General features: G+C 35.4%; 1 protein-coding gene across 1 annotated transcript; it reads left to right on the top strand.

The window, feature by feature from the left end:
- The first annotated feature begins 15,621 nt into the window (after positions 1 to 15,621).
- YME1L1 (YME1 like 1 ATPase) lies at positions 15,622 to 59,456 on the top strand. Its single transcript, XM_001367125.5, has 19 exons — positions 15,622 to 15,867; positions 18,649 to 18,780; positions 22,001 to 22,163; positions 23,416 to 23,514; positions 27,235 to 27,344; positions 29,408 to 29,558; positions 30,228 to 30,311; positions 34,341 to 34,423; positions 40,381 to 40,471; positions 44,926 to 45,078; positions 45,666 to 45,798; positions 46,253 to 46,315; positions 47,020 to 47,132; positions 48,775 to 48,930; positions 51,886 to 52,037; positions 53,006 to 53,132; positions 53,224 to 53,297; positions 54,977 to 55,063; positions 57,585 to 59,456. Exons 1-19 carry the CDS (start codon positions 15,835 to 15,837, stop codon positions 57,726 to 57,728), a joined length of 2,148 nt encoding a protein of 715 aa, XP_001367162.1. The 5' UTR covers positions 15,622 to 15,834; the 3' UTR covers positions 57,729 to 59,456.
- Positions 59,457 to 72,089: the final 12,633 nt, after the last annotated feature.

Here is a 72,089-nt window from a genome sequence, read left to right as displayed (position 1 = left end):
CTGTGTCTTGGTTTTATATAAATATAAGATGGTCGCCAGGGAATATATTCCCAATTTATGAATATGCCCAAGCCAACTGGGTTTTATAGAGAAATTTAATTTATAATACACTGATTAATCAATAGAAAAAGATAGAAAGTAAGAAAGGAATAAGAATGAATAAATCAGTTGGTTTTATCACTCACCCAAGATCTCTCTAGGTAAGGCTTCTCATGCCAACCTCAGGCTCCACCTTCAAGAGAGCCTCCTTTCAAGAAATGTTCCAGAGAATTCTCCTCCTGACTCCTCCTGAGTTCTCCTTCCACAGCCTCCTTCAAGACCTCTCCAGGAGCTCTCCCTCCAGGACCTCTCTCCTCTCAGACTCCTCCAGAGCCAAACCTCTCAGAGCCAAACCTCTCAGAGCCAAACCTCTGGAACTCTCTCCTCTCTCCTCAGACCCTGCTATCTTTAAGCACACAATCTAAGTTCCCTCCCCTCAGTTCTCACCTCTACTAATCACTGTTGATGTCTCCCCTGTGCCAATGGTGGCTCTAGCTTAACCCAGGACCGCCCAGAGGTCTATGGCCTTTGCACATGTCTGTTGAAGGTCATATTCTCAAATAATTAAATCTTGATCTTTGCTGCAGTCCTTCCTAAATCCTGTTACTCTGAGTAGGGTGGAGATTGTAAGTTCCAAGACCTGGTTCTGTCATTCCAAGTATCTCTATTGTATCAATTCTAAAATCAATCATGACTCAAAGAACTTTCTGTTCTATGCTTAAGCATAGGTCAAAGCCCTTTCCATTGTTTAGCAAAAGGTTTCTGTCCTAAAGTAGTCTTAAGTAGGGAGGAGAAAGATCCTCCCATGCCAAGGAGTTTCATATTCCAATAGGGTTCTTACTATCAGTAGGAAATTTTTTCAAGTATGAAATTTCCCAATGCTGAAATTTCCAACATTCATAAGTCTAAGAAATTTTAAGGTTTACACCTAGTAACCTTAGTACTCACACTGCAGAGTTAATCGCTTTAAAGCAAACATTTCTTCTGGCAGCTGGTAAAAGTGCAAACATTTACACAGACTCTCATTGTGCTTTTTCTGTTTGTCATGCGACAGGAAAGATCTGGAAACAATGAGGTTTTATTACTGTATCGGGAAAACCAATTGCTCATGCAGAAATAATAACTGAGTTGTTGGATGCTTTCCAGAAGCCTAAACAGCTAGTGGTAATCCATTGTAGAAATCATACTAATAGAAGAGATTCTGTTTCTAAAGGAAATCATAGAGCTGACGTAACGGCAAAATTTGCAGCCAGAAATGCTCCAGTGTATATTATGAACTTATCAACTATAGAGTCTCATGATCTAGAAAAAGCTAATGTAGATTCAGAAATAGAAAAATGGAAAGAGAAGTTTGGAGCTAGAAAAGAACATGGTATATGGTTAACAGATACAGGAAAGCCGCTGTTACCAAAAGACCTGTATACCTATTTGTGTCAAGCCATTCACACAAAAGGTCATTTTGGTACTCAAGCTGTAACTGACACTGTAAAGAGACAATGGGTTGCTCCTGGAATAAGTACTATAGCAAATAAGATCTGCTCAAGCTGTTCTGTTTGCCAAAAATTCAATCAAGGGGCATTCAGACAGAAAGGTTTAGGTGCTAGACCTTTAGCATATTGTCCATTTTGAGAGTCTGCAGATTGATTACATCATCATACCAAAAGCTTGAAGATACAAGTTTTGCTTGGTAATTGATAGATTAACTAAATGGCCTGAAGCTTTTCCATCAAATACAAATGCAGTTAGCTTTGTGGTGAAAGTGTTGATTAAGGAAATTATACCTAGATTTGGGATACCACTAACAATAGACTCTGATAAAGGATCACATTTCACTCCTGACATCCTGAAAAGAGTCTATGAAAATCTAGGAATAACACCAAAATATCATTTGCTGTATCATCTCCAAAGTTTAGGCCAAGTTGAGTGCATGAATAAGGAAATAAAGACTATAGGTAGGGAAGCTCTGTGCTGAAACTCATTTCAAATGGCCAGAGATTCTTCCCATAGCTTTGTTTTACTTACTTATGAGAGGAAGAGCAAATTTGCATATATCATCCTATGAAATGCTCTACTACAAGTAAAAACTTGTAAGACAGTCTATACCTCTCTTAGGAGGAGATTGTCAACTTGCTTCTTACTTAAGTGCTTTACAACAAAGACTAAAAGAATTACATGAAATGGGAGTATTAATTCAAACTGGTCCTTTGGATTATTCTCTTCATAATTATGAACCAGGAGATATGGTATATGTAAAAATTTTTGCTAACAGCAACACAGGAAAGTTGGTTAGGTCCTTACACTATTGTGTTGGTTTCTCCATCTTCAGTAAATCTTGGGTAGAGATTCTTGGTATCATTGTTCACATATAGAATTAACACATGGTATAAATAATGAAAATGTACAGATCATTGAAGAAGGAAATGAAGAGATTGCAGAAACATAGAATCATCAGTCAAATTGAGTCTGTAATCAAAAAGGTCAGTAAGGAGAGGACCATTCCTGTGGAAGAGGATAGAAGAGGACAATGCAGATGAAGAGGAGAATTCAGGAATTAATGGATATTGATGAAAGACTGAGAACTTATAAATTTAAAAGACTTTGTGAAATTTGCAATGAAGAGGATAACAGGATAAATGGACTAATGATTTTATACTTTGGGTAATGTATTATAGTATATAATAACATAGCATTTATTTGCAAACAAACACAAATATATTTACTACTATGGAATTGCAGAAGGATATTCAAGAGGAAGGAAGTAGGGGTAAGTATGTTGCATACAACAGTAACATAACTATTATATAATAGTAACACTGATATTTAAATAGCAAAACAACATGACATAACAAAAGTAACAATATAATAAAACATAAACACAAAACATAAACATGGTTAGGTTACATTGAATCACTACTTAAATGAGTGAAACAATGTATAGTTAGGGTACTAACAGTGTTATGATTAGCTATAGATATGTTATTTACTAACAAAATGTAGTTACATACTTAGATTTAGTTTAGGTATAGAAATTTAGTTAGGAGAAGTATTTTGAAGTTAGGTAAAATTAAGTAAGATAAGGTAAGAAAATTAGATACTGACTTGCACTGCATCATACATTATACAACACAACATATGACATCACATATCAAACACAATTGTAAATAAATATGTAAATATATGTAAATAGAGTATATAAAAGGATTGTACATTAATTGGATTAGGTTAACTACGTGTAAATATGAAGTGTACAGAAGTGTATATATGTGCATATGTATAGCATACATGCATATATTATATGTGTGTACTATATGTATATATGTAAATTATGTACATAGTTCACTGTTACATGGATTTGCATAAGTGAGTTTATTGTTTGGTTTAATTTTCATTGTAAAACTTATGCAATGTTGTGTTTATTGTGATTTTCAAAATTTTTTTTCTAAGTTCAATGTTAATGTACTGCAATACTAGTACTTTGCTCTGTTTTAGCTGATAAGAGTATTTTAAGTTTGATATTTGCATGGAAGTTATGTTCATCTGTTTGATGTTATTTGCTGTTCTGATTTGGCTTCTGTTTGATTTTTGTACTTGTTCATTATTTACTTTGTTTTCCATTTCCTTTTCCTTTTTCCCTTGTTACAATTCCTTAGAATAGGTTAGTGTAAATTAGAGTAAGATAGTTGAGTGTAGGTTGTTTGTTATTTTGGGTAGATTTCTTAGTTTAGGTAACTGGTAAGTATTTTAGACTGCACAAATTCAAAAATTGTGTTTCCAACACAATTTTTGATTCATGTAATAGGAGGGAATTGTGATAAAGGGTGGAAAGGTTTGCAATTTGCAAAACTGTACAAAAACTGAAAAGTGCAAACCTAGGTATGATTGACAAATGACAAGGTTTTGCAGACAATGGATTCCTGGATATAGTCTTATAACCAAATATCTCACAGATTTGACCAAGAAGACAGTCTCAGAACATCTGAAACTCACTAAGGAATATAGACATGCCATAGAAAAACTAAAAGCTGCTATAATATCTGTCCCAGCCCTAGGAATTCCAGACTATTCAAAAGAATTCCATCTCTTTGTCCAGGAAGACAAAGGAGTAGCATCTGGAGTGTTAATGCAATCCCTAGGAGATAAATATAGTCTTGTGGTTTATTATGGAGAGGAATGGGGGGTGGGATGGGGCTGGGGCCAGGGCAGAGAGGAGATGGGTGGGGCTGGGGTGGGGTGGAAAGGAGTAGGATGGAAAGGAGTAGGATGGGTGAGGCATAGAGGAGGAGTCATAGTAAGGTGGGTGGAATCAGTCAGGGGAAGGAGTGTAGGGAAAAGGATAAGGCTTGGTATAGGTGGGTTGGTACAGGTTGGAATAGGGGAGATGGGTGGGCACTGGGTAGTGAGAAGAAGGAAACTCTCGAGGGTATGAGTAGTGGGATGGTAAGGGAGGGTAGAGAGATAGATTGGGAGGAAAGGGGATGGGAGGAGTAGGGGATGAGTGAGGTCTGACAGCGAGAGGAGCTGAAGGGTCCAAGTCCTGGTTTGGGTCAGTATGAGGAGAGACTTCCTCACAAACCAGGTGGGATGACAGGGTGTTTTTTGCTAGATCTAATCAAGGGTTCAGGAGGAGGAACTGAAGGAATTAAGCCAGCATGGTCTGGTTCCAAAGAAAGAATAGTTTTCTCACTGGAGCAAATGGTTGATTTATCAACATGATATCCCCACAAGAGCCAATATTTATAATCTTTGGAATTTTCATTTTTAATAGCTCACTTAAAATCCTTTAAGATCTTGCAATCAAGAGCCATATTTTGGCCATGTAAAGGATTTTTCCATCCAGGTTTTGCAAAATATTTGAGCTTCCTTTTTTGTCATTAGGATCACTCTAAGAATCTGGAGGAATATTACCTGATTTCCTTGATGTGTTGCAGTATTTCCCATAGTGTCTAGTCTGTTTGTCTTAATCTGCCTATTTATGGTAATCTGAGTATTGTTAAATGGTGAGTTTATACAATAAAAAGTTTCTAAAATATAAAAAATGGAGTCACATTTCTTCAATATTATTGTGGAAAGCAATGAGACTAGGTTAAAAAAACAAGCTAATATGAGGAGCTAAGTAATTGTTGCAAAGCAATACTGTATTTAGTATACTTATTATTGTTATTAATAATTAATAATAGTAAAAATAATAATGAAGTATCAATTATCAATAATAACTATTATTAATAAGTAATAATAGTTGGTAGTGAATAATAATAGTTTTTGTAAATTAATAATTATTTTTATTGAAAGTTTTATTAATACTATTGTTTTCTAAAATTATTCCTGAATATTGTATATAATTAATTTGATTTAATTTTGGCTCCATTCGGCTTTAGAAATTTGATTTCAATTTTAATTCAATATTATTAATATTTAACTATTAATAATCCTTGTATTTAAATGTATTCAATTTAATGTTATTATTTTGGATCACTAGATGTAGTAGGAGGAAAGGAATTTTCTTTTAAATTTCGTGCAGTTTTACTTCTTGCCACAGAGTGGCGCTACAACTGCATGTAGAAGGATAAGACACTTGAGGGTTAGGTCTCATCTAAAAAATCAAGGAGATAAAGGAAGAGAAAAAAAAAACCCTGTGGCTTTTGATAAGCTCAGCAGTCTGAAGGAATGTGCGAGAGGGGAAGGGAGAAAAGAATCCCAAAAAGCACTTCCTGTTAGCTCATTCCTGTAAGGATATTAGAAAATGAGTATTGTTTTATTAGTTTAGAGATTAGAAGTAAAGTGGCTGACTTGAGAAAAGAATTGGAGTTTGAAGCAGAGCTTAGAGAGCATGTTAATTTCAACTGCTAACAGTTATAACTGGTTTTCTATGTCAATTACTCTTTCTGGTAGTTGGGAGTTGCTCTCTGGCAGTTGGCAGAGACACTCTCAGAGACTCTCTTTCAAGGCTGGAGGAGGTAATATCTTTGCCTCTCTCTTTGTCTGAGGGAAAGATCTGAAGGAACTTAGTGTTTTCTTTTCCCACCTTGGGAAACACTATTGAATATCTATTGCAGTTTTTGTAGATTGATTTATATCTGAGAAGACCAAAGAAAAACCTGGTCTTTGGTTAGACCCTGAGTTTGTTAAAACTCTGAGTCCTACCTTGATTCTTGCTGAGACTCAACCAGCTAGCCTTTGCTATTTCATAATTTGAAGGCAAAGTTCAGATTTATAAGGATATTCTATTTATATAGTATAAATTTGGGTTAGTCAGATGAGGGTGGATTAGTGTAGCCTATGAAACACAGGAGAAGTAGTTCCTTGTGGCATTTGGGTGGATTTAGTTGGAATTAGAATTAATCTAAGGATTAATTCTTTCGAATTAGAAATCCTTTCTTTATCCTTATCTATTTCACTAAATATTCTATGTCTATAAGAGTCTCTTTAGTGTCCTTGCACCTGGCCCTGAAGGGAAGTTCACATATGAGCTTCACTTCATCACTGAGGATACTTTAGATTACCTCTATCAAAACTATCTGAAAGTATCCAAACAGTTTGAACCTGATTGGTGAGTTAAACAGTTTTGAAAAGTTTTGAACCTATATTGAACAGTTTTTTCATCTAAATATTTTATTTTATGTAGCTCATCATAATTTATTTTTACATTCCTAAGGAATGTTTGAGGGGGAAAAGGAGGAAAGAAAATTAAAAAGAGAACTTCCTTGTAAAAGTGCAGTCCTTTTCCCACCCCCAGAGGTGAAGCCACATGTTTTTATAGTTGCAGGAGCTGGGGAGGGAGCTCCTATCTGCCAGTGACTCACTTAATCAGTGCCAGATTTTTAACCCAGGATAGCCCATCTACAGGTCTGGCTCTCAATCCACTGAGTCACCTCACTGCCCCTATTTAAAAGCAGGATTTAAAATGCAGCACAGAGCAGAACCTGCCTGAATCAAAATGTGGCTTCCAACCAGATCACAGCACCATTGACATGGTCTTCACAGTGAGGCAAATGCAGGAAAAATGCTTTGAGCAGAACCTGAGTCTCTACATTGTCTTCATAGACCTGACAAAGGCCTTCAACACAGTGAATAGGGACGCATTGTGGGTGATCCTCAGCAAGCTTGGTTGCCCAGCAAAATTTGTCAAACTGATCCAGCTTTTTCATGTCGACATGACAGGGAAAGTCCTATCTGGTGGAGAGACTTCCGATCGCTTCAACATCTCCAATGGCGTGAAACAAGGCTGCGTTCTCGCTCCGGTGCTATTCAACCTATACTTCACCCAAGTATTACGACATGCTGTGATGGATCTAGACCTGGGCATCTACATCAAATACCGACTGGATGACTCACTCTTCAACCTTCGCCGCCTGACTGCAAAAACAAAGACAACAGAGAGACTCATTCTGGAAGCTCTCTTCGCAGATGACTGTGCTCTCATGGCCCACTAAGAAAATCATCTCCAAACCATTGTGGACAGGTTCTCCACCACAACAAAACTGTTTAGCCTGACCATCAGCCTCAGCAAAACAGAAGTGCTGTTTCAACCTGCACCAGGGAGGCCAACTAACCAGCCGTGCATTACAATCGATGGCACACAGCTTTCTAAAGTCAACACTTTCAAGTACCTGGGCAGCACCATCACCAACAACGGGTCCCTAGACCACGAGATTAATGCCAGGATCCAAAAGGCCAGCCAGGCACTCAGGCGGCTGCGCTCCAGAGTCCTCCAACACAGAGGTGTAAGCACTGCAACTAAGCTCACTCCTGTATGGGTGTGAGACATGGACACTGTACCGGAAGCACATGAAACAGCTGGAGCAATTCCACCAATGCTCCCTCCGGTCAATCATGAGGATCCGATGGCAGGACCGAATCACCAATCAGGAAATCCTCGACAGAGCCAACTCCACCAGCATCGTAGTCATGGTCCTCAAAACCCAGCTACGATGGTCTGGACACGTCATCCGCATGGACCCACAGCGAATACCAAGACAGGTATTCTATGATGAACTGTCAGCTGGACTCAGCAACTAGAACTTGCTGCCTCTGACAGAAGCAGCTGGCGAACCCACATTCACCATGCCGCCACCACCTTTGAAGATGAGCAACATCGACGTCTTGCTGCTGCACGTGAATGCTGACACCAGGCCACACCCGTACCTCCCGTAACAACTGGTGTCCCATGCCCCATGTGCCACAAACTCTGCGCCTCAGCCTTTGGACTTCAAAGCCACATGAGGGTACATCAATAGATGATAAGGCACAAAGACAATCGTCATTCATTCTCAGCTTCCGAGAGACTACTACTACTACTAACTACAGGCATCACCAACACCTCAGCCAGTGCTCTAGCCCCTCACTATCAAGTTCCAAGTGCCAGGGAGGTGGGGGCTGGGTCTTAGGGCCTCCCTACTCCAATCCACTTTCTGTGCTGTGCTGGCAGCTCCCCCCCCTCCCCCCCCCCCCCCCCCCCCCCCACTGTGCTCAATGGCAGCTAGAAGTCTGCGTTTTTGTGCCCGGGAATAGTCAGGCAGACACACCGGGCTGGGCTGGGTCCTGTCTGTGCAAAAGGCTTGGACTTCTTTCTCTACCACCCTGCCCGTATCTAAACCAAAAGAAATGGGTGGTGTTGGTGGGGGAAACAACATGTGAGAGGGAAGGTCTCACCGATCTGGAAAACAGGTGCGAAAAGGAAAACTGCTGTTTCTCTGTCTTGGGCAAGTGTGTCCAGCATAGGAGAGCAGATGAGCTAAAATTCCCTAAGCTATCCCAAGCACTAAGTCTCAGAAGGAAATTAAGGTTCCATTTTAATTCCTTTGTGGTCACCAACCATTATAATTAAAATTAATATATCTACCAGTTATTATTTTTCATAAATTTTATTAATAGAAAAGGTAGATATGCTCAAAGTTTCTGCCTTACTCTAAGTTCTCAGACCACGTGTCACCTATTCTCCATTAATCTTTCTTTCACCTTTCTGCCCTCTCCCAGAGTCCATGCCATCAGCAGCAGTGAGTTCCTTCCTCCTTTCTTTTATTGACATACAGGATGTTCATGGACTTTCACGGATGCAGACTCTGGCGCAACCGTAGCATGTAAAGAATGTTGACTGACTGGTTCAGCTATTTAGGAGGGGGAGGAGATAAGATTCCCTTGGCACATAGGAGAAGTAATCTAGTTGGATAAAACTTAAGAGTTGTACAAATATGGTTGGAATAATGTCATAGATCTCTGATTTTGTAAGACTAGATAGTCTAATCAGTACATGAACAGGATTCTCCTTTATAATATATTCAACAAGCAGCCATTCAATGAGGGAAGGTAGTCACTACCTTCCAAGACAAATGATTCCACTTTTGGACAGTTATAATTTTTATTTTCTTTTTTTGGCCATAAATATTTAATGTTTGGAGTTTGCATAAATTAAAATTAACACAAAAACATATTCAAAAGAATACAACACAGTGAAGACATTCAGGTTCATGGAATCTCATTGCCTATCAAAAATCTAAAGTTAAATTTAGAAATACCAAGATAAGAATCACTGTTGACTAGGAATCTGGCTCAGAACACTCGCATGGATTTAAAAGAAATTTTTATTGATTGATATCTTTTACATCACCTTCACTTCTTGGCATATCTATTGCTGCACTCCCAACTACCTAGAGAACTGTTCTGTATAATAAGGAATGAAAAAGAAAGATTGGGAGGGGGGGAGTTCATCCAGTAAAATCAACTGTAAGGTTTAAATTTAGGTTTTTTTAAAAATAAATATGAGTTATAAAATAATATTGTGGTCACCAATTTAGAATGTTATAGGTTAAGTCAAAATTACTTTTAGCAGCTTTTATTTACAAGGAGGTGGAAAGAGTGAAAGTGTAAAATGTAGATAAAGAGACAGATTCCTAACAAGACTACCAGCCCTTCTCTGGTAAAGTCTAGCTCAGCCCTGGGAGGCACTTCCCCAAATCCAATCTCCACGTGGATTTCCCAGTAATCCTCATCCAGAAATCTAGGTAGTATCCTCAGCCAGAGTTCCACCAATGCAGCCTCCTCCAAAGCCAAGGCAAGAATCCTTAGCCACTTACCCCAAATGCCAGGAAAGGAATGGTCCCCAGACCATGCTGGTCTCTTTTATGCTCCTTTTCCCACTTTACTTCCTGTTACTCCCCCTTCTTCACAAAACCCAATTGCATTCTTTCAATTTGTCTAGCACTGTGGGGGCGGTGGCAGCAGTGGTGATTGGGGCACTGGCCTTTGGAGGTGTGAGCTTACTCTAGTAAGTGACTTGTGAAATATCTTACTTAGGGTTAAGTAGGTTTACTTTAAGTTCTTGATTTAATTAGCTAAAAATAGTCAAGGAGAGAGTTAATCCTGTCTTTACACAAGCAGTACAACAATGAAGCATATGTTATGTTTCACCTCATGGTCCTCATCCTTTGCAAAGAAAAAAGGAGGTACATTCTTATAATGTATATTATTTTGCCATTTCTATTTACTTCACTTCATAGCAGTTTGTAGAAGTCTTTTTAGGTCTTCCATTATTCTTCCTAGCCATTATTTTTAGAGGTAATGGATATTCCATTATATCCATGTTCTAGTTTGTTTAGCCATTGCCCAATTCTTTGGCATCTTTCTGGTTCTTTGCTACTGCAAAATGTGCTGCTATCTTTGATCTCTTTGGTATATAGCCCTAACAGTGAAAATTTCTGGTTCCAAAGATATGGACATTAGCATAATTCCAAACTCCTTTCCAGAATAATTAGATCATTTCACTGTTCTACCAACATCATATTAGTGTGCTTGTCTTTTCACAGCCTAGCTGATATTTTATATTAACTGTTAGGAATGTTTCCTTATATCAAGCCTAAATCTGTCTCATTCTCTTCCATTCATTGGTACTATTTCAGCCCTCTGGGCAGAGTAGAACGAGGTCTCTTCTATGTGAAAAAGTTTCAAATATTTGAAGATACCTATCATATTTCCTTGAATATTCCCCCTTTTTACACTAAACGTTCCCAGGTTTTCCAGTATTCCACCTGGAATAATCTGAAGACCCTTCACTATCTTCATTGACTTCCTCCAGAAGGCAAATTCAAGGTATCTATGAGCTCTAGCATTATGGGAGAGTGCTGAGGGAGAACGTGCTTGCTTTGGGCTGCTGGACAGAGGGGTGGGAACAGGCAAAAAATGTTCTTATGTGCTGGGAAGAGGGGGAATTGAGCAGCTCTCTGAGTGCCAGTTCTGCAGGCTGGCCACCTCTTCACCAATGCTGCTCTAGATCAATCTCCCATTTGCCAATGCCATTTCAAAAACATGGTACCCAGAAATGAACACAATGTTCCAGAGGTGGTTTCATTAGAAGAGAATATAGTGGGATTGTAACTTCTCTAGACTTGGATATGATGCCTCTCCAAATTTTTAGCCTAAGACTAAGTTTTTTTATGGTATCATTATCACATGTTGATTCACATTAAACTAAATAATTCGTCTACTTCTTTCAACATTGCTGTCCACAGAACTTGCAAAATTGATTTTTAAAAATCTAAGCTTAAGTTTATCTTCATTAAATTCAATCTCAAATTCAGCCCAACATTCTAAGTTAGCATGTCAGGATTTTTTTAGAGCCTGACTCTGTCATTGAATGTGTAAGCTATCACTTCCAGCTTTTAATCATGCTAATTATGTCTTTATCCAAATCACTGATAAAAAATGTTAATTAGCACATGTTTAAGCCTAGATCTTTAGGTCACTCCTTCCAACTTGACATTCAGAGTAATAACTACTCTTTGGGCAGGACTCTTCAACCTGTTCTGAATTCAATCAATTATATATTGGGTCTGTCTCCCATCCTTTCCATGTTTTGTCTAAAAAAAATTAGCAAAATAGCACTAGATTTGGCTATTTTGGTTTTCCCAGGACAAAGGCCATAACCAGTCCTGTCCCTGAAGACTTACAGTTTGACAGAATTGGCCCACAGCTTGGGTTTCATTGGTATCAGTTACCTTTGAGATCCCAAGTCACCTCCACTCCAGAGGTCAAAAGTAGTACATTAATGAAGGTTTTGCTTGTTAGGGTTTTAACAAAAATTTTGTTGAATTAAATTAAGGACAGGAAATAAAAGTGGAAGCAGAAGAGAAAATAACTAGAATAGTAGATCCTGCTATTCAGGTTAGGAAATTCATATTATCCTTTGCTACCTTATACTTCTGTGACCTTTGTGCCTCATTGTCCTCATCTATAATTGAGAGATTAGACAAGATTGCCTCTAAATTCTCTTTCAGCTCTAAATCTACAAGGGACAGAGACTGGTACAGACAAGTCTTGGATGAAAGACTCCCTTTACCAGGGCAGGCACCTTCTCACTAATGTTCCTAGGAATTATCTAGGGTACTGAGAGAGTAATTGATTTGCTCTGGGTTCCAGAGCCAGTAGGTGTCAGTAGTGGTATGCAATCTGAGCTCCTTTATAAATGTATGTAATTTTCAGATTTGGACTAGAACTCCTTAAACTATTTAGCCTCAGGGCAGCTAGGAGATTCAGTGAATAGAAAACCAGGCCTGGAGACCTGGAAGTCATGGGTTCAAATTTAGTCTCAGATACTTCTAAACTGTGTTACCCTGGGCAAGTCACTTAACCTTAACTGTCTAACCCTTATTGCTCCTTTGCCTTTGAACTGATTTTAAGGCAGAAGGTAAGGATTTAAAACCCAAACACCCTCTTCTCCATTGGAGCTGGTTTGTCAGGGGCTAGCTGTGGAAGAACACAAAGATTGAGAACTATTATTTTTTAGTTTTTTTCCTTTCTTTTTCCTCTCCCTTTCAGTGATTAAAGACAGTTCTGATGTTTTGGTGGCTCTTTTACTTATTAATTTTTATTTTTGAAGATATTTTATTCTCCCAATTATTCCACATACATTTTCTTAAGTTATAAGATCCAAATTGTTTCCCTCCCTCCCTTCTCTCTCTCCTCTTGGAGATAGTAAGCAATATGATCTGTGTTAGTGATGTGTTATCATATTATGATACCTTTTTGGGGTACAAACCCAGCAGTGCTATGGCTGGATCAAAGGGCAGACATCTTTTATCACCCTTTGGGCATAGTTCCAAATTGCCCTCCAGAATGGTTGGATCAATTCACAACTCCACCAGCAATGAATTAGTGTCCCTACTTTGCCGCATCCCCTCCAGCATTCATTACTTTCCATAGCTGTCATGTTAGCCAATCTGCTAGGTGTGAGGTGATACCTCAGAGTTGCTTTGATTTGCATCTCTCTGATTATAAGAGATGTAGAGCACTTTTTCATGTGCCTATTAATAGTTTTGATTTCTTTGGCTGAGAACTGCCTGTTTATGTCCCTTGCCCGTGATTTTTTGTACAATTGATTTAGCTCTTTGTAAATTTGAGTAATTAAACCTTTGTCAGAGGTTTTTATGAAGATTGTTTCCCAATCTGTTGCTTTCCTTCTGATTTTAGTTACATTGGTTTTGTTTGTACAAAAACTTTTTAATTTGATGTATTCCAAATTATTTATTTTGCATTTTGTGACTCTTTCTAAGTCTTGCTTGGTTTAAAAATCTTTCCTTTCCCAAAGGTCTGACATGTATACTATTCTGTGTTCACCTAATTTTCTTATAGTTTCCTTCTTTATGTTCAAGTCATTCACCCATTTTGAATTTATCTTGGTGTAGGGTGTGAGGTGTTGATCTAAACCTAATCTTTCCCACACTGTCCTCCAATTTTCCCAGCAGTTTTTATGAAATAGTGTATTTTTATCCCAAAATCTGCGTTCTCTGGGTTTGTTGTATACTGTCCTGCTGAGGTCACTTACCCCGAGTCTATTCCACTGATCCTCCTTTCTGTCTCTTAGCCAGTACCAAATTGTTTTGATGACCGCTGCTTTATAATATAGTCTGAGATCTGGGACTGCAAGGCCCCCTTCCTTTGTATTTTTTTTTCATTGTTTCCCTGGATATCTTTGATCCTTTGTTCTTCCAAATGAACTTTGTTATGGTTTTTTCTAAATCAGTAAAAAAAATTTTTGGAAGTTCAATGGGTATGGCACTAAATAGATAAATGATTTTGGGTAGGATGGTCATTTTTATTATATTGGCTCATCATACCCATGAGCAGTTAATGTTCTTCCAATTGCTCAAGTCTACTTTTAGTTGTGTGGAGAGTGTTTTGTAGTTGTGTTCATATAGTTCTTGTGTTTATTTCGGGAGATAGATTCCTAAGTATTTTATTTTGTCTAAGGTGATTTTGAATGGGATTTCTCTTTCTAGTTCTTGCTGCTGAGCTGTGTTGGAGATATATAGAAATGCTGATGACTTATGTGGGTTTATTTTGTATCCTGCAACTTTGCTAAAGTTGTTGATTATTTCGATTAGCTTTTTGGTTGAATCTCTAGGATTCTTTAAGTAGACCATCATGTCATCCGCAAAGAGTGATAACTTGGTCTCCTCCTTGCCTATTTTAATGCCTTCAATTTCTTTTTCTTCTCTAATTGCTACTGTTAGTGTTTCTAGTACAATGTCAAATAATAGAGGTGATAATGGTCATCCTTGTTTTACTCCTGATCTTAATGGGAATGGATTTAGTTTATCCCCATTGCAGATGATATTAGTTGATGGTTTTAGATAAATACTGTTTATTATTTTTAGGAATGACCCTTCTATTCTTATGCTTTCTAGTGTTTTTAATAGGAATGGGTGTTGTATTTCATCAAGGGCTTTTTCTGCGTCTATTGAAATAATCATGTGATTTTTGTTGGTTTGCTTGTTGATGTGGTCAATTATGTGGATGGTTTTCCTAATATTGAACCAGCCCTGCATCCCTGGTATGAATCCTACTTGATCATGGTGAATGACTCTTCTGATCACTTGCTGGAGTCTTTTTGCTAGTATCCTATTTAAGATTTTTGCATCTATATTCATTAGGGAGATTGGTCTATAATTTTCTTTCTCTGTGTTTGACCTGCCTGGCTTTGGGATCAGAACCATGTTTGTGTCAAAAAAGGAATTTGGAAGAACTCCCTCTTTGCTTATTATGTCAAATAGTTTGTATAGTATTGGGGTTAGCTGTTCTTTGAATGTTTGATGGAATTAACTGGTGAATCTATCAGGCCCTGGGGGTTTTTTCTTAGGAAGTTCTTTGATGGCCTGTTGGATTTCTTTTTCTGATATGGGATTATTTAAGAAATCTATTTCTTCTTCTGTCAGTCTAGGCAAGTCACTTACTCTTACAAGGAGAGGGAGGGAGCTGAAAAAGAAGAGGAAGAAAAAGGGAGGGAGAAGAGCAAAGATAAGGGAAGGAAAAGAAAAGAAGGGGGAAAGGGAAAGAGAAAAATTAAAAAAGAAGAGAAATTATGAAGGAAAAGGAAAGAAGAGGTAGAGAGAAATGAGGGGAAGTGAGGAGGGAAATGGAAGGGGAAAATGAAGGACGGAGGGTAGAAGAAAGGATGGATGAGGGGAAGATTGAGAAAGAGAAAAGAAAGAAGAGCACAGGGTTGGAGAAATGGAGACGCGAGGTGGAGGGAAGTTCCACACCGAGCCCGAAGCCGGGGGGCGTGGCTTGGTCTTCTGCTCCGGAAGCGCTCTTCCGTCGGACCCTGACTTCCGGAGCAGTGCTGTCGTTGCGGAGGCCGCTGGGCGAGGAGGCCATTTTCCATCTCTGGAAGGAAGGAAGGGGCTGAGCGGGCGGGCGAGCGAGCGAACGAGACGGGGAGAGAAAGAGGAAAGCGAGCTCGGCGCCCCCCGGGCCGAGGGGATAGGGGCAGAGCCTGCGGCTGAGGTAGCTGCAGGCCCCGGAGAGATGTTCTCTCTGTCGAGCACGGTACAGCCCCAGGTGAGGCCTATGGCACCCTGTCCCCCCCTAGTGTCTGACCCTCTTCTAAACCTGGGCCCCCAGTCCCTGGCGCCGCTCAGGCTCCAGAAGGTGGCTGGGCTGTGGCGAGCGATTCCAGGAGCTCCAGGAGACCTCCAGACCTCTGACTCCGGGGTCTGCCTTTGCGACCGGAAGAGTGATTGGTCTAAGGATGTTGAAGCCCAGGGGACGCGGGGAGGGCGAAGCTTTCTTGGCCCTGGGAGGGTCCGTGTACCCTGGGGAGATAACCCCTGTTTTTGGAATTGGAGACAGCGTTCTCTGTCCAGGTTTTGGCAAAACAAACACTAATCAGGCCTCCCCATCCATCTTCCTGGGGAACGTGTTTAGAGCCTACAGTTAGAAAGCGCTTTTACGCTGACCTAGCGCTTTTCCCACCCGATGGGAGTTGGGGGTTTTACACGCATTATTTTTGGCTATTCAAAGGAAATCTGATACCCGGAGGTTAGAGGACTGGGCCAGGGAGGCTCCACAGTTCCGGGATTCCTCACCCAGGTGTCGAGAATTTATGTGGAGTCTGGCAGAAAACACTGGCCTCACCTCATTTTCAGATCAGAAATTGCTTCAATTTAATATAAATAACCTTTTAAGGCAGGAGTTCCTAATGTGTGGTTCAGGAACTTCCTTTAAAAATTATTTTAATAGCTATTTTATTTGGTGCTTTTTGATATAGTCATTTTATGTGTCTGAAAACATTTTGAGAAGGCATACATAGGCTTCACCAGATTGCCAAAGGGGCCCATTATACAAAAAGTTAATTAAGAACCTCTTTTCAGGTTTTAAAAAAATCTTTACCATCTGTCTTAGAATTAATACTTTGTATGGGTCCCAAGACAGAAGAGAAGTAAAGGAAAGGCAATGGGGGTTGTGACTTGTCCAGGTCTCACAGCTCGTAACTGTGAGTCTAAATTTGAACCTAGGACTTCCCTTATCTAGGCCTGGCTCTCATACTGAACCACCCAACTCCCCCCTTTTAAGGTATTTTGTAAAGTTAGCTTTTAACATTCTTGATGAGCACTCAAAAAGACTCATTTCTCATTTCTGTTCATTCAAAGCTTGAGATCTAACTTTTGATCTTTTTTTTTTTTAGGCATTACAATTTTTTGGTTAGTGGGCAAGAGAGTTGCAGAGATTTTAAATGTTGATGTACTACAGATTTTGAAGACTATATTAAACTTTTAGTTTTTTATTCATTTAAGTGCTCTAGAAAGAGAGGAAACATCCAGATCCCTGTTAAAGCAAATTCTTCTGTCTAAAAAAAGGAGATGAAACCTTTTGAAACAATTAGTAAAGATGGCAAATTATTAAATGTTTTTACTCTTAAAGTTATAAGAAAAATAAAACAGCCATTTTTAGAAGTATATTAGGAAGCTAGTGATTAAATGTTAAGATTGTTCTCAAATAACCAAAATGATTTGTGATACACTCACATCAAACATTTAATTTCTTGAGATTTTTTCTTGATGTAATGATATGATTGCATTTAATAAAGTACCTTTTCTTTTTTGTTATTTATAAATTATGGCTTAAAACTGAATATAATATGGCTTATTGACCTAGGCACTTAAAAGTTTTAAACTTCTAATCCCTTACCTCAGTTCTTTCTAACACGATATGGAATAACTGTACTAAAGGGCTATCCATATATATATCTGCCTTCCCTTGATTTCTGATTTTTATCTGTGTAGGGATTTCCTAGTCTAGATGCAGAACTACTAGTTTGGCCATTTGAGAGAGTTGCTTGGGGCACTGAAAGTTTAAGTGACTTGCCCATGGTCATAATGCTAGTATGTCAAAACATGAATCCAGGTTTTTTTGGACTCTTAGGTTGTCCAGATAGGTACTATGGTTCACTTCTTCTTATGTAGATATAAGTATAAGGAGAAAGGTGAAATTGCATATCATTTGGTAACCCTTTTATAATAGTAATGCCAGAATGATATTTGCCATATATAAGATATATTCTAAATGGTTTGGGAAAAAATTGTGCTAACAGTGGAATTGTAGGATTTAAGAGATGGAAAGAGCCTTAGAGATTATTTCCTGGATTGTTCTTAGATGAGGAAACTGGGATTGAGAATTAAAACTGATTACCTTTTTCTTTAAAAGATTTCCAATGTCACACAGCTATTTAGTCGCATATTCAGACTCCATATCTTCTGACACCACTCCCTCCCCCTTCTAATATGCTACACTGTTTTCTTTGTAGTAATAAATATCTGAATAGACTTGCATGTGAGACCTTGACATATTGTGACACAAAGGAAAAAAACAAAGATAGTGTGTGTACACATACATATTTACTAATCCTAATTGTACATAGTTCTCAGTAAATATTTATGATCCATTTACATGCTTGGAACTGTGCTATGAGCTAGGCAGAGGAAAAGAAAAGTGAATTGGCCCTGCTATCAATGAGCTTACTTAAAATTACAGAAGAAAAAACCTGAGAAAGTCCTTCTTCTCGTTCTCCCTCCCTCCCTTCTTCCTTCTTTCCCTCCCTCTTTCAAGACAGAAGAGCAATAATGGATAGGCAGTGGGGATTGTGACTTGCCCAGGGTCACATAGCTAGGAAGTATCTGAGGACATTTCATTTTTCTTTAAGTGTTTATGAAAGTTGGTTTTATTTTGTAAGTTAATTTTTAAAATTGTCTGATTTTTGTTAAAGGTAAGATTATTTCTTTTTAATACTTCCCTTCTGGTAAAAAAACCACCAACACTATATAAATCTTTAATTTGATTCAGGTTACTGTTCCATTGAGTCATCTCATCAATGCTTTCCATTCACCGAAAAGCTCATCTGTTTCTCTCAGTGCATCAGTTTCTCAGAGTCCACATCGAGAAGCAGCCCCTGAACATGAAGCTCCCAGCCCTGAGGTATTTTCAGTTTTTTATGAATAATGCTCCTTTAAAGAGGGATTTCCAGGGGGCAGCTGGGTGGCTCAGTGGATTGAGAGCCAGGCCTAGAGATGGGAGGTCCTAGGTTCAAATTTGGCCTCAGCCACTTCCTAGCTGTGTGACCCTGGGCAAGTCACTTGACCCCCATTGCCTAGCCCTTACCACTCTTCTGCTTTCCAAGACAGAAGGTAAGGGTTTTATTAAAAAAAAAAAAAGGGATTTCCATTTGTAACTGAACTCTTTTAATTTAGAATTTGCCTTCAAGGCCTTTAGCTTAATGTATATTAAAAATAGAAATATCTCATTCTAGCTTTATTCTGAGCATAAGACTTATCTCTTAGTAATTATTAAAGGTTTTACATAACACTAGGAAACTTATTAGTGTTACTATCTAGGCAATAAGAATCATTCACTAGGAATTTTAGTATATTCCATCTGGATACTTACTACTTGATACAATTATTGAAAAGAAACTGTCTCTTCATTTTTACCTAGAAAGATAATAAGAACTGAGATTGGTAAGAGAGAGAATTTGTGTTTAAGTAAAAAGTGCAAGGCAGAGAGGTAATGGGTGGTTAAATTTATGCTCTGGTGCTTAGACTTATTTTAAAAAGGGAAAATAAAATAAATCGATCAATTTCTAAAAATGCTTGGTGAATGTATTTATAATGTGATTCAGACTTAAGATTTCATCTCTGAGAATTCCCTTGGAATCTCCTACCAAGACATACAAGTCATTTTTAAAGCACCTTCTATATTTCAGTTACTATGCTAAGGGATTCAAAAAAAGCAAAAGTAGTTCCTGACCTCAAGGAGCTTATGTTCTGATGAAGAAGAGAACATATACACAAATAGGATAAACAAGATGAATATAGAGTGGACATTAGGTAACCTTTTCTTCATCTTGAAGTCTTATGGGTGTTCTTTGTGGTATTGAGAAGTTTTAATTGTCTTGCCCAGGGTTGATATATCAGGAATTAGACTTAACTCAGGTTATCCCGATTCCAAGATGGGTCTACTATCTTTGTACTATTATGTTATTAAAATAATGAATTATATTTGGGTGATAGAGAATCTTAATCTCAGTGTTGGGAAGCATAGTTCTGTTTCTTTGATACTTTGTAATTTAATATGTTATAGTCTTAAAACAGTCACATCTGTTCAATAAACTATCTTTCAGGCCTACTGTTGCTACAATGGGATTAATAGATAATAAATTTTATGCCATTATGAAATTTCTATTACTTCCTCAGTTAATTACATGATTAACGTATAGAATTACATATGGTAATGTAGGAGAGATTTATTGTTTTAATGTTACTTATGAAATTGATTTTTGTTATATTATAGTTTCAAAATATTAGTGATTCCTTTTTACTTAATAATAACTTTAATTTGTATGGCTAAGACAGAAGTTATGTTTAATCCCAAGTTTATACAGTAAATGATAAAAATTTCTGACTTCTATTCATTACTCACCTCTTCTCTCTTCTTGTATTCATCATAAGGAATTGACGTTGTTTGAGTTGCCTTGGAACAATTCTGTAGATTGTATTAATTTATCATTTGTATCTCCCAGATAATAGCCATAAACTTGCAATTTAGCTAATGAGGTCAAGGAAATCGATTGTTTCTAAACCTGATATTTCATATTTCCATCCAGTTCTCTTACTTGATAACCAATTCCCTTTTAATTTCTTGCTTCCCTATTTAAATGTAAGTTTTTTGAGAACAGGAATTGACTTTGCTTTTTTAGCACTTAGCACAGTACTTGGTTTAATAAATGCTTTTTCATTATTCATTCCAAATAATGCCAATAATTCCATAAAGGCAAAAATATAAGCCATTGATCTGTCAGCTAAAGATAAAGATAAAAGTAATGAAAATTTGCCATTTGCAATTGCTCGTTTATATGGATTATATTCAAGATCCTACCTTTTCTGGATTGATTTTTGATAATTTGAGATCCCTCACCTGGGTCTCAATAGTGGCATGGGAAAGGTTAGGTGTTTGGTGGTAACAAGAGGGAAGGAGATATTTGCAAGGCACTGTGCTTAACATTTTACAGATATCTTGTTCTTAACAACTTTTCAAGGAAGGTTCTCTTGTTAATCACCATTTTACAGTTGAGGAACCCCAGGCAAACAGATTAAGTGACTTGCCCATGGAAACATAGCTAGTAAATGTTTACGGCTAGATTTGAACATAGGCCTTACTCCAAGCTCAGCATTCTTATCCATTGGACTACCTACCTACTTGCCTCTCCTTAGCAGTAATACTAGCTGGTAAATATTAGTAAATACCTAGTGGTAAAACCATACATATATTCTTGGAGTTACATAACAGTTGGGAGCTGTAGCACAGAGAAACTATTCAAATATGATTTCCCAGTACCAAGCAATCTTAGTGCTGAGCCTAGATCATTTTTTAAGTGTTGATGATGGCTACTTTATCTTATAGGATACTACTTATACTACTTATTTATCTCAGCAAATGGTTCCCCAATTCTTTTCTGTATATTTGGCAAATAGATGACTACCTGTTTTTTAAATCTACCTAAGAATCAAGGTAGTTTTTATATAGATGAGAAAAAGCCAAGAATTTCTTTTTATTAATAATAGTTCTTAGCACTTAATTACCATTTGGAAGCTATTTCACAAACCCTTCAAATGATGGTTTTTTACATTCTTACTCATATAGAAACATTCAGGTAATGATGTGATATATATTTTTTACTTTGCTGTTAGACATGCTATACTTCATTATTTATCAACCTTTCATAATTCCCCATATCTTTTAATTTTAGTAGTGCTATTGTTACCAGGTAGCCTGGTGTAATGATTAAAGCCAGTCTTGGATTACAGAACAGATGCTGATTTGTTTTGGAGGGAATTTTTTCACTAGATCCATGAAGTCATGTGAGTGGTGTTTAAACTCAGAATTGCTAATACTTTAAAATATTTCTTATTAAGTTTTAGAAACAAATGACATGATCAATCTATGTGATTGATCTCAGTAAAGCCAAGATTTAAAAAATTTCCTATTTGAAAAGAGAAGGAACTTAAACCTAGATATGGTTTGTAAAAAATGGTAATTAACAAGTTGATTTTAGAAAATTTTCCTCATTCCTTCTGGTAAAAAATATACTTTTTATTGTAAAGATGTGATGATAAAAGTTTTTTATTTTGTTGATCTATAGCCTGTGCTTAACCTAAAGGACCTGGGATTATCTGAATTGAAAGTTAGACAACTTGATGAACTAGTTGATAGTCTCCTTCCTGGCTTTAGTACAAGCAACAGAGTTTCTTCTCGATGGCATACATCTTACATCTCTGCACAGTCCTTCTTTGAAAATAAACATGGTATGTGAAATTACAGACTTATTTTATTTTTTAATGGAAATGAAGTCCAGCTAGCTACTAATGGGTAGTCACCTCAATTCCCCTCAGAATATCAGTTGCTTAGCTTTTTTCCAGTAGCTTTATAGATTTATTAAAAATAAGTAATGTAACAGAAATCAAGTGAAAAGCCTTTGTTTGGCTGAGAAGCAGGGAAGAGGGAAAATGGGTGTTTTTTGTTTATTTTTAATGGAAAGAAGTTATTGGATTTCATCCACAAAGGGTTTGGGCATAGATAGGAAGTTTTTCAATTTTTTTCAGAGTGTTTATATATGTTATCTCATAAGTGAAGATAGGAGAAAAAAGACAAATCATTCGGTTTAGGATTTAACCTGAAAATTCTCTTTGCTATTTCCTTCACTTTTGCTCTCATTACATTTTCAGCAGCCATTTAAAATATACATCATAGCAATAGCTCCTTTCTAGGTTTAAGCATTAAAGAAAAGTAGAAAGGGATCCCCTATCCAATTCCTTTGCTTTCTTTTTAGTGAGTCCCTTACCTGTTCAAAACTTTTAAGCCATGACCCCAAGGAAGTCTATGGTACATGGTCTGGCTTCACACCTGTGGAACACTTAATCTTTGGTAATACTCTATATTTTCTCAAATTTAGGAGAACTTTTTTTCTTCTTAGGAGGGACCCAATATCAAGAATAATTATGGGTAGTTGAAAGTACTCATTTCTTCTATGTATGAAAAAACTTTCACCATACCAACTATAATGGTCATTTGTGACTAAGGAGGAAGAAAAAACTGCTACAGTGCTTAATCTGAATTCCTTCGAACAGTTGTTACTCATTTTTTGGAACTATTAGAATTACTACTAGAATAGAAAGACAAATTGTTTTTGTGCTCTCAAAGTAAACTTATTAGTCTACAGAAAATATTCTTTTGAACATCTTAAAGGTACTTGTTTAATTGTCAGTCCTGTTTCAGTTAAAATATTCTTTTGAACTATTGACAAATCAAGAAACTTGAACGATGTTGAAATCCTAAGTAATTTGGTTGTTTATAAATGCTTTTAATTATATTGAGGAAGGAATGTTGTCTCATACATAATAAAACATGTACCTAATTTAATCTTATTAGTTTAAAAATTATAGTATTAGGCTTTTTATTGGACATACTACCATGGTTTATGATGTGAAATGTTTATGTGAAATACAAAAAAATATTATTTTGATGAGAAATGTTTCCTTTGTACAATTTTATACCTAGGTTTCTTAGACATTTTTAGTACCGTACGTTCCTCTTGCTTGTACAGACAACATCCAAAAACTGTTCAAAGTATTTGTGCAGATCTTCAACGGTGGCCAGGTATGAAACAAAAAGTCTTTTGAATGAGTAACTTAATTTTAAATAGTATCTTGATTTTTTTCTCATTAGTAATAGCATTTAGGGTGCTTTAAGGTTTGTGAAACATTTTACAAATATCTCATTTTCTCAGAAAACCCTGGAATATAGATACTATTATTATCCCTATTTGATGAATCAAATAAAAGAGATGGGTTAAATGTCTTCCCACTACTTTGAAGTGGTATTTGAACTCAGTACTGATTACAGATCTTTTATTTTTGTCTATTGCAACACCTACATTAAAGAGTATAAAAACAAATATCTGAGTAATCTATAGGTTTAAAAAAATATTATTGGCAAATTTTAGTATTTGTATTTTCCAATCTTCATAACAGACTGAAATTTAAAAGTAAATAATAAGTACCAAGTTGAATGAAACTCTTAATTGTATTGATCCCATTTTATCAAGCTCTAATTCAACTTGTGATATATTCTATTTATGTAAAATATTTTCTGATTTTCAAATTAGATATTTTTAGGGGTAAAATTTATGGTTGGACTAAATATATTTTTAGTTGGTCATCAGGGATTTAATTACTAAATCCTAATAAAATACTCAAGTCAGAATGAAATTTATGGTAGTTTATTTACAATAGAGGGAAGATATTAAGGAAATGAAAGAGAGAGAGTTAGCTGCTCCAGTCTGATCTGAACCAGGCAGGAATTCAGAAGCCCCACAAGAGGGGGGGAGGAGGGAGGAACGACAGAGAATTAATTCTAATGCAGCTTCCAGCCACTAAGCCTCCTCCAAGATGAGGGGTCTATCCAGAGGCTAGTGACTCCAGAAAGCCAAGTGAAAGGGAGTCAGCCTTTCACTCACTATGTGACAGTCTATGGGAAGCAGTCTGAGGTCTCATGAGTCTTCATCTTCATGGTCAAGTTCCAAGGCGAAGTCCTCCTCACAGGAAGTGACTCTGAAATATAAAGGCAGTTCTTTGCATCACTTCCTATGTCTTACATGTACCAATGGTGGCTTAAACTTGGCTTTGGGCTGCCCAGGAGGGCATTCAGTTGTTTCTGATTTGTCACTTGCTAGCACACATGGGTCATAGACCTTCCTCCCCTCCACTTAATCCTTAAGTGGGAGTGTATACATTCCTGGTGTCTAAAATTCTAAAGAATAAGTAGGGTGGAGTAAATCTAAATTTCACAATATCCCATAATTTGGACAGACTGTTTTTGTGTCCCCAACTCTTATCATATTTTCTGACATAGTAGGCATTGAATAAATGCTTATTGATTGATTGGGCAATGCAGAATTGATGCTATGGAGCTTTAAAACAGTTATTTGGTGTTGTATGGTTCTTTAATTTTTTTTTTAAACCCTTACCTTCCGTCTTGGAGTCAATACTGTGTATTGGCTCCAAGGCAGAAGAGTGGTAAGGGCTAGGCAATGGGGGTCAAGTGACTTGCCCAGGGTCACACAGCTAGGAAGTGGCTGAGGCCAAATTTGAACCTAGGACCTCCTATCTCTAGGCCTGCTTCTCAATCCACTGAGCTACCCAGCTGCCCCCTGGTTCTTTAATTTTTTTAAAGTTTTATTGATGCCCCTTTTTATATCACATTTATTTCCCAATATATATATATATATATATATATATATATATATATATATATATATATATATATATATATATATATATATATATATATATATATATATATATATATATATATATATATATATATATATATATATATATATATAGTAAAGAAACAGAATTAAACTAAACTGACAAATGACTGATAAAAATAGCTGCAACGTTTTGTTCCTGTCTTCTAAAAGAAGGGAAGCATTTTATCATCTGTTCTTTTGGACCAAGATTGGTCATTCTTGTTAACCAGATTTCAGTTGCCTTTTAGTATTGTTTTCATTTACATTATTTGAACATACGATTTCTTATGCTAGCCTTAATGCATTTTCACTGTTTTCCAGGTTGTGTCATAATGCCCATTTCCTTCTCTTGCATATTGATGGCAAAAATTAAAAAAGTTGAATTGAAAATCATTTTATCTACAACAAATCATTGATACATACCTGAGCATTTGTTGCAGCTTAGTAGTTCTCTTTCTCTAACCTTATCTACTACTTGTATGTTTGAAGTACCAATCAAAACTTTTTCTCTTTATTGACAACTAACCCTATTGTAACATTTATAGCAAATGATTTGGTTGCTTATTTCACTGAGAAGATTGAAGCTATGTGGCCTAAGCTTTCTTAGCTTCCATCTTGCATTAAAAAAATTTTTTTTGTATTGATGTATTTTATTTTTTACATTATCCCTTTTCTCTTAGTATCTCCTCCCCTACAACAAATAATATTTTTTTTAAAAGGGAGGAAAAAAGAAAGAGGAAGAAGAGAAATAACCCCAGTAAAATCACTATGTTTAAAAAGTTTGACAATGTGCAGAATGTATCATACATGTGAACCTCCTACCTGTTCAATGGACTTGATTTGGGGTGCAAAAACAATATTAATTTGGAGGGGTTTAGGATGGAAAACACATAGGGATTAACATAAGTATTTTGCTTTTATTCCACAGAGATTAGAGGTTTGGGAAAGGAGGAGAAGGAGGTCTTATAACTTACCCCTTTAGTTTAATACCCATCACTATCCTACCTTATCTTATCCTAAACTCCTAAGGGCCAGTCCAACAGAAAGTTCAGAGATCTTAGTGTAGAGTCTTTTGGCAAGGAGAAGCTGGAGTCCAGAGGAGAAGTCCTAGGTGGTCCAGAGAATGTCTGGAGATCCCAATATTGTCCCTTAGTGTCCACCTAAGGGTATTGAAAACTTCCCATCCACTCCTGCTTCAGAGGGCTGCATGTACGATAATCCAAAGATGTCCACAGGAGCACAGATCAGCCACCTCCAGCTTCTTTGGTAGCTGCCAGCCCCCAAGAGAGACCAGTAAACTGTCTCTCCAACCATTTGAAATCTTTCCCCTGCCAGCTCTGAAGATTCTCTGCCTGTCAATCATGCTTATGCACTAAGCATTACATTGCAACAGTACCTCCTTTGCACAAAACCTAAATCGTGTTGAAAACACTATTTTGGCATTTGTGCATAACCTAAATTACTTACAGATTACCTAAACTAAGATATCTACCCAAAACAACAAACAACCTACACTCAACTATCTTAATCTATCTAATAATAACCTATTCTAGGGATTTTATCAAGGAATAACAGGGGAGTTGTCATATCTTTGGAGCTGTATTTACTCTTTAATTTTACAACATTCACTTTTGATTGTTTTAGCATTATTTTTTTCTTTTACATTGTTTTAATTGTGTATTTGTCTTTGTTGGCCCTCCTTAAACCTTCTTAACATCATCTTGTCTCCTTTCCTCTAATTTTGGGAATTGCCAAAATCTTTTAAGTTTAATTTTAGTAATGATATTGCCATGAGGCAACCTGATAAAAGTAAATCAGTTTTATAATAGAAATTAAATTGATTATTGGAATTCATGTGAGAGAGTGAATTTAAATGTCAGGTGCTTTCACTTTTGGAGGAGGATAAAGGTGATATAATAAAGTACAAATATGTAGTATTGGGTAATAGTAAAATATTTTTAAAAAGATGAAAGATAAACATTGGTCTTATGAATTTTCCTTTTATCTTTTCTGTGTATTCTATTTTAGTAAAATGAAAAGAAAGGTAATAAATATTCTTTCTTCAGTTTTTGTACAGTCTAGGGGTTTTAAGACTTTGAAATCAAGGACACGGCGTTTGCAATCCACCTCTGAACGATTCACAGAAACACAACATGTGACCCCCTCTTTTGTAAAGGTATTTAATTTGGCTTAATATAAGACTTCTGAAAGCAAGTATTTGATACCTTTTATTTGTTGATTAGTCTTTAATTTTGGGTTCATTTTTAAAAGTATATAAATTTAGAATTATTATAGTTTGTTACATTTTTTAGCTAATCTATGCTTGTAGCTAAATTTTAAATTTATTTCTTGTACAGAAATGTTTTCTAGCTTTTTGTCTTTGTGATAAAGTGACTGCATTAGCATACTAAATTTTTAAGTAAATACTTCCTTGTTTATGACATGATTTTTTTAGATCTTAGACTTCTATAATTTAGATGAAAACCCATAATGATAATTGTGGAGATCATTTGCAGTGATAGTAGTGTATGTGTGGTAGTAGGAATATTATCACTAGGAATAGGAGAAGCAGATATACTGTATTTCAAAGAAGGGCAAGGGTCTAGGTAATTTTTTCCAAATTAGGAATCTTAAAAGTAGTGATATTGCTTCCTAGTATTATTTAATGTTCCCATAACATATCTGGGGCTTAGATTAGTTAGTTTATTTGTTTGGGTTGATACAATAAACCTGGAATACAATTTATTTATTTATTTTTAGGGAATCCCTTATCTTCCGTCTTAGAATCAATACTGTGCATTGGTTCTAAGGCAGAAGAGGGTTAAGGGCTAGGCAATGGGGGTTAAGTGACTTGCCCAGGGTCACACAACTAGGAAGTGTCTGAGGCCAGATTTGAACCCAGGACTTCTCTAGGCCTGGCTTTCCATCCACTGAGCCACCCAGCTGCCCCCTTAGAATAAAATTTAGAGTCAACATTCTGAATTCCTGAATCAACATTCTGTTTTACTTTTGGGAAAGGAATGAACCTTTGATTTCTTCGGGATAGAGAATTCCCCAGTGAGGAAACTCTTTTATCAGTGTACCAATAGAGGTCAGCATCTTATCTGTAATTTTTTGAAATCCTTTAAACTGAGTATCAGTGACTAGGCAGAAGAAATAAGGGCGAGGCAATTGGAGTTAAGCAGGATCTGAGTTTAAGCAAGATCACGAAGCTAGAAAATGTCTGAGACCAGATTTGAACCCAGGACCTCCCATCTCTTTTATCTACTGAGCTACCTAGCTACTTCAACTTCTCTGCAGTTTCAAGTCTTAAAACATTAAGAGCCCTGAGAAGTTATTCAGGGTTATACAAACACTATATATAAGTAGTACTTGACTAGGACTTTCTTTTCTTTCTTTTTTTAGGATGGCACTTTCTATTGAATCAAAGGCTTTTTATTGTTAACAATGACAAACAACAATCATAGTGGAATCTTACATTCTTGATGCCTTTTAACCAAATAGCTTGCTACAGAGGCAGCTAAATTGAATAGTAGATAAGAGTTCTGGAACTGGAATCAGGAAGGCTTGAATTCAAATTTCTCCTCATATTCTTTTTTTTTAAGTGTTATTTAATTAGTTAATTTAGATTATTTTTCCTTCGTTACAAGAATCATGTTCTTTTTCTTCCCTCCCCCACACCCTCTTGTAGCTGATGCACAATTCCACTGGGTTTTACATGTGTCCTTGATCAAAACCTATTTCCATATTATTGATATGATTATTTAGAGTATACATCCCTAATTATATCCCCATCAACCCATGTGATCAAGCAGTTGTTTTTCTTCTGTGTTTCTGCTCACACAGTTATTTCTCTGGATATGGATAGCATCTTTCTCATAAGTCCCTCTGAATTGTAATCTGGATCATTTCCTTGCTACTGGTAGAGAAGTCTATTACATTTGATTGTATCAGTCTCTATGGTTCTGTCTCTAAGGTTCTCCTGGTTCTGCTCCTTTCACTTTGCATCAATTCCTGGAGGTCGTTCCATAAACTGGGACTTTTTGACTCAAACTGGGTCCACTGAGACATAAAGCTGATTCAGAATGATGGCAAATACAACCAAAGCTAGAGCAATCAGACCTGAAAAATCCTATCGAATTAGTGCTGTAGCAATGTTTTAGGTTTGTAAACATTGTAGTAAATATCAGTTTGTAAATATTGCACACCTGACAAATGTTAACAAATTTTTGTCTTTAGGGATTTCTTCTGCGGGACCGTGGATCAGATGTTGAAAGTTTAGATAAACTCATGAAAACCAAAAATATACCTGAAGCACACCAGGATGCATTTAAAACTGGCTTTGCAGAGGGTTTTCTGAAAGCACAAGCATTAACTCAAAAAACAAATGGTAAGTTGATTTAATTGGATTTTAGTGCTTGTGAAATATGCTTGAAAGGAAATCTTGATGCTAAATCCAGTGGCAATAATCAAGTACTGATCCATTACCTTTCTACCTTATTTTCTCTACTTCTTTTCCCAGCTTTGGGAGAAGACTCCTGGCCCCCAGTTATTTTTAAACTTTATTTGGAATAAATAGAGAGGCAAAACAAAAAAACATTAGTGAGCTTTTGCTACGAGTAGTCTTGTGAGGTATAGTATTTATAGGACTGTGTACTATGTATTTTACTTATAGTACCACATATACTATAGAGCTGTGAAATGGATCCAGGCCAAAGTATAAAGGAAAGATGAGTCTTAACCACAGTATTCTAATATGATACAGTGGAAAGAGCACTGATTCTGGACTCAGAAGACTTAGGTTCAAGTCTTCTCTCTGATGATTATTACCTTTGTGAACTTGAACAAGTTGCTTAATTTCCCTTGGCTTCAGTTTCCTTTTCTGCAAAGTTAAGGGTTTGGATTAATTGGATTCTTAATTTTCTTTACAAGTATTACTTTAGTTGCATTTTTTGAGGGCCAAAGATTATTTGTCTTACATATTTAAAGATATGACCTGACTTTAAAATGGCTTGGTTTAAGGCCTTCTTTTCTTATTTGTTTTCCTTTTTTTTTTTAGATTCCTTAAGACGAACACGTTTGTTCCTCCTTGTTCTCTTGCTGCTTGGTATTTATGGACTATTAAAAAACCCATTTTTATCTGGTAAAAGTTCCTTTTCTGATACTAGCTTGTCAACTTTCCATTGCTTTAAATTTGCACTTTGCTCTCTTGTTTTCCTAGAAATATTACTTTGTCTAGAAAGTACACTATGATTAGCTAGTCTAAAGCTAAGAAAATAACAATAGTTCAGGCAATCAAACTATATCCATTAGATTTTCTTAGTTTGGAATTATCTGAAAGTACTTTAGGCAGAATTAAAATAGGGATATATATATTCACTCAGTATTTAAATGCCTCTTATATGAGAGACAGTGTGCTACATGTGCTGAGCACTGAGAATACAAAATTAAAAAAAAACCTTGCTGTCAAGGAGCTCATGGTCTGATCAGGAAGACAGCATATACACAATTGGTGTTCTAGTCCAGGTGTGACAGTGTCAAGAGGAGGGGTAAGGGAGCACATAAAGATTTTGTGAAAGTCAAATAGACAGAATCTGGCAACAGATTCTATAATGGTGGGCAGGGATGATGTCTAGATTGAAACCCTGGGTGACCGGTAAGATTGTGACACTCTTGATTGACTATAGTACCTGATAGTTCAGGGAAGAGGCTTTTTAGGAGGAGATAATAAATTCAGTTTCAGTTGTTGAATTTAAGATGTCTCTGGAACAGAGATATCAAATTGGAGATGTATGACTGAATATCAGGAGATTAGTTTAAGGACATAGAGATAAAATTGAACCTATGGGAACTGATGAGTTCACCAAGTGAAATAGTGTACAGAATGAAGAAGTTCTGAAATATAGTCCTGCAGGACATTTACAGTCAGTATGAGATCTGGATAAACATCTAGCAAAGGTAACTTAGAAGTAGCAGTTAGACAGATAGGAGAACTGGTAGAGACCTATAGAGATGTGAATCAAAAAGGAGGATGGTTAGTAGTGTCAAACAGAGGCCACAAGAGAAGGCTATTAGATTTGGCAATGAAGTGTAAGATCATTGTTAACTCAAAACAGTAATTTCACTTGAATGATCAAATTGGAAGCTAGGCTGTAGCAGAATTAAGAAGAGAGAATGGGAAGTGAAGGTATTGATCATAAGTGCCCTTTTTCAGGAGTTTAACACCCAAAGGGAGGAGCAATATGGGACAGTAGCTAGCAGCGATGGATTTATCAAGTGAGGATTTTTTGTGGTTGGAGACATGGGTAGGTTTGTAGGAAATAGGGAAGCCCTTAGGAGACAGGGAGAGGTGGAAGATAAGTAAAAGAATGGGGATGATGGAAGGATAATCTTATCCAAATGATGGAATAGAATGGGATCATTTATATAGGTATTGTGATTTTCCTGAATGGCCTTTCATAGGAGGTAGGGATAAGGGAAGAGATAATAGAAAGTAGTATTATGTGAAGGGTAGGGGTAGAGAAGAGGGAGCTTTCAGTCTAGAGGGTGAGGTGAATGGGGCATCATGGGAGTTAGAGGGGGAATGAAAAGGTTTCATGATTTACTCCAGTTCTTTCAGCATTCAGTAGCTTATGAGAAGGAACAGAGGCAGTAGATAGGAGAGGTAATAGAAGCCTTGGTGGGGCAAGATCAGTGGTAGGGACAACAAGGGAATTGAGGAATAGGATAGTACAGAATTTATTTTTGAAGGGGTCAAGAGTAAGGAAAGATAGAGTATAGCTAGTGCAGAGGCAATGATTGTGAAAGAACAAAAGACTTGAGGGAGGAGTAAGGAAAAAGAATAAGGTTAAGGGTTGCTCAAGAGAGAGAGAGGGAGATGAAATAGACTATGATAAGGGACATTTTTGAGTGATGACCTAACTCTATATTTATGTGAATGACTCTTAGATAACATGAGATAATTTAGTTACTTTTATTATTTAAAAAGTTGGAAAATCTAAAGAAGAAAGCTGTAGATAATTATATAAAAATATATTAAAGCTGGTCAAATATCTGTCATTTTAGGCAAGTGATCAACTTTCAATTAAAAATACATTTATCAAGAGTACCATATACAAAGTACATAATATAGTTCACTAAAATGATAGTCATGTTTATGTTTATAGATAAGACACTTTTTGCAATTGTAATTGTTTTATTGCAAAGATGAATTTCAAATTGTTTAATAAAATGCAAATTCTTTTGAAATAGCATAATTCCATCAAATAGTTTTTTCTTTTTTTCTAAAAGGTAGATACAATGTGACATAGTTATCGCCATCTTTTTCCATCACCTCTAGTTTTTCACTTAATACTTTCTCTAGTCAGGCCTGTTGTATGAAATAAATGAGGATCTCCATTCTGGCCTTTTTAGTGGTTCTAGCTCATCCTTATACTTTTTAAAAAAAAAAAATATATATATATATATTTTTTTTTTTTTTAATAACCCATACCTTCTGTCTTAGAGTCAATACTGTGTATTGGCTCCAAGGCAGAAAAGTGGTAAGGGCTAGGCAATAGGGGTCAAGTCACTTACCCAGGGTCACATAGCTAGGAAGTGTCTGAGGTCAAATTTGAACCCAGGACCTCCCATCTCTAGGCCTGGCTCTCAATCCACTTAGCTATGCAGCTGCCGCCCCCCCTCCCCCCCAATCCTTACACTTTTTAGTAAATTACACTGTCCTAGACTGGTACTTTTTTATTTACATGTTCTATTCTTAGGCAAAATTCTCCTTTCATGCTTCCCCAAACAAATTGGTGTAGTATCTGAGAAAAAGGTTTTTGTAATTTTTTTGAATCTCTTCAATCATTAAGAAAAGACAAATAATACATAAATGTAATTACTGAACATTCTTCCCTAAAAGTATCCTTAAGGTAGTGTCATTTTTTCCAGATGCAGTTGTTGTTCAGCATGATAATGCAATTGATTTTTTTTTCTATTCTTCCATCTTGTTCCTTCTTTTTCTCATCTCCTTTAATTGTACTCCAAAGAATATGCTATTTTGAAATTGGGGGAGGGGGATAAACTTTCTTACTGAGATATTTAGAAATTTGTTAGAGATAACTTTATGAATTTGTTCATTTATATGCAATTAGATTGTTACTAATAGTCCTTGCTATTAAATGGCTCTTTGAAATAAGCAGAATATTTTGTTTTAGGTAGTAAAATGCAACTTGGTCTGCAAAACTCCCAAGTTGATCACTATTTGTCAGTATATGAGGAAGCATGGTATAGTAGCAGATTCTGCATTTGTAATCATAAAATCAAAAATTATTTTAGCAAATCAGTGAATGTCTCAAAATATGTAAGGTTAAAATAGTTTTAATCAGTAGTTTCCCTAAAATTGATACTTAGGAATATTTTTGCTATCCTTCAGATTTTTTCTGTCCTAATTAATGCTCTCATCCTTTTGTATCTGGTTGCAACTAGTAAGTAGTCACAAGAAACAAATAACCAGTGATTTGGAATTTGGGATCAAATAAGAATTTAAATGCAAAGTTAAAATAGCTGTTTTTCAGGCCCAATTCAATGTTTTTAGGTTGTAGGTTTGTACCTTTGTAGGTCAGATTTGTTTATTATCCATGTGTTAAGAGAAATAATAAGAAAATAGTTATAAAGAGAAGTTAAAGAATAGGGAAGAAAATATCACAATTTACCAGTTATTCACTGTACATAAGATAGAAAGAAATCAGGATTGTGATTTAGGAGATTATAGCTATAGGCTATAATTTTTTCATATTAAAATTTTTAGATTATTTGCTATAGGCAAATCACTTAAATCTCTTAGGGCCTTAATTATCCCACCCTCCACTGTATTTTGTGTTTTTGTTTTAAAAATCCTAATTTCCATTTTAGAATCAATAAGTATTCCATTCCAATGCAGAAGAGTGGTAAGAGTCGGGTCACACAGCTAGGACATGTTGTGATGTCAGATTTGAACCCAGGACCGCCCATCTCCAGGTCTGGCTCTCTATTCACTGAGCCACCTTGCCACTCTAGTTTCTGCTTTTGTGATGAAGTTGTTGGGCTATATATATACATACATGTACATGTATATGTTTCTTAATAGACTTTCCAGCTTTATTTTATGATTCTGTGAAGTGTAACACTGTTCTTTTTTTCTTGCCTATAGTCCGATTCCGGACAACAACTGGACTTGATTCTGCAGTTGACCCTGTCCAAATGAAAAATGTTACCTTTGAACATGTTAAAGGAGTAAGTTCAGAAGTTTTATTTGCCTATTCAAATAGTATCTGAGTAATATTCTACATACCTTTGCACTAGCTGTCCTCTAGTAGTCTCCTTACTTACTTCCATCTTTTTTAAAATTCTCTGATTTACTTAAAAATCCAGTTCAAGAAGCACTTTCTTCATGAGGTCTTTCCTGGTCCCTCCAACTCCTAGTCTTCTCCTCCCTCCAAACTTTTATATATTTCATATTTATAGATATTATGTTCATGTTATCTCTCATCAGCATATAAAATTATTTGAGAACATGACCTTCATATTTCCAGTCAGCATCTAGCACAGTACTTAATATATAATAAATACTTGTTGATTATATTATAAGGATATATTTTACTTTGTTCTTTCACTTTACTTTAATTCAACAAACATTTATCAAGTGCCTACTCTGTGAAAAATTTTAGGAGATGGCCCTTTCTCTCTTTCTCCCTTTCTCTCTCTCTCTCTCTCTCTCTCTCTCTCTCTCTCTCTCTCTCTCTCTCTCTCTCTCTCTCTCTCCCCCCTCCCTCCCTCCCTCCCTCCCTCCCTCCCTTCCTCCCTTCCTCCCTTCCTTTTGAGAGGGGAAAGAGAATGGAGAGTAAAAGGAGGAATACATTATTTTAAAAAGCAGCAAGAAAAGAATGGAACTTGATATTTTTAGACATAAGTTTTCATTGATATTTCTGATTCTTAGTGTACCCTAGTATCTTCTCCCTCTATTTCCTCCTTGAGAATCATCTTGTATTGCAAATGATATTTTTTGGAGAGGAAAAAATAGCACAGTTGATTGATACATTGTTTGGAAACATGTGCAATGTGTTATATGTATGAACTCCCACCTTAAGAAAGGAGCAGTGTTTTAGAGGTATCTTCTCATATCTCTTCATTCAAGCACTATTATCTTTATAATTTTGTTATGTTTACTTTTTACTTTTTTGTTCTTTCCATTACCATTGTTGTAGTTATTGTGTATATTGTTTTCTTCTTTTTGCTTATTTTACTTTCCATTAGTTCACATAGATCTTTCCATGTTTTATTTTTGCTTGCCAGGATGCAATATGGCAACTCCTGCTTTTTTTCTTTTACTTGATGCACAGTAAATTTTTTCCATCCTGTTTTTAGTTTGTCTTTGTTTTTGAAGTGTTTCCTGTAAGCAGCAATTTATTGGGTTTTGTTTTCTTCTCCAACCTGTCACTTTTTTTCACTTTATTATATTGTTTAATCTGTTTACATTTAAAGTTAGGTTTGTGTTTTTCTCTATCTGGCTCTAAAAATTTTCTTTCTAAAGTTGTGATCCCCCCCCCCCCCCCCCGCTATAAACTCAATATTATTTCTACTTCAATTACTTTGCTTTAGTCTTTAAGGTGTCCTTGTTCCCACTCACTCTTTCTCCCACCTTTGATCCCTTCTCATTTGGTATCCCTTTCACATTAGGATTTTGTTTGTTAGTTCTTTTACCTGTTTATGCTTCCCTTTTTTTCTTCTCAGTCAAGATTTCTCCTTCCTTTCCTTCCCTTTAGCTGGTCATCATCATTGGTTTTTTAAATCCCTTTCCAAAATAGATTTCTCATCCTCTCCATTATCCATCTTTTTTGTTTGCTCTAGACCCTCATTCTTTGTTTCATGACTTCTGTAATTATTTAGTCTCTTTTTATGGAATTTGCCATTTCTTATAATTGGGGTACATGAGAAGAGTATAAAAACATAGAAAGCATCAGATGAATTTCACTCTTCTCTGAAGTGAATAAAGGAAGATTAAACACTTGAATACACATAATTTGGAACAGATATACATCCAATGACATGAAGATAGGTAGGATAGAGAGAATAACAATGGAGAGATAATAGACCCAGGTAAAACACAAATACCTTGTTTTGCAAAAGAGGTTAAAATAGAAAAGAAAGAAAAGCTTTAGAATTGAAGGGGGTGATCATTCCCTGGGAATGACTGAACAAATTATGGTATGTGAATATAGTAGCATATCAGCATCAGGTTTAGATAATCCAGGGTCTGAGCTGATGCTGAGTGAACTGAATAGAACACAAGGATAATATTGTAAATGAAAGACAACTTTGAAAGACATAAGAACACTCTTGTGTAGTGACCAGTGTTGGTGCCAGACAACAGGATCCATGCTGAAGTATATTACCCACCTTTTGCAGAGAATAGTGATAGACTTAAGATGAAGTAAAAAAAACATGTTTCAGAATCATGGTCACTGTCAATTAGTTTTCCTTGACCTGCTATCTGTTAATAATGTTTGTATTTTTCTCCCTTCCTGTTAGCTATAATAATTCTAAAAAAAAGATTTTGAAATATAATTTTTATTTTTATTTATTTATTTTCCATTTGAATAAGTATTTACTCAATTTAGAACATTATTCCTTGGTTACAATAATCACATTATTTCTCTCCCTTCCACCCACTCTTCTCGCAGCCAACGCGCAATTTCATTGGATATTGTGTCCTTGATCAGAACCTATTTCCATGTTTACACTAGGATATTCATTTAGAGTCTACATCCCCAACCATATTCCTTCCATTCATGTATTCAAGCAGTTGTTTTTTTTCAGTGTTTTTACTCCTGCAGTGTTTCCTTTGGGTGTGAATAGTGGTTTTTCTTGTAGGTTCCTCCAAGTTGTCCATTACATTCGATTGTACCACAGTGTGTGTATAAGTCTCTGTGTACAATGTTCTCCTGGTTCTGCTCCTCTCACTCTGCATCAATTCCTGGAGGTTGTTCCAGTCCCCATGATTCCTCCACTTTATTATTCCTTTGAGCACAATAGTATTCCATCACCAACATATACCACAATTTGTTCAGCCATTCCCCAATTGAAGGGCATCCCCTCATTTTCCAATTTTGTTGCCACCACAAAGAGCACAGCTATGAATATTCTTGTACAGGTCTTTTTCCTTATTATCTCTTTGGGGTACACACCCAGCAGTGCTATAGCTGGATCAAAGGGTAGACAGTCTTTTATTGCCCTTTGGGCATAGTTCCAAATTGCCCTCCAGAATGGTTGGATCAATTCACAACTCCAACAGCAATGCATTAATATTCCAACTTTGCCACATCCCCTCCAGCATTCATTACTTTCCTTTGCCGTCATGTTAACCAATCTGCTAGGTGTGAGGTGATATCTCAGAGTTGTTTTGATTTTCATCTCTCTGATTATAAGAGATTTAGAACACTTTTTCATGTGCTTATTAATAGTTTTGATTTTTTAAACTAAAATTGCCTATTCATGTCCCTTGCTCAATTTTCAATTGGAAAATGCCTTGATTTTTTTGTACAACTGGTTTAGCTCTTTATAAATTTGAGCAATTGGACCTTTGAAAGAGGTTTTTGTAATGAAGATCATTTCCCAATTTGTTGCTTCCCTTCTAATTTTGGATGCATTAGTTTTTTTTGTACAAAAATTTTTTAATTTGATGTAATCAAAATTATTGATTTTACATTTTGTGGGTTTTTCTAGTTCTTGCTTTTTTTTTTAAATAATATTTTATTTGATCATTTCCAAGCATTCATTAAAGACAAAGATCATTTTCTTTTCCTCCCCCTCCACCCCCCATAGCCGACGCGTGATTCCACTGGGTATCACATATGTTCTTGATTCGAACCCTTTGCCATGTTGTTAGTATTTGCATTAGAGTGTTCGTTTAGAGTCTCTCCTCTGTCATGTCCCCTCCACCGCTGTAGTCAGGCATTTGCTTTTCCTCGGTGTTTCTATTCCCACAGTTTGTCCTCTGCTTATGGATAGTTTTTTTTTCATTCTTGCTTGGTTTTAAAGTCTTTCCTTTTCCAAAGATCTGACAAGTATACTATTCTGTGTTCGTCTAGTTTGCTTATAGTTTCCTTTTTTATATTCAGGTCATTCACTCATTCTGAGTTTATCTTGGTATAGGGTGTGAGATGTTGATCCAAACCTAATCTCTCCCATACTGTCTTCCAATTTTCCCAGCAATTTTTATCAAAAAGTGGGATCTTTGGGTTTACCATAGACTGTCTTGCTTAGTTCATTTACCCCAAGTCTATTCCACTGATCCTCTTTTCTGTCTCTTAGCCAGTACCAAATTGTTTTGATAACCACTGCTTTATAGTATAGTTTGAGATCTGGGACTGCAAGTCCTCCTTCCTTTGCATTTTTTTCCCATGATTTCCCTGGATATCCTTGATCTTTTGTTCTTCCAAATGAACTTTGTTATGATTTTTTCTAATTCAGTAAAAAAGTTTTTTGATAGTTCATTGGGTATGGCACTAAATAAGTAGATTAATTTGGGTAGGATTGTCATTTTTATTATGTTAGCTTGTCCCACCTGTGAGCAATCAATGTTTTTCTAATTGTTTAGATCTAGTTTTAATTGTGTGGAGAGTGTTTTGTAGTTGTGTTCATATAGTTCCTGTGTTTGTCTTGGCAGATAGATTCCTAAGTATTTTATATGATTTTAAATGGAATTTCTCTTTCTAATTCTTGTTGCTGAAATGGGTTGGAGATATATAGAAATGCTGATGACTTAAGAGGGTTTATTTTGTATCCTGCAACTTTGCTAAAGTTGTTGATTGTTTTGACTAGTTTTTTGGTTGATTCTTCAGGATTCTTTAATTCTTTAATGGGCATCCTTGTTTCTGGAATATAGTTTTAAAAATGCACTGAGAGGAAGAAAGTCAGAAGGAAAATAGGCAGGCATGGTAGTTTTGAAAATAACTTGTGGAATTTATTATGTATCTTTGTAAAAGTATTTAATGTATGATTCCTATTTCACAGGGTCATTGTGAGGGTTACATACATGAGATTAAAAAGTATAAAATGTTTTCAAACCTTAAAGGACTGTACATGGGCTAGCTATTATTATATTTAAAAAACATTTTAAGATTCATGTTCTTTCCCTTTCTTTACCCCTCCCCCACCCATTTAGAAGGCAGGAAATAATATATCCATTCCACATATGAAGTCATGCAAAACATTTTTGCATTTATTATTTTAAAAGGTAAATGGTATAAAATAGATTCCATTTCATGTAAAATACTATTTTGGTGTTCGATTGCATATATGTAAATCCTTATTTTTTTGTTGTTTAATTTCAGAATAAAATGATTTTGGGAGGAGGGGCAGATAATAGTCCTACTGTACTCTGCTGTTCAACTTGTAGACTTTTAGAGTGCTCTATTCAATTCTGGATACTCTGTATTAAGAGAACATTCATGAGCTTGTTCAAAGAGAAGCAAAATATGTTGAGAAACTACTTAAAATCAGGTTTTGGCATAGTTGGAAGAGACTAGAGCATGAATTTTTGACTTATGTTCTATACATCCCTTTGGCAAGTTGAGTAAAACATGGACCCCTTCTTAGACCGATTAATTCATAGAGAAAGGAAATGCTAAATTTCAGTTGGATATTTATGAAAACAAAGATGTAATTTTTTTCACTTGATATATGGGCTCTTTTAGGAATCTGAGGACCCCAGGATAAAAACTTCTAGAACAGAGAGGGGCATTTATAATGAATAAACCAAGAATATTTTTGGGGAAGGTAGCAAATAGGGGAATTTGGTATGGAATTTATCCATTTTACTTAAATGTTTAAATCTTGGCATTTATGCATATACCTTGTGTAACCCTTTGAGAAGCCTCTTAGCTTTTCTGTATTTTATCTGTAAAAATAATACTTGCACTAGATGTCTGATAATCATCGTGAGGAAAGTATTTGTAAACTGAAAAACATTAAATATAAGGTATTACCAATACCACAAATAGTATTGTGGGGAACACATTTTGAGGCATGATACTATGTAAGCCTCTTGCCAGATACCAAGTTGACCATAACTCAAGTTGATTTTTTTCATTGGGGAGGGGAAAAAAAATTATACAATAAATTCTATATTGCTCAAATATGTGTGTATTTAAAAACATATAAATACATATTTTTAAATTTGTTTGCTATAGGTGGAGGAAGCTAAACAAGAATTGCAGGAAGTTGTTGAATTCTTGAAAAATCCACAGAAGTTTACTGTACTTGGTGGTAAACTTCCAAAAGGTAAGAAATTGCTCCTCCTTTAATCATAATAACTCAAGCTAGAAATACTGTAACTCAGAATTTATCCTCCATTAGGACAGTAATTGAACTAGTGTATTTTTCAATATCAAGAGAGAATAAATTAATACTTTTAATAATAGGTAGAAAGTTTAAACCTGTGCAATAGATATTTTTTTCTTGTTTTGATATCATTGTCATTTTGTTCTGAACTTGGGGCCAGGAATACTTGAGTTCAAATTCTGCCTCAAGACTGACTAGCTTTGTGAACCTAAGCAAGTTGGAGACTAGTTCCTGAGCACTGAACTTGATCCCTATTTGAACCCAACCATCATCCCCTCAAAGATCCCCCAAAAGAATCTGAAAGAAGCAAGAAGCAGTTTTCAAGATCTATCACACCCCTGTGACGCCCTAGGTCTGGACATTGCTCAGCTGTGATAAGACCAGGGTTCATCCACCTGAACCTCTGAAAGGGAGGAAAAGGAAACTTAGTAAGGCAGGAACCTCCTTTCACTTCTTTCCTCTAGATTCCAAAACCTTGTAGCCATTTTTCCTGTTTAACCCTGACCCATTTAATTATTAGAATAAAGACATCTACCATCCAGACCCTAGTGTGAGTGAAGAACACTAGCTCAGCTGAAAGGAGAGAAACTGATTTCTCTTTTCCCCACTAGGGAAGAAGAATATTTCAATCACATTTATTAGAATAGAGGGAAAGGGCAGGTTTAGTGAAGAGACATTTCCAAAGAGGGAGGGAACTGTAGGAAGGAACCACTGTAGGAGGGAACAAACCCATCTCCTTCTTCCTTCTACCTCCTGGGGCAAATGACATCTACTCCTCATATCCCTTGTATAATATTTATGGGGAAAATGGTTGGGATTGAACAACAGGGGTTACGGAAGGTTTTTTAGCAGGGAAATGGAGGAGTTGAAGGGAGAGAGGGAATATGGCTTCTGGTGAGGTAAAAGGAGAGAGATGCCCCCTGCTGAGAGGCTATTTTTGAAAAATGGGGTTCCTGAGAAATGGGCCACTTATGATAGCCTTTGGGGATGTCTTCTCTATGGATTGATGCTGAAGATGCCCCAGAGCAAGTAAGCACGAACCCTCCTGAGGGACAAGCCTCCCCTCAGACTTAGTCGCTCAGCAAGAGTCCAATAATAGTTGAATGGCTGTCCTGAGGTTCAGCTCCCTCTATGACCCCTGAAATGTTAGTCCTCTTATCTGACTGCAATATTCAAATAAAGAAAAATTTAATAACAAGTTTAATTGGGAGGGTATCAGGGAAGAGGGATTCCCTAGATGAGGTTTGAGTCAGCTTTGGAGCTGAGGTCAGGCCTCACCAGCTAGTGGAGGGTTTCTGTTATTCCTGTCTATTGCTATATCTGTTCTAGCTTTTTCAATTTCAAAAGTCTTAGCAGTAGACAGCGAGAGGAAGAAAAGTTCTGACCTTCAGAGCTGTTGGGGCCTGACTCTTCAGACTGACGCCCTTAAAGACCGGCCTTACAGTTCAAACTGCTTCCCTTAAGTCCTTTTGTCAATGACATGATCCCAGGAATCCAGCGAGAGCACACAGTTGGGGAAATCAGGAAAATAGAGGCACTCCTATCCTGAGACTGGGAGAGAGACCTCTTTCCACTTCTAGGGCCAGGAAAGAAGTGCTTGTCACAAGACCAACTGCCATTCCCAGTTGCCCTTTTCCCCACCAACTGTCTGTCTTGTTAATATTTTCTCTCTCTAATATTCCCACTGTTGTTTGTTCCAACTGTTACAAACTGACAGTTGGAACTCAAAGAAGAGTAGGGAAGCCATTTCAAGAGACAGAACAAGGGAGAAACTCAAAAGTCTGACAGTAGACATTTTCATCTGTCAGCTGTATTCAGTTAGAATTCCTGGGCCAGAGTAGCCATTGCTGAAACAGCTTGATTAATAACTGAAGCATTTGGTGACGAGAGTATATATGTGCAAGATGCTACAACTGTTATTCTGGGTTATATCAATGGGGGTTATTATGATTTATTGAGCTTATTGTGTAATTTATAACATAATAGCAGGTGAAATAGATAATACTGTAGGGATGGTGATGAACATAATTAACACCTGGACCCAAATTCCATTGATATGCCCTCTCTGGCACATTCTCCCTCAGTTCTATGTGGCATTTTTGGCAGTGGCAAAGGCATTGTACTACATCGAAGTTGGGGCTAATATCATCATGCAACAGAAGACTTTTAACACACTGATTATTGATAACAGGCTTGAAGCTTTGTTTCATCAAATTCCCATCGTTACTGAAATTTGCAAAGAATATATGAATAAAAAACAAGTGGACATGGGAAAGGGGAAGGACGTGGTGACTGGAGAGGCAACAAAAGAAGATGTGACTATGGACAATGACATGGACAAGGACTCTAAGGAAATTAATGGAACAGCTCAAGGGGCAGTAGGCATAGATTCCAAGGCATGCACTTTAAACACACAAAACACTACATCTGCAAGCACCTTGGAAGCTCACAAGATCATGCCACTCTGAGATGTAGCAAAGCTGACAGACAATGCTGGGATTCTCTATTCGAAGGTCCATAACTCCTTTACCACACACAGGACTTAGACTCACTGTGGAAAAGAATGCCCAAATTTATATCTGATCCCCACCATGCATTAAAAAAAACTAAAAAGAGCCTTCTGTTTATATAAGTCTGATTTTGGGAATGTTGATATCCTTTTATCAGAACTTTTTATGTCCCAGGAACACAAGAATTTTATTGCAAGGACTAGATAAGATTCATCACTTACCAGCTGGCCTGAATCTTATGCAGCTTTTGATTGTGCAAATGCATGGGGAAAGTTTGATTGCTTGACTTAAGAAAAAAGAATGGGGGCAGCTGGGTAGCTCAGTGGATTGAGAGCTAGTCCTAGAGATGGGAGGTCCTAGGTTCAAATCTGGCCTCAGACACTTCCCAGCTGTGTGACCCTGGGCAAGTCACTTGACCCCCATTGCCTAGCCCTTACCACTCTTCTGCCTTGGAGCCAATACACAGTATTGACTCCAAGACAGATGGTAAGGGTTTATTAAAAAAAAAAAAAGAACATTCTTCTACATTTATTGATCGCCTTCTAGAAAATATTGAGGGATTGAGGGATTAATGGGGTTCAACCCAGACTTATAGGAGTCAGTGACACATATAAGAAGATAATTTCAAAAAGGTTGTGACAAGCACTTGAAAGATTTCTTCTGGAATTATTTCCCCTAATATGATTCTGTCTCACTTAATGAACTCGGGGACACTGCCACTTACAGACATGAAAACAAGTAGAACAGGAAAGGGAAAAAAAATACCTCAAGAAAAAACTGCAGGACATCACTGAGACACTTAGAAAGAGATAGAAGTGAAAAACCTGGCTACAATTAAAACATTCAAAAGATAGACCCACAATACCAACAGAGGGATACCAGGAAATGTTTTCTTTGTTCAAAACAAGGACATATAGTGAAAAACTGCCCACAGAAACAACGTTATGAGCAAGGGCAAAACAAAAGAGAGAGGAGATAACCAAAATTATTACTCTCAGGGCAGAGTATATACCAATAGAAATTATGAGAAACAAGACCTCAGTGGAAGATAGTGTAATAGTCACTGCAGACTCAAAGAGGAAGAAACCCCAGATCTACAGTCCATGCAAGCAGCAATCAAGTCTGGGACTAAACCTCGTTATTCTGACGTTGTAGCAAAGAATAGTTGTTACATAGCATGAAGCCAGGCCCCAGAAACACATATTACATAGAAAGGAACAGAAATGAAAAATTTGGGAGGTACCTCAAGAAGGGAACATGCACAAACTGGAAAAAAGGGGATCGAAAAGAAAAGGAGGATGGAAATGGAAAAGGAGATTACAAAAAAAAGAGGGATGATTCTAAGATTTGTGGTGGGAGAACAGAAATTTTGGCAAAAAGCCAGAGGAAATAGCCTAAGTAGAAAGCAAAGGTCCATAGTGGAGATTACATTACAGTTTGCACTTAACCTCCTGAATCTCATTTTCCATCTCTGTAAAATGTTAATATATTTGCCTTTCTCAGAGTTGTTGTGAGGGTTAACATTTAAGCATTTTTAAAAACCTAAAAGGACTTTATTTCTAAATTGATCTGAAAATAATTTAAAGATGGGGGAAACTAGTTATGGGAAACAATTGGGAATGAATGTAAGAAATATAGTTTTTTAAGAAAATATCTTGATCAGGCACTCGTAATCCTTTATGGTTCAGAGACTCTGTTATTCTGGTGAATAACTCAGAATAATGGTTTTAAATGCATAAAGTAAAAAGTATAGTTATCAAAATATATATATTTTTTAAAGGTCATAGACTAAAGTTAAGAAACCATGGCTATTTTGTTTTTATAAATTGATTTGTGAGATTTTTTTTCCCTTAAATTGGGTTACACAAATATTTTCTTCTTTAGGTATTCTTTTAGTTGGACCCCCAGGAACAGGGAAGACACTTCTTGCTCGAGCTGTGGCTGGAGAAGCTGATGTTCCTTTTTATTATGCTTCTGGATCAGAATTTGATGAAATGTTCGTGGGAGTAGGAGCCAGTCGTATCAGAAATCTTTTCAGTACGTTAATATGCATATTAAAAACGCTAGAATTCTTATTTGAGGGACAAAGAGAGAGATTCTTGCACAAGTATTTCCACTTAAAAAGCAAAGGCTTAATTCAATTTCTCTTCTGCTTGAGCTGATTAGTCATATGACTGTGGGTCGAGATCACTATAGCTTAGATAGGGGCCGGTTTTAGGGAGCTTGGTATGTTGAGTAGGGTTGCAACCTTTCACAAGTGAATATAGCTCTAGGACGTAGCATGATGGAAATGGGGTAAGTGATAGATCAGGTTAAGGGCTGCTAAAGAGGGCTGAGGTTTTTTTCTACATTTTAATTCATTGTTATGATAAATAAGGAATGATGGCTGCAACTCTTGTGGTATTTAACTGTTCCACATCTACATATATTTATGTTTGCTTATTTTATGTTATGTTGATTGTTTAAATGTTACTAAAGGTTATATTAAACTTTTAAGTGAATTTTATAGAAAATTTATTTTTTTTTATAATGAACATTTCTTTTGGTATTCAAATGGACAATTGCATATGTTTGTGGCAAATGTGTACCTTTTTTTAAATCCATTTTTAAATCTCTTTTGTTAGGAGAAGCAAAAGCAAATGCACCTTGTGTTATATTTATTGATGAATTGGATTCTGTTGGTGGAAAGAGGATTGAGTCTCCGATGCATCCATATTCAAGACAGACTATAAATCAACTTCTTGCTGAAATGGATGGGTAATTAAAAGTTGTTTTCTTTGCCCTTATACTATATTAATATTTTAACAATATGAATGAGTTATCTCCTTTTACTAAATGTTTAAGAATTTTAAAGAAAGTTTGAATTGGTAAAATTAAATTTGAAAAGCAAGTTTAGCTACATTTCAATTTTATGTCTGAATTATTTGACAAGAGTTATTCTCTTGAGGGTGGAAAATAGGAAGTCTTTTAAATTGCTTGATGACTTAACCATGTGTTGTTTTGTCCTTAACATTACTAAACTGTAAGCTACTACTTTTTAAGAGTTAGCTATGTTTTTTTGTCTAGTTGACTCCTATATATCTGGTTTTACTTAAGTAGTATTTAAGATGAAAGATAAGCAGCCTCTACATTAGAGTATTTTGTGTTTTATTGAAAATAATCAATGAAATATGTCATTCACTTTTGTTATCACTTGTTTTTTTAAAAATAGTTTTAAACCTAATGAAGGAGTTATCATCATAGGAGCGACAAACTTCCCTGAAGCATTAGATAAGTATGTAAAAAATTGATGTTTCATGAACTTTTAGAAATCTCTATATTTGCTTTGAGGAGTTTTTTAATTTTTAAAAATTGCACTGAAATTTGCTAATTTATTAGAAATTGGCTTATGTCTAGGGAGTTGCAGAGACAGATGAAGCTTTTCATTTTTGTTTTTACTAATAATTCTTGTCCCAAACTCTTTATGTGAAAAGGGCTAAAGTTCTCATTCTATCTCTATAAATAGGCCATGATATTGTTTATGTCTTAGGCTGGGGGGTGGTGGGAGGGGTTGATCCTTAATATGTTTCTGTGCTTGTTTTTTTTTTTGAGAACTATATTTCAATATAATTTATTTTCTTCATAATTCTGTGCATTTTATTTTATACATTTAAACTCTGAGAAGGTTCTGCCAGACTTCCAGAGGGGTTCTTAACACAAAAAATTTAAGAACTCAAACCAGAGTCCTCTCCCATATTTACTTGAGTTTCTGTGAATGATGTTGGAAATGAGTTATGCCCTTATAGTCAATAATGGGGACTATTAATTGAATTTTTCTCTAGAAACTGCTTGAATCAGCAATCTGTTCTAGTTTTTGACTGCCACCCACTCACTGTCTTTCCTTGAATGAAATAATCTGGGGAGGTCTTAAATTTAAATGCCAACTTTCAATTTATTGAACCTGGATTGTGGATTTTTTCCCCCACTTCTTGTTTATAGTGCTTTAATACGTCCTGGTCGCTTTGACATGCAAGTTACAGTTCCAAGGCCAGATGTAAAAGGTCGGACAGAAATTCTCAAATGGTATCTGAATAAAATAAAATTTGATCAATGTAAGTTAAAATTCCAGCTGTACATTTTTTCTCTTTTAACACAATAATAATAATAATAATGATTAATTTATGTTTTGAAAGACCAGGAACCCCCTTTTAACTCTTTTATGAATTAATTTCTAAAAACTGTTTGCCAGAAGTCTATTATTTTTAAACTTTTTGCCATCTAAAGTTTGTGATTTTAATAGCTCTGCAAATGCTGTTTTATCATATGTAGACATATTTAGTTTTTTACGTGTTTCCACCTTCTGTGATTTTAATGTCTGAAATAGCAGTACTAGACTGATAGCTTTTTCTGTAGCACTATCAGTTTTGTTCTTTGATCATTTTAGGTAGTATTTGAAAAGGCTCCTCCTGTCTATAACTATTGTAAATTTGTACAGAGCTGAAGGTTTTGTACACAAGGAGCTTCAGCTTCATTACTATTTGCTAAAGCTTAAGAAATATATCCATATGTTTTGAATTTGAATTCTCTTGACAGTATTTTCCATAGTCATCATTAATATCTAGAGAGAGTAATGACATTCCTACAGTAAACCTTGTTTTTCTGAGCCCTTTTAAGGGTTGACACATTCAGAGTATGATGACCTCAAACTGCTGAAAATGAAAATGAAGCAGCAGAGGTCTGGATAATGTTATAAGATAACCTGCCTTTGTTTCCCTATCTCATAAATGAAGTCTATAATCATCTTTGAAATCCATGTTAGTTTGTGATTTCAAAGATACAATTTTCTGATTTTTGAGTATCAGTTATATAGTCATGTACCTCTCTAATCTTTTAGGGTAGACTATCATATGGACCTCATTGCTGCACTCATTTGGTCATCTCTGAATTCAGTTTTTAGATATCGGTGATGATTTAAGTCTTTTCTTTAAAGGCTTCCTTTTATGCCTGATTGTGATTGTAGATAACCATGAATTGTTGAAAGTAGATGCCAGTGAGTTCGAATGAGAGCCCTCGACCATTATATTGCTGTTAGCCTCATTAAATTTAGAGACTTATTATCACATTGGATACAGGGTGTTGAATATTTGGGCCACAATGATTCTTAAAAACCATCTTTTTTAGAGGATTTTCAATCTGTGTTGAAGTAATATCCACATTGATGAAATGTAGTATTTTAATAATAATAGATGTTCATTGTAGTAGTAAAGAAATAGTGATATTTTTGTCTTAAGGCTCATTTGAGTGACTACATTATAAAAATAAAATCTTGTTCTGATTTTTTTTAACCTTTACCTTCTGTCTTAGTGTTAATTTTAAGACAGAAAAGTGGCAAGGACTAGGCAATTGGGGTTAAATGACTTTCCCAGAAATGTCTGAGACCAGTCCTGATTTCAGGCCTGCTGGCACTGTGTTCCAGCTTCTCCTTTGTTCTGATCTTTTTACTAAATTACAAAATCATTTCAAATTTTATCTTTTTCTTCTGAAAAGATACTTTAAGTGTGTATGATAAGTTAATTCTTGCAAAGAATAAAATATTTTGCCATATAAATTCTAGTTCTACCCTTTTTGCTTTGATGGAACCCAATATTTTCCATTATCATTCTTTAGAATTTAATGTTAAACATCTTGTTATTTAACAATAAATCCACTGTCTTCTATTTTTTGAATTTTAGTGTTTATATTCTTTTTACACAGCTGTTGATCCAGAAATAATAGCTCGTGGTACAGTTGGATTTTCTGGAGCAGAGTTAGAGAATCTTGTGAATCAAGCTGCATTAAAAGCAGCTGTTGATGGGAAAGATATGGTTACTATGAAGGAACTGGAGTTCTCCAAGGATAAAATTTTGATGGGTAGGTTTCTCTTTTGCTTTGACTTCTTTAGTTTTCAGGTGGCTGAAATAATTCAGAGGGTAGATTGTTTTTATGAACACAAATTCCAGTCTTTGATTTGTGTGTGCCTTTAATCATTAGACCTCTCTGGCAAGTCACAGTTTTTCCAGGTCAGTTGTGAATTATTATATCAAAAGCCCCTTCCACCTGTAAAATTATACAATCATAGTATTCTGTAGAACTAAACTATGTAACATTTTCTCATTAAAAAACCTTAATTTTCATTTTGAGAATTTTTGCTATAATAATTTTCGTAAATGTTTAGTGTAAACTAAACACCAACAGGCAGTACTTCCTGTTTTCTTTGCAAGGTGCCAAAGCTCACTAGCCCAACAATCTAATTTTGCATTAGTAACAGTTTCTACAATAGAGAGATTACTGTTCAGTCTCTATACTGAAAAGAGATAAAATAGTCTGGGGTATTAAAATGAAGCATGATTATGTGGCAGGTACTTTGCTGGAGTTAAGAAAATGTAAAAGAAATCAGTTAGTGCCCTCATCAAACCATTACATTTGGGGAGCCAACCTATATATGTATAAAAACATACAAAAAGGTTAATTTTGGATAGGTACTGTGATCTGTGGCAACAAAAAAACATTTGAGAAAGCCTTGAAGAAAACTAGGAATTCAAAGAATTGGAAGTGAGGAGGAAATGCCTTCTAGGTGAAGGCAAAGAAACAGGAGATGAAATGACTTATATGGAACAAGAAGGCCAGGTTAACTAGACTATAGGATGGACAAAGTGGAATAATGTATCTCAAGGCTGGGAAGGCAGGTTGGAGCCAAGTTGTGAAGCATTTTAAATATCAGAGGGATTTGTATTTGATTCTAGAGATTATAAAGAACTCCTAGAGTTTAAATAGGTTTAGTGACATTTATACCTTTATAAATAACACTTTGGTAATCATATGGAGGATGGAGTGGAGTGGAGAAAGAACAATTTGGAGACTATTGTAATAGTCTTGGTAAGAGATGCTGAAAACTTGGACTCAGGTAAATAAAGAGAAGGGGATGGTTGTGTGAAGGATGTTGTCATTGTAGATTGACAAGATTTGGAAACTTACTGGAAATGAAGAGGGAAGGAAACAGATGAATCAAGGATAACTCTGAGGTGGCAAACTCGATTGCTTAGAAGCGTGGTGGTATCTTGAGTGTTGGAGGAAAAGATGAATTATGTTTCGGCATATTAAGTTTGAGATTCCTGAAGAATTTTGAGTTCATAATGTTCTCTATGTAGTTCATGATATAGCACTAATGGTTAGGACACTGTTGAGAATCATCCTCAGAGATAACAATTGAACTTGTGGGAATTGATTAACTTAACAAACAGAAGAAAAGAAGATGGGCCCAGGGCAGAGATTTGAGGAGGAAAACCAAGAGACAAAACAATGTCACAACCATCCAGAGAGGAGAAGCAAATTCAGGAAGAGAATGACTAGCCATAGCAAATTATGCCTTGTAGAGGTCCGGATGGATGAGTACTAAAAAAAGTCATTCAATTTGGCAATTAGTAGATTATTGAAAATTTTAGAGAGCAATTTGTTGAGATTATAATGGGTAGAGAATTGGGTGAAAGAAGACAAAGGCAACAGTTTTTCATGGTGCTTGGCTGTGGAAAAGGCAAAATACAGAATTTTAGTTTGGAGGAATGGTAGGCTCCAGAGAGAATTTTTTAATTTGAGGGATGTTTGTAGATACTAGAGAATGAACATATATAGACAGTTATAGGGCAAGATAGTAAGAGAAGTACTAAATGCTATGGATAACATCATAATGGTAGCAAGAGACATGTTTGTGTACATAGTACTTCAAACTACATACATAATGCTATACTACAAAGCCATGTTTTTATAGCGCAGAGAGGAGGTATATTTGCTTGAAAGGAGTTCAGTGAAAATAGCTTTAATTTGTAACATGTAAAATGTTTTTTTACATAAGGTATTCCAGGTCATCATGTGTCAAATGCCTGAGCTTGGTTCTTAATGGCCTATATAAAAACTAAAGGGATAAATAATATCCTTGTCCATTTTTTAAACCCCTACCTTCCATCTTAGAATTGATATACTGTGTATTGGTTCCTAGAAAGAATAATAAGAGCTAGGCAATTGGAGTTAAGTGACTTGCCCAGGGTGACACAGCTAGGAAGTGTGAGAGATCAGATTTGAACCCAGAATCTCCCATCTCTAGGCTTAGCTCTCAATCCATTGAGCCACCTACCTGTGGTAACCACCTTCCCCTCTTTTTTTAATACTTAATTTTGGAATTTTTTTCATCCTTGATCTTTACAATATTAGTTTTAGAAATTTTATTTTTAAAGTTCATTCAAAACATTATGTAACCATCAAGAAAAAGAAATTAAAATATCTAAGTGATAAAATTTTTTGTTCAAGTGTTTATACTTACACAGAAAAGTATCAAAAGCTGTTTGTTTCTGTGACCTCTTGTGAAAATTTTCTTTCTTGTTATTCTTGATTTAGTTGCTATTATTTAATTTTTTATATAGTTCCATGCATCTGATTTTGCTTTTTTCATATTGCATTAGCTTTTATTCTCTACCACCCCCACCCCCGTCCTTTTTGGAGAGTACATTCTAAATATTGTGAGGTTTTGGATTTTTCTTTTACATGAAAACATACCATTTATTTTCTAGAAATCAAATTGGATTTATTTCTTAAAGCATTTTTGTGCTTTAACGGTGAGGTAGTTTGATGTTTAGTTATTGCAAAACTAACATTTATTGTGCAAGGGCAAGATTGAGGTTTTGTTATTTTGTCTATTTTCACCTCTACTCTGCCAAGGATATAACAATATCAGCATATCTCCTAATATTGTATTAAGTCAAATAACTCCTATGACTCAATAAAATATTACTTCTTGATTGTACTGTTTCATTTTAAGTGATTTCTTATTTTTAGGTCCTGAACGTAGAAGTGTAGAAATTGATAATAAAAATAAAACCATCACTGCATATCATGAATCTGGCCATGCTATTATTGCATATTACACTAAAGATGCTATGCCTATCAACAAAGCTACAATCATGCCAAGAGGACCAACACTTGGACATGTGAGCCTTTAGAAACTTTTTATTTGTTGATATTCAAGATCAAAGGTCCAATAGAAGTCTCTAGTAAACAATTTGATTAGTTAATATAGTTGTATAAGCCATCTGTTATTCACAACTATAGTGTGTGTTCTAATAGGGGAAAAGGATTGCATTTTAAGTTGAAATTAATTTTGAAATTTTCTTTTTGAACCTTTTTGAATATGTACCTCAGAATATTCTGAAATGTGTTTTTCCTGATGAATGCTTTTTTGCTATTTAGATACTGGTTCAGATTCTATCCCATCTTTAATTCTTGGTTAACTTTTCTTTCTTGAAATCACAAGATAAAAAACTGTATATCACAAGTCACTGATTCAGGGCTTTTCAGACCTGTTCTTGGTTTATGATCATGTAATATAGGTACCATTCTAATATTTCTTCCTAGCTGTAGAAATATTTTAATATCAATTCATCTTTGATGGCATCACAGATCCTATCATAGTATTATATATCCTAGATATAGTTAGTCAGCTAGGATTTGCAGAGGGATAGAGTGCTAGACTTGGAACTCCTGAGTCTAGATTCTACTTTAGGCACTTATTAGCTATGTGGGTGGCTCTCGGTGAGTCATCTAACTTTTAATGCCTCAGTCCCTTCATATGTAAAATAGCAATAATAATAGCATCTACTTTATAACTTTGCTGTAGACTTAAATGCAACTATATTTGTAAACTGTATTTGCATTTTGCAAACTGTATTATGCTATGTATTAGTGCAGTTATTATTTCTGTTATCCATCTACTCTGTTGGCATAAGATAAACATTGGTTCTAAAGTTGAAATAATTTCAATTTTGTGTTGCTTTTCTAGTTAATTGTTATAGAATATGATACTAGGTGGTGACCAGTAAGAACACTGATTTTTTTTTTTGAGAACTGCATTCTGACTTTTTCCTTTTGTTGTAATTTGAATGTTTCCTAAATTTTATAGGTATCACTTCTACCTGAGAATGATAGATGGAATGAAACTAGGTCTCAGCTGCTTGCACAAATGGATGTTAGTATGGGAGGAAGAGTTGCAGAAGAGCTTATATTTGGAACTGACCATATTACAACAGGTTGACTACAAAAGAATTGCTGTGGTTCAAATATTGGTTTACTAATTTAATATCTTTTTTAAAATACTGATTTACTTACTCTTTATATTAGGTGCTTCTAGTGACTTTGATAATGCCACAAAAATAGCAAAGCGAATGGTGACTCGATTTGGAATGAGTGAAAAGGTAAGAGCTCATTTTTATCTAATTTCCTTTTTTTCCTTTTTGAAAGATGCCTCATTTCACTATTTGCTCCACAGTGGATAAATAAGTATAAAAAGTTTCCCATTATTTAGCCAAGTTATAAAGCAAAGAATATCAGTATTTCTTCTTAAGTGATATAAAAGACCTTCGCTTTTGTAAGGAAAAGATGTAATGAGTAAGTTTTGTTTTTCTATTCCATATTTAGTCTTACATTTCTCTTTTTCTCTTATTTCATTCCATTACATTGTCACAGTTGCTCTGTATAACATACATTTATCTCTTGCTCCTCTGTTGATAGTTTGAGAGGAGTATGAAAGAAGTTATGATTGTAAGATTCAGAGCAGGAAAGGACTGAAGAGATCATCTAGTCCACTTGTTCCTATTCAGTGGTTCTTGATAATGGCCCAGAGTTCATGTTAAAAAATTTTTAATGCCTCCTTGAGCAATAAATAACTTTTAAGAATATTACTAATAGTTTATATTCAATTACCCTGGGTGTTTACAATATATTTTTTAAAAAGGATGAATTTATGCTGGGAATTGTTGATCTAGTTCAACCTGTTCATTTTGCAGATTCGGCAATTGAAGATTAGTGAAGTTAATTGACTCAATGTTACATAAATGGTTAAAAGCAATTTAATCCTTGTGCTCTGATTTCAGACCCAGTGTTCTTTTCATTTCATCATAAAGCCCTCTGGCATTCATGTTCAGTGGATGCCATACATATATCTATATCTATATCTATCGTTTATGGAAATTCAACCCTAAGTGCTTGACAGAAAAAAAAAGTAATAGCTTAAAGAAAGATTTGGCATAACTTCTCACCCAGTGTGGAAATACCTCAAGCGAATATAAAATGGGAGGCACGCACTTGTCATTTTTCTCAACACCTTCTCAATGCCTCGTATAGCATGGTGTATGTGATTCTTGAATCTACTTTTTCATCATTCCCATAGACAGTCTTTATTCATCCTGCTTAGACTAATAGACCTAATGTGAGGGACAGCCTTGGTTGGCTTTTCTTCTCTTCCTGGTCAGCCAGAATTGCTCCTGCTGTGTTCTCTTTGACATTCTTATATTCTGTCTTGCCTCATAGGGAAGCAAGAAGAAGAAACAATTATGTGGTATGATCACCCTGTGATATGTGCATACTTAAATGTGAAATGCTTCTGTATATTAAAAAAATAATACCTTCTCAAGAACATTTTTCTTTAGTCAGTACCTGTTTGTTTTCTTCTATTTGAGAAGAATTTATGTTTTGAAGTTTTCTGATCATTAGCTAGCCTGGGTATATTAAACTAAAATGTACATTAATTTGTTAAAATAGCAAATATTTCAGATTATGTTTTCTGTCACTGGCAGAGAGGCCTTTTAAAAAAAGGTGTTTTTTATCTTAAAAATAATGATTGCATATCTTATGGACTTTTCAAGGAATTTTTCAATGATAATTTTGACTTTATGGAATTTTTGCCTCTTTAATTTTAGGATATAACCTATACTTAGTTCTTGACTGCTCTATTCTTTGTATTTTATTGATATTTATGTTTTATCCATGAAAAATGTGTTTCTTTTTATGTGGTAGGAGATAGATTCTATATTCATGTATATGGATATTAGACTTTTTTACATTTTTTTGTTTATTTTCTTCTATTTGGTTTTAGCTTGGAGTCATGACATATTCTGATACAGGGAAATTGAGTCCAGAAACTCAATCTGCTATTGAACAAGAAATAAGAATACTTCTAAGGGTAAGGCTATCCTTTTTATGTAATATGAAGGTATGGGGTTCATTATAAATATCGTCTTGTGTAATAAAAAATAGTAGATGTTTTTTCATCCTGTACTTTTCTTGCTTGTGTTCTCCCAGTGATTTCCAGTGATGACTGACTAAAGTTTTATCAGTGGTGCTCTTCATCTGTTTTCTCACTTTTTGCCAAGTAGTGATATGCTAATTTTTCCAATCTTAAATGTCCTCATTAATAGTCTTTATGCCATATGTATTGCAGTCCGATCAACTATATGTGTTAGATTTTCTCATAAAAAGTTTATGTGAATGAGAAAGGTAATGGTGGATATAGTGGCTTATTACCTGTAAATCCCTGCTATTAAGATGGATAAGGCTAATGGATTGCTTGGGCTCCTGAGTTCTGAGCTATGGTGTGCTAAAGCTAAGTGTTTGTACTAAGTCTGGTATCAATATGGTAAACCATTGGAGAGATAGAAGGGTGATGTAGACCCATTTTGCTTAAAGACAGACAAATTTTATTGATATATTTTGTTTTTGTTACGGTTTCTAGGTATTATGCCCACCCATGATCCTTCTTTAACAAAGATGGTAGTTAAGTTAAACCAAATGAGCTAATGATTCTGACAGTAGATATGGTGTTCTACATCTTTTATTCTCACCTCTACCAAAAGCAAAAAGGTGCTACATCTTTTCCAGGGCCAAGATTGATTATTATAGTTACTCATCATTCAGCTTTATTTACTTGTTCTTTTTCTTAAAACATTGTTGTAGATAGTGTGTATTGTTTTCCTGGTTTTGTGTACTTCTCTCTACATTAGTTCATTTTAAATCTTCTCATGTTAATCTCTGAATTTCTTGTATTCCTCACTTCTTATCCTGAAATACTGTTCCATTTTGTTCATAAGTCATAGTTCATTATTCCCTAATTGATGAATTCTTTTATTTCCCATTTTTTTGCTACCACAAAAAGTGTGAATATTTGCTTTATATGAAACCTTTATTTGTATCTTTGACTTTGTTGGGATATCTGCCCAGTAATGAGATCGCTAGCTCAAAAGTTATAGTTTAGTGACCTTTTTTCATATAATTTCAATTTGTTTTCCAGATTTATTGGACCAGTTCATAGTTTTATCAAAAGTGTATGAATATATATCTTTTTTTCCCCTTGTCCTTATATTTTTTTGCAAATGAATATATTCTAAACTGGTATATTTCTTGGCCGATATATTTTACTACCTGACAGGGACTAAGATGATATCTAGGGAGTCTTAGAATTCTTGTTATGGCAATTGAATCTACATTGGTTTAACTGCTTTAATAAATTGTCATAATTGGTGTTGGTGGCCATTCCTCTATTTTTTTTTGCATCTTTTTTAATCATTTAGTTTTTAAAATCTCCCCCCCCCCCCCCCCAGTTACCTATAGAAACAATTTTTAATTATTGTTTTCTGACATTTTCTTATACCCCAACCCTTCCCTGAGGTGGTAAATGGTCAGATATAGGTTAAAATAGCGCTTTCATGCAATACATATTTCCATATTTAGCAGTTGTTTTAATTTCATGCTGCATTTAAAAATTTTAATTATACTTTTATATGTTGACTTTGATTTTTGCACCTATTGATTCTTTTCTTAAAGAATTCCTTTATAGGGATATGGCTTATTTATAGTCCAAAAACTTTGACTTCTTGCTTCTTGATCCCCAATTAGATCATTCAGCATGTTTTTCACTATAATTTCCTAATGCTCAATTTTTACATTGTGATCATAAAGTGTGAAAATATGTGTTGATATAATTTGGAAGCTATTATCAAATTCTGCATAGAATTATAGTTATTTTCATGGTGGTATTTTTTGCCTACTCGTGAGTACTACAATAAAAGATTACCAGATATTCAAAGAAATAGTTTCTTGTTGCCTTTTAATGTAAAGCAAGCTACTCCTCTAACACTTTCATTTGATCTTATAAGAAGAACCTGTCTATTATGCTTCCATTTAGTAGCAACTTCCTTTTTCTTCTGTGTGTATGTGTGTGTGAGAGAGAGTGAGTGTATGTGTAGCAGAGAAATAACTTATGTTTCTAGATAACTCTAAACTATGCTTCTTGGCACCCTCAGTCCCCTTTTATGCCATTTGCTACTATTTTTGCTACATAGAAAAAGTGGAAGGTGAGTGAAATGTGTAGTTTTTGCCACTTTGTTGTAAAGGTTTTCCTAGCCATTTAATTATTAAGTATTTCTTATTAATGAGACCATCAGTATTTAGGTAAGTTGCTTCCTGTATATAAAGCAAATGTAATTGTTGTCAAGAACATACTCAAAGCCTTTTCAGGATCGTAGGACCTGTATGCCAAATTTGGGTTCTGCTGATTCTATCCTGAGAATCCTTGGCCAACTCTTGACAATGATGAAATGTTGGAGTAGGATTTGATGGAATATTTATTTATTCAATATTTTATACATTTCTTTCTTTTTTGCAGTAGTAAATTTCTTCAGGCTTTGGGTTTTATCTTTGTATTTCAGGACTCATATGAACGAGCAAAAAACATCTTGAAGACACATGCAAAAGAACATAAGAATCTAGCGGAAGCATTATTGACTTATGAGACTTTGGATGCCAAAGAAATTCAAATTGTTCTTGAAGGCAAGAAACTAGAAGTGAGATGATAACTCTCTTCTTATGGATTCAGACCTGGTTTTATTTTCAAGAATGTAAATCTAGCAGTGCAGTAGTCTCCTTATACAACAACCTTTTTTTCCCTTTCCTGATGCGTGCTGTAATGTATTAATGATGTTTTCAAGGTTATAATATACTTTCTTGTGAGCCTTTTGTTACATTTATCTGATTTCAATTATTCTCGATGACACCTAGAACAAATTAACTTTCCATAGCAAATATCATTATAGACAATAAAGAACTATCAGGATTGAAAACAGCTTGTTTGAGAGACTTTAATCAAATCTTAAGTTGGAAGTAATGCTGCACCATACTTTTCACGGCTAAGCTATGTTGCTAGATGAGGGAAACTGATGCCTCTTTAAGCTCATGTGGAATAGTTTGAGCTTGATGCTTAAATTGTTAATGAATCATCATCTCTGTAACATTATTCTCGATGGTTTTTGGCATAGAAATGATGTTATCTAGTTTTAAACCCTGTCTTTGCCAATTTCAAAGGGAGAATGCATAATAAAAGCTCATAAAGATGTATTCTAGAATTATAGTAGGGAGGTGTTGTTTTTTTTTAATCTGAGAATTAGGGAATAGTGTGGGCATGGAGACAAATGTAAAATTTTGACACATCATATCCTCTATGTTATTTATATACAGTATATCTCTTTGTATCACCAACGTTATCACCATTATAAGAGGGGAAGTTGTCTCATCCCTAGAATTTTGTTTTAAACAAAAAAATCCCCTCTAAAATCTTTTATCTTATATAATTATGCTAGGAAGCAAAGAAACACAAACATTTGGTTTTTAAGGGTCCATTAAGAGTATTGTTGACCTTTGTCAGAAACTGGGAGTTGCCTATATTTGGGGTTAGGATTTGGCATACTGAAAATGAATCACTTGTTCTTTGAAAAGATTCTTGACTACATTTTGTTTAAACCAGTAGAGAAATATTGTTTCAGAGCAGTGTCAATATACTGTTACTATAACAAAACTCTACCCTTTAAGTGATTTTAATTAATATTATATGTGGTTTTTTAGAAAAGCTTCAGGATCTGCATGTTATTCCTTGTAGAAGATGGATATAATTGAAGATATCTCTCTCAAAGATATTCTTATTTTAAAATCTCATTTCTACAAGGACATAAATAAAAACATATACCTGGGTTATATAAAATCTATTTTTCATTTACTATTTCAGTAAAAGTAAACAAAAAAACCTTCATGAAGTAATTATGATCAGATTAAAAAGTGTTGGTTTCAGGATTGTATTTTTAGATTTTTTACATGCATTTTGATGGAAATACTTGGTTATTTCATAACTGCTAGTTATAAATATTTCTGACTACATGTAGAAAATCTTAAACAGCATATTTTAAAAACAGTTTATACCAGTGAAAGACAGTTTAAATATCTGGATAAGTACCTCATAAAGATGGAATAAGGACTTTATTAAAGGAATCTTTCTTTTTTTGTAATTATGTCACCAATCTCCATTTTTTAGCTACGAATATGGTTTCCTTTCCTTTCAGAACAAATGCTTGGTACAATTTTATACATGGTTTATTGTGTTTTCACATAGTCTCAAGAATCTTGGTCTTGATTATCACAAGTGAGAAGCTAGCCTGTTAGATTTATATGTATTGTGGTAATTGTGCTTTAGGGAAAGGAACCTCAAAAACATTTTTTGTCTGTTTCTGGAACAATAAAAAATTTTAATTAGGTATCTTGTGTTTTTTTTTTTTTTAAAGAAATCTTAAAACATGATTTATGCCTTTTAAACTCAAAATTCTTTAAATATGGAGTAAAAGCATATTTTCTACTTTTAAACAAGTGAATAAGCATTGGGAGCTTTGGTTTTTTCATGTGGAGAAATATAAATTTATCTGGCGCTGTTTATGGGGAAGAGAAGTATTGTCAATACATTAGTCACCACCACCCCAATCTGTGTGATTTTGCCTCTTGATACCTACCTTATATGACTATGAGTCATTAGAGTGCTTTTTTCTTTCTTCTTTCATTTCCTCATAGTTACATTTTACTTTTTTAAATTGAGCATTAATTTATCCACCCCAATACCATTCTGTGTCTTCTGTTACTTACTCTGAGTCATACTTAAAGGGTCTTTAATAGCAATTCTATACAGTGCTTATTACTTTTTGGTTCTTGCTAATAGTATATGATAGCTGCCTTTTATATATCAACATATGTTCTCATGATTTTCACAAACGGCCTTGTGAACTTGAGTCTAAATTAATATCTTACCCATTTTAAAAATAGGAAATTGAAGTTCAGAGAAGTTGTGACCCATGGCTATAGAACTAGTAACTTGTACATCTGAGTGTCAGAATCTTCTGATCCCATGCTACCTCTTCTCTTGATGTTGGTTTCTATGTCCCTTCTTAACTTTTTTGGTCATTTTACAAATTTATTGCTGAAGTTCTATCAAATCATCATCACTTTCCTCATCTTCACTGAAGTTGTCTATCTTGTCTTTACTCAAAAGATTCTAATCTTCAGAGTTAACAAAAAGAACTGTTCACATCAGCTAGAAACAGGTATTACCCATCTTTTAGCAAATGTGGAAAGAGAAGAAAAGTTAAGTATCGTACCAAGTATGGTTAGGAAGCACTCCCAAAATGATGCTTCTTTGAAAAGAAAAGAACCATATACACATGTATATATTTGCATATCTTGAAACTTAAAAAAATATTTTATACTGTGTAGTAGAGTACCAAGTCTGAAGTCAGGATGACTCTTTTTCCCGCGTTCAAATCTGGCCTCAGACATTTCCAAGCTGTGTGACCCATGGCAAGTCACTTAACCCTGTTTGCCTCATTTTCCTCATCTATGAAATTAGCTTGGAGAAGGAAATCACAAACTAGTCCACTATCTTTGCCAAGAAAACCCCAAAGGGCTCATGAAGAGTGTGACATGACTAAACAAATATATATGTTTGTGTTTTAAAAATACTTTAGAGGGGGCAGCAGAGTGGCTCTGTGGATTGAGAGCCAGGCCTAGAGATGGGAGGTCCTAGGTTCAAATTTGATCTTAGACACTTCCTAGCTGTGTGACCCTGAGCAAGTCACTTAACCTTCATTGCCCTAAAAATAATATTTTATGCTGCTGAAAGCAACATTAAAGATCTGAACATATATTCAGATTTATATATGTGTGTGTTGTGTGCGTGTATATACATATATAAATATATATACACATATAAAATCCTTGCCTTGGGTCACACAGATATTGTCTAAGGCCAAATTTGAACTCATGAAGATCAGTCTTTATGTTTCTGATTCTAGTGTCCTATCCATGTGCCACTTGCTCACAGACATATGCAATACTCACACATATAAGTGGTTAATCTATCAATATTAAGCACCTATTATGTGCCAAATACTATGTTAAGTATTGGGAATACCAAAAAGATGCAGGAGACAGTCCCTGCTCTTGAAAAGCTTGTAATATAGTAGAGGAGACAACAAGCAAATATGTATAAAACAATTTTCTGACTCGGTGTCCTTTTTGTTAAATCATGCTGCCTCTTATAAATAGAATATAGAATGGGTTTACTTGTTCTTTTTGATCTTGAATTCATCATTTGAATGTGTTTGGGTTAGCATAAGATAATTATTTAAAATATGTTAATTCTTTACAATATCTAGCTGCCAGATAAATATAAGATGGCCTTTTTGTTTTGGCTAATGAGGACAAGGAAGTCATCTTATAAACTTGCAGTTTTACATTTCCAAATAGTACATCTCCCTGGCCATCAGTTTCCATTGTGTGTTTCCTTTTCATCTGAATGAAAGCTCCTTGAAGAACAGAGCCATCTTTGCTTTTTCTATTTGTATCCCAGCACAGTGCTTGGCACATAATAAGTACTTATTCATATATAGTAATTATGTAACAAACAAATGTCTTATATTTGTATATAATCATATATAAATATGATGTATTAAATATAGGTAATAAGCAAATTTTATTAATCATAGGTCAAATTACATAAAATGTATTTACCATGCAAAATTAACTTTAAAAATTCAAATTTATTTGTATCATTGCTACTCTTTCTGTTGTAACTGTTATTCTCTTCTCTAACTTCCCCCAATATTCATAATAGGTAGTTTTTATGTAAGTCGGTTTTGGAGAAAAAATTCTGTAGACCAATGTATTAATGTACACTAGGTCAACCAGTAATATGTATTATTCTGAAGTAAGTAGTTAACATTTCTGATTTCTATATAGAAAAGTTAAGCTACTAAAAATGAATTTACCCCATAATTTTTGCATAAAGAAGGAATTGTCCTTTTCATTTTTACTAGAAAAGAATCTCATTGAGTTCTTTTTTTTAACTTGATATTTTCTTCAATTACATGTAAAAACAATTCATAACACTAAATGTTTTTTGAGTCCCAAATTCTCTTCCTACCTTTCTCTTTGCTTTGATGCCAGGCAATCTGATGGAGATTTTGTATGTGCAATCATGTAAAACACTTTTCCATATTCTTTTGTGGAAGAAAATGAAGGAGGTGAATAGTATATTTTGGTCTGGATTCAGACTCCATCAGTTCTTTCTCTGGAATTGGATGCTATTCATGAGTTGTTATTGGATCATTGTATTGCTGAGAATAAATTATTCACTGTTGTTCATTTTACAATATTGCTTTTATTGTGTACAATGATCTCCTGTTTATGCTTCCTTCACTTTGCATCAGTTCTTGTAAGTCCATGTTTTTCTGAAATCCTGCTTTTCTTTGCTACCACAAAAAAACTTTTAAATATTTTTGTATATGTAGGTCCTTTACCATTTTGTGTTTTAATCTCTTTGGGATATAGACCTAGGTATTGCTGCTTCAAAGGGTATGTACTCTTTTATAGCCCTTTGAGCATAGATCCAAATTACTTTCCGGAATGGTTGAATCAGTTCACAACTCCACCAACAGTGCATTAGTGTCACAATCTTCCCACATCTCTTCCAACTTTTGTCATTTTCCTTCTCTGTCATAATAGCCAATCTTCTGATAGGTACAAAGTAGTACCTTAGAGTTGTTTTAATTTGCATTTCTATAATAGTTACTTAGACCATTTTTTCACATGACCATATCAATATATCAATTGGAGAATAACATGTTCTTTTATATTTGACTCATTTATGCATTTGAGAAGTGAGATTTGTTAGACTTATAAAAAATTTTTTCCATTTTGATTACTGTGTATTATCCTCCATCCTATCTTTCTCCATTTAGCCTCATTTCAGTTTGCCCTCTTCTATTAACACCCTCTTCCCCACCTTGTCTCCTTCCCCTCCAACTTGCCTGTAGGAAAAGTTAGATTTATATACCCAATTGGGTGTGTATATTCTCCCTTCTTTGAGCCAATTCTGATGAGAGTATGGTTCAAGTGCTTCTCTCCCCACCTTCACACACCCCCTTCCACAGACTCCACTGTAAAAGCTTTTTTGGGCCTCTTATGCGAGATAAATTTTCTCATTCTGTTTGTCTCTTTTCCTTTCTCCCAATGCATTCTTTCCCACTTTAGTTTTATTTTTAGCTATCATCCCATCATAATCAACTCATACCCATGCCTTCTCTCTATATATACTTCTTTTAATTGCTCTAATAATAAAAATTCTTAGGATAGAACTTGCAGGTATGATCTTCCCACATAGGGATATAAATGGTTTGACATTATTGAATCTCTTATGATTTCTTTTTCGTATTTACCATTTTTTTTTACTTCTCTTGAATTTTGTATTTTAGTTATATTTTCTTTCATCTCTCTTTTAAAATCAGGAATGCTTGAAAATCCCCTATTTCTTTCAGTACTTATTTTCCCCCCGAAGGATTATACTCAGTTTTGCTAGTGTAAAGGGTGAAATTATGGTTGAGACTGAAAAAAATCTAAATTTAAGTGGTCGTCAAAGGAAATCCCAAATAATAAAATACCCAAGTCATCTACCAAATTTTATGGTGATTTAATTGATATAATAGAGAAGATTTTAAGAAGGACGAAGGAAGGGGAGCCGGACAGGAAGATTCTAGAAAGTAAGGTTTTGAGTGTGAAGGAGGAAAGAATTAGCTTGACCTCCAAAGAGGCTTAGCTAAGATGCCCGAACCTGAAATCAGCTCCAGGGAAAACTCACCACCCAATACTCCAAGATGTCGGAATGCTTAGCACGTTGCCATCCAGAGTCATCTCTCCAGGGAAAGAGAGAGGTAGCCCATGACGTGCCTTATATGGACATTTTTACATCACTTTTCTGCGTCTCATCTGTACCAATGAGGACTTAGCTTGACTTAGGACAGCCTAGCGGTGCACATGTCTGTTGAAGGCCATCTTCTCAGATAATTAAATCTTGAGTTTGATGCAGACCTTTCAAAATCTTGTTGAACTGAGTAGGGTGAAGATTGTGGGTTTTCCAAGACCTGATTCTGTTATTCCAAGTATCTCCATTGTTATTGATCAGGAAATAGCTAATTCAGATCTTCTAAAGAATGGTCTAATTAGGGTGGAATAGTTTTAAAATTCACACTAGGTAAGTGGTTTTTGGTTCCCTGCCTTCTAGTATTCACTCCAGCTTGCCTTGATCATCAAATTTCATCCAAACAACATCATTATCAATTCCTGGCAGTGTCATGTTTATCATGTGAAGTTGATTTTCCACAAGCACTAGGAAAACCTGCTTTTAAATAGTACTTCTAAACCTCAGCATGTGATTCTCAAAATTAGCATATGTTCAGTAAGCTATCCATTTTCCTTGGGAGTACTATCTGTTATCCTGAGAGACTGAATCTCTGCCATAAGTATGACTTCTACAATGGATCACCACTAGCTGTTTATGTTTTTGGATAGCATCCAACGAAACTCAGTTATTATTTCTGCATGAGCAATTGGTTTTCCCAATGCAGTAATAAAACCTCATTGTTTCCAGATTTGTCCTATAGCATGACAAATAGAAAATGCATAACAAGAGTCTGTAGAAATATTTATACTTTTACCATCAGCTGGAAGACATGCTTGCTTTAAAGCGACCAACTCTGCCCCTTGAGCACTAATGTTCCTAGGTAATGATCCATACTATAGTGTCTCACCTGTTCATCTAATTCCATTACACAAATATGAAGAACTATCAGTGAATAACACCAAGTCTGGATTTTTGATTGGAGTGTCTTTCAAATCCATCCTAGGCATATCCACTAGATCTACTACGTCTACACATGTAATGGTTCACTGTTCTTTGGAAAATCAGGAAGAAGAGTAGCTGGATTTAATATACTACACCTCCTCAACTGGATGTTTTCACTACCTAGGAGTATAATTTCATACTTAGATATTTGTTGGTCTGAATATGCTTGAGTACGAAATTTCCTCATTAGTGCTTCTATTTGTTATGAATAATATATAGTCAATGGACATCCCAAAACTAAATCTGCTGACTTCTGGACTAACACAGCTACACCTGCTACACCCCTTAGACAAGGAACTGTACCAGCAGCTATTGGATCAAGCTGACAACTATAATATCCAGTTGGGTGATAACTTTGTCATAACATCTGTGTCCGTACACTAGAAACAATTACCTTTAGTTTCATTGACAAATAGTTGTATAGTTCGGGATACCCAAAGCTGGGGCAGATAAAATGGCTTCTTTAAGCTTACTTGAGGCTTTCAGATGTTCAGGTTCTGATTCTGTATTCCTGGTTACATCTACACAGTGTTAATTCACTATATCCTGGTATCCATTGTCTACGGAAACCAGTTGTTCCAAGAACAACTCTTGAGTTTCTTTTTGGTTTTACGAGCACTCAGTTTCTGGATGTCTGGTATTTTTTTCTGTGTGATACTTTTGGAATCCTCTGATAACACAAATTCAATATATTGGATTTGAGGCAAAACCCACTGTAATTTTGTAATTTTGCCCAGGAGATTTTATGCCCATGTTTATTAATTCTATCACAAGAATCTATCTATAAGACACACTTTAGCACTTGGGAATGCAAGGAGGATATCATCAACAAAGTGCACTATTTTACTTTCCTTGAATGTTATGGTTTTAAGGTCTCTATTCAAAATTTGTGAGAATTGACTTGGGGGAATTGGTGAATCCCTGGGGCAAATAAGTCCATGTCAATGAGTTTTCTTCCAGGTAAAAGCAAAGATCTTTTGAGAATTTTTGTGAATTGGTATCGAGAAAAACACTGAGCAAAAATCTACCATGGTGAAATATCTTGCCTGACTTAGAATGGGAGAAATTATAGCACCTGGACTTGGTACAATAGGATGTGTTTTTACCACAGGATCATTTACTGCTCTTAAATCCTGTAAGAATCTGTATTTGACTTTGCCATTTTGATCTAACTTTGGCTTTTTGATTGGAAGTATAGGTGTATTATATTCTGAGAAGCAAGGTATTATGATCCCTTGTTGGATTAGGGATTCAATGATTGGTTTTATGCCTTCTTTTGCTTCTTTAGTTAAGGGATATGGAAGTACACAAGGGACTGGTTTCAGTACATTGGATTGTTGCCTGTAATTTACATAATAAATCCCTACCTCGAAGATTCATAGGACAATCTGGCATACAAAGAAATGGCATACTTTACAGATAAAGGATCTAAGTAATCATTTTAGGTTACAATTTTGCTACTCTCTGGTTTTCCAGTAGCTCCTATTACTTCCATTGTACCCACAGCTCTACATTTCTTAGGATAACTTTTCAAAACTGATTTACTGGCTCCAGTATCAACCAGAAGATCATAAATCTGATTACCTATAGTGACAGATAACATATGGTTCTGTAACTGTTTGGAGATTGAAATGTTTTCAATACTGTTGCTAGCACAGTAACATCAGAACAAAGCTCAGTTATTTCCTGTCCATCCAAGTTTACATCTGCTTGAACTACATGATATTCCCAGGATTTTGTGTCTTTTAACTCCATCAGCTTTTCCACTACTATCTGTTGTCACCTTGGTATCATTGTTCTTATTTACAATCTCATTATCATTATCCAGTTTACATTCTTCACTATTTTCCCTTATTTTACATTCATTAGAATTTTCTACTAAATTTATATTACAATTTTCTTTTTCCTTACAATTAGTAACACTAATTATAATATCCTTTGATTCAATTCATCTATATCTTCATTAATCTTATTACCATTACACTCACTTTCATTTACTCTCAATTCATTATCCCTTGATTTAATTACAGAAGTACAATGGAGAAACCGTCATAAGGAACATGCCCCTTTGCTCTGATCACCCTTAACAATCTGACTATATTTAGGCCTTGCTCCAGACTTAGCCCAGTCCTGCATTGTGTTGAGATCTGGTGCTTGGGCTCCCTGGCAGCAGGCATTTTGACAAACATTTCCATTATTTTTCCTTGAGTAGTTATTATTCCAGCTATTATTATTATTATTATAGTTATTATTCCTGTTATTATTCTTATTAAATCCTCCATACCTGTTCATTTGCCTTGCAAACTGGCCTCTATACTGACATTTCTTTTACAAAATGGCTGACCTTATTGCAGAGGAAACAATGTTGGGAACCTGATCTTCTATCTCTTGGCTTATAATAATTATTATTAGGCTTCATTGATCTTAATGCAGCCACTGCCTTAACCTCTTATCTCACTTTCTTTAGCTTTACTTTCTGTTTCCCTATGTTTTAAGATCCTCTAGCACAGTTTCTCTATCGCCATTTTTCTTCATTATCTGTGGTCAAGTATGTTGCCTTTTGTCTAGTGTCTTCCAGCTCCATTTCCTCCCAATCAGGGTAATTGTTTTTAAAGAATAATTTTATTTTGGGAATGGCATTTTTTACAAATATTTTCTTTATATGTGATATTGTCCCCTCTTCAAGGACATCCATTTTAAGATATGTCTCAGCTGCTTCATTGATTCGGTCTAGGAATGATGTAGGAGATTCTGTGGGTTTTTGTTTTATCCCTTCAAATTTTGACCAAGCATTTGATCTTTTTGCATGCCTACCCATGACCTCTATTATTGCTTGTCTACATTCCTTCATTGTGCCATAGTGCCCTTTGCTGTTCATGTCAGTGTCTGAATAATCTTCTGGCCATGATGGTAACAAGGGATCCTGTCTAGTTTCCTCTATAAACTTATTATGTTCCCATTTTGTTAATAGTTCTTTCATTAAGAGGGCAAAATTGTTATAATTGGGGTCAAATAAATCAATAGCCCTCTTCATCTCCTTAATTACTTGATTGGGTTCATCCACAAAGGCTGGGGTTCTTTATGGATTCCAAGTTCTCTGGGGTGAATCTTTTGTATGTCTTGGCTTGGAAGATTTCATCCCTTGAGACTACAGGGAGATCTCTTAATGGAAACAGAGTAACCATCCCTCCAGCCTCTTCTTGTTGTAACCTATTCAAATTTCCATTTATACCAGTATTTACTTTTTTCCCACAGTCATATTCTGTATTCACAAACTTTTTATCATTTATATATAGTTCCATCTGGTCCAGCTGTTGTTTCATATGTATTACCATTAGTTTGAGCTCTGAATCCTTGGTCAACCAAATCATTATTGCTTTAAACCATTTGCCAATAAGAAAGAATAGCAGCCTACACTTATCCAGAACACAAAGACAGATACACAATATGGGGACATGAGACAAGACAGTTTTCATTGTAATTTCCATAAAAGGTTTCATCCACTGATAATCCAAACCCATTGAACATACATTAGGGAAAAGTACAAAGACAATATATAGGATATGCAAAACACATTCCCATAACACGACAAAAAAATCCATTACCATGTCCCCAGACATGTTTATATTCATAGACAATAAAGTATATCCAAGTGAATTTGAGTTGTTATAATCTACTATGAATAACTTATTAACAAACAATTAAGAAAGGGGGAAAAAATTCTTTAAAAAAAATTGAAGAAAAAAATCCAATATGGCCACCCATGTGGCAGAGGGTATTTAATGATTAAATGTCCCTCCCAGCTGAGCTAGAGTCTCAGAGTTCTGGTGGCCCCCTCCTTGTGGAATATACCACTCTTTGAGTGCAAATGGAATTCTTCCAGTCTCTGACTTCCCTATACAAACTTAAGTGTTTTTCTATATAACTATAAAAAAATAGGTTGTTTGTTTGTTTTTTTTAACCTAGCTGGCTTGGCCAAATCTTAAAACTATATTTTGGAAAGGGGGAAGGAAGGCAATACAAAGGGAAAACAGCACATATAAATAATATTGAATTTGTTAACAGAGAAGGGATGAAGGGAAGAAGGAAAATGGGAGAAAGGAAATCTGACTGCTTTACCCTCTAATTAAACCCACTATTAAACTACCTTAACTAAGTACATAAATTCCTAAAGGCAAGTCCAACAGGTAACCAGATTTCTCACACTTAGTCCTTTGATGGATCAGGTACAGGAATCCAACTGAGTCCTCAGATGTCCAAAAGAGAGACTTGATTTCCTCCAATTTTCCTCTCTGTCCACCAGAGGGTATTGGGGAAATTCCTGTTCACTCTCGCTTGATGGTATTCAAAGATGCTGCTTCCAAGATGTCCAAGGGAGTCCAGGAGAGATCAGATTTGCACCCTTCAGGATTCACTTCTCAGCTCCAGACTGCTGTTGAAAAATACTGTCTCTTCAACAGTTTGGAACTTTTCCCTAGGAGAATTCTGAGTCTTGAGGGCTTGTTAATCAAATTCTTTGAACCCTGTAATTTCCCTTGCTACAATGTTGAAAGGAATGATACCCATTTTATAGTTTTTCATACACCCTGGAATTCTTGAACTTTCTCGAACTCTTCTGACATCCACAGACTCCGCTGGCTAATTAATATTTTAGGAATTGATGAAGAATGTCTGCTCCTAGCTAATAATTAAAGTTTTCTTCTCAAATCTCAAATGTGAGGTCAGTTGGAGCTAAGCAGTTCTATTTCTTCAGTTTCTTGATTGTGCCACATTCTTCCATGCTTTTAAGAATGTTCTTGTTCTTTCCCTCTTTGCTACTATATGTGTGAATTTTGTCCATTTGGTACATCTAGGGATAACTTTTCACAAAGATTCAAGAATTCCAAAGGCTAGCTATCCAAAGTGATCTGGATTAGGAAATATTAGTTCAGACTCCTTTGCATCTGGTGTGAATCTTAAAACTGCTCAGACTGTACCTTAGAAGATTTGGATAAGCTTTTCCCCATTTTAAACAATGCAGGTACTTGGTCAGGAATGTATTGAGAACTTTAAAATTATTCCACCCTGCTCAGACAGTGCCTTAGGGGAAGATAAAGTTTTCAACTCCTGATGGAACAATGAAAAAGTCCCTAACTCATACTTATAGTAAAGCTAGAACCTTAAGCTAGGTCTATTTTTAGATCTAATACAAAAGGGTGCTAAGTACCTATAAAGGTTAAATTAATCACTAAAAGGTCAAGCAACTTACAAAGGACAAGCTTAGCAAAGAGATATGAAATACTCAGAAGATATAATCTAATCAGAGAAGGCGATAACAAAAGATGTGAACTAAGAATGGACAGTCCTGGGGAAAATGTCTACTGTGATTGGTAGATGTGAAAATTTAGGGGAGGTGACATAAGAGAAAATTCTTTTTAAAAGGAGGTCAGGAGTTCAGAGGAGGCTCTCTGAACTTAGTTGGAGTTTGGAGGAGCTGGGTCTCAGAACTGAGTTCAGGAGTTGAGGATTTCAGTGAAGGACTAGAATTTTGCTTTAGGATGATCTTGTGGTGAGTGATAAAAGACTGACTAGTCTCTCTTAAGGCTCAGGCCTAGGCCAAATGGCCTAGACCCTTCCTACTATTTTCCTTCTCTCTCTCTCTCTCTCTCTCTCTCTCTCTCTCTCTCTCTCTCTCTCTCTCTCTCTCTCTTCTCTCTCTCTCTCTCTCTCTCTCTCTCTCCCTCTCTCTATTTCTCTCTCTCTCTCTCTCTCCTTAATTCCTTCATTTGTATTAATTAAAATCTCCATAAAACCCAGCTGACTTGGGTATTTTCATATTTGGGAATTTTTCCCATGGCGACCACTTATTTTTGATTTAAATCAAGGCACTAAAAATTATCTTTATAGTTTTGGCAATTCACAGTCTTGAAACCCACATTTTCAGTGGTTACACTGGGTAGACATGATGAACTTATTTAATACTCATCAAGCATTATTAAGTACCTACTATATGCCAGCTATTGTACTAGGTGTTGGAAATACAAACACAATGAATGAAGCAATCCCTAATGGCAGGAGCTTAAAAGCAGTTACTCCATTCTTAGTATCCTTTAGAACACTGGTTCCAACTTTTGTCAAAGGACTCCTTTTTAACAATAATAGTGGTTTTAATGGTGTTGTATTTTGTCAAAGGCTTTTTTTTTGCATCTATTGAGATAAGCATGCAATTTCTGTTAGTTTGGTTATTGACATTAGTTCAGTGGTTTTTAAGGAAAAACTAGCATAACCTCTACAGAATAAGGCTTAAGAAAATCTAGCCCTTTCTACATGTAACGGAACTCTGGTAGATAATTTTCCTTCCTCAGAAAGAGAGAAGGAAAGACTTTCTATTAGAGTTGTGCAAAAATGAATTGGGCTCCTTTGGTTGATAATGAAAGGCCATTATTCAGTGGTTTAGCAGAAGTTATGTAGGTTTTTGATTAGATGATTTCCAAGGTCACTGGATTCTGTGGACTTATTTTTCCTGGTCCACTTAAAAAAATTGTTTAAATGTGTTCTCTTGTACTCTATTCTGCTATTTTGTAGCTGTCTTGGCACCAGACTTCTGGTTGAGTCCTTACCTCCTTTTCACAAAAAGGGAGAGCACTTGGGCTAATACCTAAGCAGCTCATCCTTCTTGTAAGCCCCATCTTCCAGAAAGCATATAACCTTTCACACATATAATGTTCCCTGGGATTGAGCCCTATTCTTTCTGCAAAGAGAACATACTTGGAGTTGATTGGTTAATTCCTTTCTCCTGGCTTGCAGAGTCCAAATGACTAGGTTTCATAGTGGATAGAGCACTGGACCTGAAATCAGAAAGACTCCCCTTCCTGAATTCAAATCCAGCCTCAAATTCTTACAAGCTGTGTGACCCTGGGCAAGTCACCTAACCCTATTTGCCTTAGTTTTCTCATCTATAAAAGAAGTCGGAGAAGGAAATGGCAAACTACTTCAGTATCTTTGCCAAGAAAATAGCAAAGTTTTTTACTCTATCCCTTTTTGCTTATTTGCTGAAATTTTTGTTTGGTCCAGGAACTATTCTAGATTATCTCTGCCATTCCATTGTTTTCTTTTACATTCTTGTTCTCCTAACTTGTTCCAGGACCTCCTTGCAACTTTTATCTATTGCTAGTTCTGGGGCTTT

Source organism: Monodelphis domestica, chromosome 5 (assembly GCF_027887165.1).
Source record: "Monodelphis domestica isolate mMonDom1 chromosome 5, mMonDom1.pri, whole genome shotgun sequence".
In the NCBI taxonomy this organism is placed as follows: domain Eukaryota; kingdom Metazoa; phylum Chordata; class Mammalia; order Didelphimorphia; family Didelphidae; genus Monodelphis; species Monodelphis domestica.
The sequence above is the reverse complement of the archived record's forward strand: the minus strand, read 5'-3'. Positions and strand labels throughout refer to the sequence as shown.

Excerpts from the sequence above, each read along its gene's own strand:
- YME1L1 (XM_001367125.5), top strand. The coding sequence starts at position 15,835 with ATGTTCTCTCTGTCGAGCACGGTACAGCCCCAG. Across the intron at positions 22,164-23,415 it reads CTTCTTTGAAAATAAACATG|GTTTCTTAGACATTTTTAGT; the intron begins GTATGTGAAATT and ends TTTTATACCTAG. Across the intron at positions 27,345-29,407 it reads TGACCCCCTCTTTTGTAAAG|GGATTTCTTCTGCGGGACCG; the intron begins GTATTTAATTTG and ends TTTTGTCTTTAG.